The sequence below is a fragment of the Pristiophorus japonicus genome, chromosome 4, assembly GCF_044704955.1.
Source record: "Pristiophorus japonicus isolate sPriJap1 chromosome 4, sPriJap1.hap1, whole genome shotgun sequence".
Classification (NCBI taxonomy): domain Eukaryota; kingdom Metazoa; phylum Chordata; class Chondrichthyes; family Pristiophoridae; genus Pristiophorus; species Pristiophorus japonicus.
Genome location: NC_091980.1, coordinates 52721919 through 52794007, shown reverse-complemented (window position 1 = coordinate 52794007; position 72089 = coordinate 52721919). Strand labels below are relative to the sequence as shown.

Sequence of the window (72089 nt, the reverse complement as noted above, 5' to 3'; positions counted from 1 at the left end):
GATAAAGGTAAGCAAATTACTAAAAGCAGCATCACAGGTCAGCAAAGCAGTTAAAGCTCAACAAAGCACAAGGATTTATTTCTAAGGGTGTGTTAACCTTGTAGAGGACCCCACCCAGGTGCACTTAAGAGTACTGTGCACAGTGCTGGTCTCCATATGATAAAAACAATATAGAAACTTTGAAGAAAGTGCATAAAAGATTTATAAGGATGATACCAGAACTGAGAAATTACAGCTATCAGGAAAAATTGAACAGGTTGGGGCTTTTTTCTTTAGAAAAGAGAAGATTTAGAGGATACCTGATAGAGGTTTTTGACAGTATGAATGGGTTAGACACGGTGGTTGTGGAAGGAATGTTTCCACATGTGGGAGAATCCAAAAGTAGAGGCGATAAATACAAGATAGGTACTAATAAATGCTTGTCTTTCCTCAGAGAGTGGTTAGAATGTGGAGCTCGCTATCATAGGAAGCAGTTGAGCAAATAGCTTAGCTGCTTACAGAAGGAAACTAGATGAGTCCCTGAGAGAAAAGGGGACAGAAAGATACACTGAAAGGCTGAGCTGAGGTGGATGGAATGAGAGGAAACGTGTGGGGTATAACCACCAGCTGTATATTCTATGGGGTCAAAATTCGGTTGCTGCCAGCAGCTGATACCATCTGGGAGAGGTGGCAACAGGGCCTGAACGGCTGGGCGGCAGCGTTAGGCAGGGGTGCCGTCTGATGGGAAATTTGGTTGTCCTTTTTCAAGGGTGTAAAGATTTGCCGCCCCGCCGACTACTGCCATGGAACTCCTGATGTCAGTACACGTGCAACGTCTCCTTGGCTCCGGTCTCGCCAAATTCACTTTTGCCGTCTTACTTACTGGCTGGCGGGGAACACACCACAAAAAATCGGCATTCAAAAGTCAAAGTAAAGATTCTGGGGTGGTATTTAAAGGGAGTTACACAGAGATCGCGGTCAGTGCTGCGTTCTCTCCTCGCAGAGTGCTGCTGTGCTGTTGGTGTGCTGCGATTACACCACTTCACAACTAGCATTTCGCAAACATTGGAGGCTTTCAGGTCAGACACATTGGTGACTAGCACATCGCTGCTACCTTCTGCAACTTAATGGGGGCAGTGATGGCAAACCACATCGTCCTGCAGCGAAGACTTGAAAGGTGTTGTCTACAGAGGCGGCTTCAGGCCAATGTGGGTCCACGGCAGAGGAGAGGCCCCAGACCTTGGAGCAGGAGGCCGTACAGATGCAGGTTTTACCATGTAAATTATTCTTACCTTGACATGTCTGAGGAGCAATGCATAAGAAGGCTGCGATTCTGCAAGGAGGTGGTCACCGAGCTCTGCCACCTCCTGCACACAGACCTTGAAACTGACATCGGCACCAGGACCTCGCTCTCAGTGCCAGTGAAAGTGACAGTTGCCCTCAACTTCTATGCTACCGGCTCCTTCCAGTCTTGGGTAGGCGATATATGCAAAATCTCGCAGTTTGCAGTACATTGCTGCATTTGCCAGATGACCGACACAGGGACTACATAAAGTTCAGCATTTCCAGGCAGAGCCAGGTTGAGTGCTGCCGTGACTTCGCCAGGATAGTGGGATTCCCCAGGGTTCAGGGGGCCATTGATTGTACGCATGTAGCATTGCGGGCCCCGCCTCACCTGGCCAGCCAATTCATCTGGCCATCTGCTGAAGACATCGCACCCCATCCTCCAAGCATATAAACGATAAGACAAGATTGTAACAAATTAAACACATTTTTATTTACAACAAAAACCATAGTGTGCTGTAAAGAAGCACTAAAGGACATCATCATCCACAGCAAACAATAATTGAAAGCAGATCCCTTGAAACATTATCACCCACATCCACATGCAACTATTTACATTAGTTCATAATGGAACAAGGACAGCATCTCTGGCCAGCATCACACAATTCTTTAATGGCTCATTCAAGTGCAACTATTGACATAAGTTCGGATTCGAGCAAGGTCACCATCTCTGGCTCGTCCAAATCCAACTATTTACATGAGTTCATATTTGAGCAAGGTCACTTTCTGGCCACCAGCAAACATATATTTAGCAGCTCTTTCTCAGTGCTTTCCCACCCTTTCCGTTCTCCCCCCCTCCCAGGCCGACTGCTCCTCCTCAAGGTGTCTCAGTGCCTGCCGCAAGGCTGGTAGAAGGTCGCTGTGTTGGTGCCGCTGCCACAGCTGATGGCCTAGCAGGATGTTCCACACCAGCTTGCGCCCTGGCAGGCCGGCTGCGGACCGCATCACCTCAGCATGGGCAGCAGCACTCTGTGGTGGATGGGTTGCAGAGAGCAGCAGGGACAAGGACAGAATGATGTCGTCCTGAGACAGGACATCCCGACAGGCCCGACACGCTGCTACTCCCTTGGGGTAGAGCCTCAGCATCTGGAGCTATCTGGCTGAGCACAGATTGCTGCCATGCGTTGCCAACATTTGTTTTCCTTGGAACTGATGGTGCCCCAGACATGAAGGCAGTGGTCAATGCCTGCGTGGTTTCAAATTGGCTCTGCATCAGGGCAGACTGCGACTGCAGCACACCACAGAGCTGCATGATGCCACCACGCACTGACGACATGAGAGTATGCAGGCCTACAATTGTGTCGGCCTGGTGCTCAATGGCTACTGCCATGTGAGCCATAACCCGTGCCACCATGTCTGGGACCCCATGGTCACTTGAAGCATCCAACATCCATTGGTATCTACCAAGGATGAGCTTGATGGACTGCTGAGGCATAAATGCAAAGGTTGCGGCGGACTCCTCCATCCTCACAGCTAGTGCATCGACACTCTCGGGCACCCTTGATAATACACCCAGCAAATCGCTGTGCACCTGCAATGACTATCTTGCAAGATCCTCTAATTCAGGCTCATCATCAGAGTGCTGCTGAGTATCACTCAGACGCGCACTCACCCTCCGGGGAGTTGGCCCCCTGTTTTCCCCTCCCCCATGGCGTTGCTGCAGGCCACTGGGTCCTGGAGCATCACCCACCTCCATCTCCCTGACCACGCATTCTGCAAAAAAGCTGCTGGCCTCACTCTCTGAGGACGCTGGATCCCCTGTCACATTCAGAGAGGTGTCCACCGCTTCCTCCTCCTCTCCACTGTCATCCGTAGTGGAAGGCTGACGTCCAGGCTCCTGGCCACCTGAGTCATCATGTGAAAGCACAAATCCAGAGAAGAGTGGTTAACTGCAGGGGTGGGGCCCAGGACTGGGAAATGCGTTCGGAAATGCCACTCTCAAGGAAAGTGGTGAAGGATTGTGATGTCAGGGTTAAGTGGCGTGCTAGAGGCTGCAAAGGAACTCAACATACTGTCACTGTCCTGAGGGGACACAGCCTCACCCACTGCCACCACACCCACTTGTGCGCCCATCAGGACCGAGACGCATTCTTCCACCGGAGTTAGGGGTTGCACCTCAGAGGGGAATTCTGCGGTGCAGAGTCTGAATCTGTTGTGTTCTGGTCTGTGCGAGCTTGACCTGCAAGATTAAAGAGAACGTCAGAGTTAGTGGCCTTCTATCCGTCTGTCCGAAGTACCTTACATAGTTGAGAACATGTTAGTGTATGAGAGCCTTTAAAGGTTGATGTAACTTACATTAGATGTGAATACTTGATGTGGCAATGCTTGATTGAGGAGGCGAGGACCTAATTGTAGTATATTCTCTATGACATCACAAACACACAGACTTTACAAGATGGCTCCATTCCTTTTTATTATTGTAAACAGCAACGGCTGTGTTACCACAGTAGTCCACTAGGTGGCGCAGTAGTCCACTAGGTGGAACTATATATTATACTTCTCCCTCCTAAATGAAGAAGTAATTATAACAAACAATCATCATACATAACTTGCATGGTTATACATAACAAAAGATATGGACTTATTGTGCCATATTTACAAATCAAACTTAACCACTGGTTTTCTGTTTCGAAGAGGATACCTTCGCTCTCGAACAGAACTTTCCAAACATAGTGTCGAACTTAGACTCACTCTTGGCTGGGCCTGAGGAAGGTTTTCCTCCAAGGGATGCCTTTGATCTACATTTGAACTCTCTGCAAGACTGTTTGTCTGCCTGACTCAGCCTCAGACTTAAATTTTGACTTTCTCATGGATTTGTTTCTAGTACATCTGATGTAGGATTTGCTACTGGTACTAAGACTACCTGATGAGTCAGAAATAATCAAATCATTCCAACTTTCAACTCCTTCCACATCTGTAGGTAAAATAGGATCAATGCGAACAAACCTAACCTTTCCATGATCAAACATCTTGACCAAATATGTGCGAGGACCACACATCATCACCACTCTTCCTGGTAACCACTATAACTATTTATACTGATGGTTCTTCACTCTCTTCTTCTGATTTAATTTCACACTTCTCTCTCTTACTCTACCTCTATCATGATTCTCTTTCTGTCTTAATTGTTTCTCCTCTACTGATTGTGCCAGGTTTGACTTTAACAATGAGAACCCGGTTTGTGGCTGTCCTTTGAGAAACAACTCTGCTGGTGTTCTACTGGTAGTTGTATGAGAAATATTACAATAAGTAATTAGAAAATTAGCTAATTTGTGGTCCAAAGACCACTGCCGTTTCTTTGGATTTGGATCCAAGATTTGCTTGATGAGGGCACGAATTACAATTTGTACTGTGCACTCTGCCAGGTGGTATTTCACACCAATATTTGCTCGTGAACTGTGCAAATTCTTCTGAACAAAATTGTGGTCCATTATCAGACATAATTTTTTCTGGGAGACCAAATGAAGAAAATAACCTTCGGCAAATGGTCTAATGTTTTACTTGTTATTTTCCATATTGAAAACACATCTACCCACTTTGAATGGCTATCAATCACAATGAACAACTGCTATCCTTCTAGCTCAGCAAAATCTATATGTAACTTTTGCCACACCCTGGGAGGCCATTTCCATGGTTGTAACAGTACTGATGGTGGTTTCTTGTTTACCGATGACATGTTGTACACTGACTAACGATGTACTCTATATCTTTAGCTAGACCTGGCCACCATAAGTAACTGCGTGCAAAACTCTTGGTCAAGCACATTCCCAGGTGTTGGTCATGAAGATCTCCTAATAAGTTGGACCTGAATTTATTTGGAAGAATCACTCTTGCATCCCACATGATATAATCTTTATCCACAGGCAATTCATTCCTAGGAATGAAGAATGGATGAATATCTTTCTCTGATACCTGGTTTGGCCAGCCATTTGCTATGGAATCATACACCTTTGACATAACTGGGTCGCCTTTGGTTGCTCTACCAATCTCTTAGCTGTTACTGGCAGTTCATCAATGTATAAAAAATAGGACACTTCTTCCCTATTGGATGTAACTTATGATCCGGAAGGCAACCTAGACATAGCATCATCATTACTGTGATCAGCTGATCGTCTGTACTCAAATGTCATATGTATATGCTGACAAAATCAAAGCCCATCTCTGCATTCGGGCTGCAGATAAGGTTGGAACTGGAGGCTTTGGATGGAGGATTGCTGTCAGGGGCTTATGGTCCGTACCAATGGTAAACTTACGACCATACAAGTATTTGTGGAACTTCTTCAACCCAAAAATTAATGCCAAAGCTTACCTTGCGATACGCGCATAACTATGTTCTCTGGCACTGAGAGTGTGTGAAGCAAAAGCAATTGGTCTCTCCTCCCCATTATGTAGTACATGAGAGATCACTGCCCCAAATCCATACGGGGCGAGTCGTCACATGCTAGCTTGATCTCCTTAGATACATCATAGTGAACTAACATGGTGCTCTCTACCAACTGGTTTATACACTCCTTCAATGCTGTGTTGCATTCTTCAGACCATTTTCAATGGAACTGTTTTTTCAACAGTTCATTCAGTGGATGTAACATGTAGCCAAATTTGTTAGGAACTTCCCACAATAGTTCAATAGACCCAAAAATTATCGAAGATCAGTGACATTCTTGGGAATGGGTACATTTCTGATTGCATCTAGCTTTCCCTTGGTTGGATGTAAACCATCTTTGTCTACTTTGTGCCCTAAATACTCCACTGAGTTTTGGGAATTAACTCACACTTGTGAGCACTCATTCGTACTCTGTGCTTCTTTAACCGTTTGAGCACTTCATTCAATATGTTATTATAGAAACATAGAAACATAGAAAATAGGTGCAGGAGCAGGTCATTCGGCCCTTCGAGCCTGCACCACCATTCAATATGATCATGGCTGATCATTCACCTCAGTACCCCTTTCCTGCTTTCTCTCCATACCCCTTGATCACTTTAGCCGTAAGGGCCATATCTAACTCCCTCTTGAATATATCCAATGAACTGGCATCAACAACTCTCTGCGGTAGAGAATTCCACAAGTTAACAACTCTCTGAGTGAAGAAGTTTCTCCTCACCTCAGTCCTAAATGGCTTACCCCTTATCCTTAGACTGTGTTCCCTGGTTCTGGACTTCCCCAACATCAGGAACATTCTTCCTGCATCTAACCTGTCCAGTCCCATCAGAATTGTATGTTTCTATGAGATCCCTTCTCATCCTTCTAAACTCCAGTGAATACAGGCCCAGTTGATCCAGTCTCTCCTCATATGTCAGTCCTGCCATCCTGGGAATCAGTCTGGTGAACCTTCGCTGCACTCCCTCAAAAGCAAGAATGTCCTTCCTCAGATTAAGAGACCAAAACTAAACACAATATTCCAGGTGAGGCCTCGCCAAGGCCCTGTACAACTGCAGTAAGACCTCCTTGCTCCTATACTCAAAACCCCTAGCTAAGAATACCAACACACCATTTGCCTTCTTCACCGCCTGCTGTACCTGTATGCCAACTTTCAATGACTGATGCACCATGATGCCCAGGTCACCTCCCCTTTTCCTAATCTGTCACCAATCAGATAATATTCTGTATTCGTGTTTTTGCCACCAAAGTGGATAACCTCACATTTATTCACATTATACTGCATCTGCCATGCATTTGCCCACTCACCTAATCTGTCCAAGTCACCCTGCAGCCTCTTAGCATCCTCCTCACAGCTCACATCGCCACCCAGCTTAGTGTCATCTGCAAACTTGGAGATATTACATTCAATTCCTTCATCTAAATCATTAATGGATATTGTAAATAGCTGGGGTCCCAGCACTGAGCCCTGTGGCACTCCACTAGTTACTGCCTGCCATTCTGAAAAGGACCCGTTTATCCCGACTCTCTGCTTCCTGTCTGCCAACCAGTTCTCTATCCACGTCAGTACATTACCCCCAATACCATGTGCTTTACTTTTGCACACCAACCTCTTGTGTGGGACCTTGTCAAAAGCCTTTTGAAAATCCAAATACACCTCATCCACTGGTTCTCTCCTGTCCAGTCTACTAGTTATAGCCTCAAAAAACTCCAGAAGATTTGTCAAGCATGATTTCCCTTTCATAAATCCATGCTGACTTGGACCGATCATGTCACTGCTTTCGAAATGCGCTGCTATTTCATCTTTAATAATTGATTCCAACATTTTCCCCACTACTGATGTCAGGCGAATTGGTCTATAATTATCCGTTTTCTCTCTCCCTCCTTTTTTAAAAAGTGCTGTTACATTAGCTACCCTCCAGTCCACAGGAACTGAACCAGACTCGATAGACTGTTGGAAAATGTTCACCAATGCATCCACTATTTCTAGGGCCACTTCATTAAGTCCTGGGGGATTCAGACCATCAGGCCCCGTGGATTTATCGGCCTTCAATCCCATCAATTTCCTAACACAATTTCCCACCTAATAAGGATTTCCTTCAGTTCCTCCTTCTCACTAGACCCACGGTTCTGTAGTATTTCTGCAAGGTTATTTGTGTCTTCCTTAGTGAAGGCACAAAGTATTTGTTCAATTGGTCTGCCATTTCTTTGTTCCCCATTAGAAATTCATTTGATTCTGACTGCAAGCGACCTACGTTTGTCTTCACTAATCTTTTTCTTTTCATGTCTCTATAGAAGCTTTTGCAGTCAGTTTTTATGTTCCCAGCAAGCTTCCTCTCATACTCTATTTCCCCCTCCTAATTAAACCCTTTGTCTTCCTCTGCTGAATTCTAAATTTCTCCCAGTCCTCAGGTTTGCTGCTTTTTCTGGCCAATTTATATGCCTCTTCCTTGGATTTAACACTATCCTTAATTTCCCTTGTTAGCCACAGTTGAGCCACCTTCCCCATTTTATTTTTACTCCATACAGGGATGTACAATTGTTGAAGTTCATCCATGTGATCTTTAAATGTTTGCCATTGCCTATCCACCGTCAACCCTTTAAGTATCATTCACCAGTCTATTCTAGCCAATTCACATCTCATATCATCGAAGTTACCTTTCCTTAATTTCAGGACCCTAGTCTCTGAATTAACTGTGTCACTCTCCATCTTAATAAAGAATGCTACCATATTATGGTCACTCTTCCCCAAGGGGCCTCGCATAACAAGATTGCTAATTAGTCCTTTCTCATTACACATCACCCAGTCTAGGATGGCCAGCCCTCTAGCTGGTTCCTCAACATATTGGTCTATCCCTAATACACTCCAGGAAATCCTCCTCTATCGTATTGCTACAAGTTTGGTTAGCCCAATCTATATGAAGATTAAAGTCGCCCATGATAACTGTTGTACCTTTACTACACGCGTCCCTAATTTCTTGTTTGATGTTGTTCACAACCTCACTACTCCTGTTTGGTGGTCTATACACAACTCCCACTAGCGTTTTCTGCCCATTGGTATTCCGCCGCTCCACCCATTCAGACTCCACATCATCCAAGCTAATGTCCTTCCTTACTATTGCGTTAATTTCCTCTTTAACCAGCAACGCCACCCTGCCTCATTTTCCTTTCTGTCTATCCTTCCTGAATGTTGAATACCCCTGGATGTTGGGTTCCCAGCCTTGGTCACCCTGGAGCCATGTCTCTGTGATGCCAATTGTATCATATTCGTTAATTGCTGCCTGCGCAGTTAATTCGTCCACCTTATTCCGAATACTCCTCGCATTGAGGCACAGAGCCTTCAGGCTTGTCTTTTTAACACACTTTGCCCCTTTAGAATTTTGCTGTAATGTGGCCCTTTTTGATTTTTGCCTTGGATTTCTTTGCCCTCCAATTTTACTTTTCTTCTTTCTATCTTTTGCTTCTGCCCCCATTCTACTTCCCTCTGTCTCCCTGCATAGATTCCCATCCTCCTGCCATATTAGTTTAACCCTTCCCCAACAGCACTAGCAAACAATAATGGAATTACCTGTTTGATGCTGAAATGAATATGTCATCTAAATAACATACTACCCCTTCAATGCCTTGCAAAATCTGGTTCATCATCCCTTGGAATATGGCGGGGGCGGAAGACACTCCAAATGGTAGCCTATTAAATTGAAAAAGGCCGAGATGAGTATTTATAGTCAAGCATGTTTTGGACTCCTCATTTGGTTCAAGTTGTAATTAGGCATTTGGAAGAACCAACTTTGAAAAGATCAGACCACTTGTCAGCACTGTGAACAAATCTTCTACATTTGGCAATGTATTGGGGAGATTACCCTCGAGAACCTCGTTTACGGTTACTTTATAATCAGCACACAACCTTACCTTGCCAACTGACTAAAGTATAACAACAGTGGTGTAGCCCAATTACATAGTTCTTTCTTAGAGATATTCTCAGTCTCTAGTCTTGAGTTCTTGCTCGATTCTCTCCTTGAGTGCGTATAGTACGGGACGTGGCTTGTAGTAAACTGGCCAAGTGTCCTTCTGGACTCTGACACTCGCCTTGAAGCCTTGGATCGGACTGCTTGTTTCACAGAACACCTTCGGATACTTCGTGATGACATCACCCTTTAATGCAAATCTTGCTTCAACACGAAAAATCTCATTCCAATCCAGCTTCAGTGATCCCAACCAATTTCTATCTAGTAAGGCAGGCTTGTCTCATAGAAACATAGAAACATAGAAAATAGGTGCAGGAGCAGGCCATTCAGCCCTTCTAGCCTGCACCGCCATTCAATGAGTTCATGGCTGAACATGAAACTTCAGTACCCCCTTCCTGCTTTCACGCCATGCCCCTTGATCCCCCGAGTAGTAAGGACTTCATCTAACTCCCTTTTGAATATATTTAGTGAATTGGCCTCAACTACTCTCTGTGGTAGAGAATTCCACAGGTTCACCACTCTCTGGGTGAAGAAGTTTCTCCTTATCTCGGTCCTAAATGGCTTACCCTTTATCCTTAGACTGTGACCCCTGGTTCTGGACTTCCCTAACATTGGGAACATTCTTCCTGCATCCAACCTGTCCAAACCCGTCAGAATTTTAAACGTTTCTATGAGGTCCCCTCTCACTCTTCTGAACTCCAGTGAATACAAGCCCAGTTGATCCAGTCTTTCTTGATAGGTCAGTCCCACCATCCCGGGAATCAGTCTGGTGAATCTTCGCTGCACTCCCTCAATAGCAAGAATGTCCTTCCTCAAATTAGGAGACCAAAACTGTACACAATACTCCAGGTGTGGCCTCACCAAGGCCCTGTACAACTGTAGCAACACCTCCCTGCCCCTGTACACAAATCCCCTCGCTATGAAGGCCAACATGCCATTTGCTTTCTTAACCGCCTGCTGTACCTGCATGCCAACCTTCAATGACTGATGTACCATGACACCCAGGTCTCGTTGCACCTTCCCTTTTCCTAATCTGTCACCATTCAGATAATAGTCTGTCTTTCTGTTTTTACCACCAAAGTGGATAACCTCAGATTTATCCACATTATACTTCATCTGCCACGCATTTGCCCACTCACCTAACCTATCCAAGTCACTCTGCAGCCTCATAGCATCCTCCTCGCAGCTCACACTGCCACCCAACTTAGTTTCATCCGCAAATTTGGAGATACTACATTTAATCCCCTCGTCTAAATCATTAATGTACAATGTAAACAGCTGGGGCCCCAGCACAGAACCCTGCGGTACCCCACTAGTCACTGCCTGCCATTCCGAAAAGTACCCATTTACTCCGACTCTTTGCTTCCTGTCTGACAACCAGTTCTCAATCCACGTCAGCACACTACCCCCAATCCCATGTGCTTTAACTTTGCACATTAATCTCCTGTGTGGGACCTTGTCGAAAGCCTTCTGAAAGTCCAAATATACCACATCAACTGGTACTCCTTTGTCCACTTTATTGGAAACATCCTCAAAAAATTCCAGAAGATTTGTCAAGCATGATCTCCCTTTCACAAATCCATGCTGACTTGGACCTATCATGTCACCATATTCCAAATGCGCTGCTATGACATCCTTAATAATTGATTCCATCATTTTACCCACTACTGAGGTCAGGCTGACCGGTCTATAATTTCCTGTTTTCTCTCCCTCCTTTTTTAAAAAGTGGGGTTACATTGGCTACCCTCCACTCGATAGGAACTGATCCAGAGTCAATGGAATGTTGGAAAATGACTGTCAATGCATCCGCTATTTCCAAGGCCACCTCCTTAAGTACTCTGGGATGCAGTCCATCAGGCCCTGGGGATTTATCGGCCTTCAATCCCATCAATTTCCCCAACACAATTTCCCGACTAATAAAGATTTCCCTCAGTTCCTCCTCCTTACTAGACCCTCTGACCACTTTTATATCCGGAAGGTTGTTTGTGTCCTCCTTAGTGAATACTGAACCAAAGTACTTGTTCAATTGGTCTGCCATTTCTTTGTTCCCCGTTATGACTTCCCCTGATTCTGACTGCAGGGGACCTACGTTTGTCTTTACTAACCTTTTTCTCTTTACATACCTATAGAAACTTTTGCAATCCGCCTTAATGTTCCCTGCAAGCTTCTTCTCGTACTCCATTTTCCCTGCCCTAATCAAACCCTTTGTCCTCCTCTGCTGAGTTCTAAATTTCTCCCAGTCCCCAGGTTCGCTGCTATTTCTGGCCAATTTGTATGCCATTTCCTTGGCTTTAATACTATCCCTGATTTCCCTTGATAGCCACAGTTGAGCCACCTTCCCTTTTTTATTTTTACGCCAGACAGGAATGTACAATTGTTGTAATTCATCCATGCGGTCTCTAAATGTCTGCCATTGCCCATCCACAGTCAACCCCTTAAGTATCATTAGCCAATCTATCTTAGCCAATTCATGCCTCATACCTTCAAAGTTACCCTTCTTTAAGTTCTGGACCATGGTCTCTGAATTAACTGTTTCATTCTCCATCCTAATGCAGAATTCCACCATATTATGGTCACTCTTCCCCAAGGGGCCTCGCACAATGAGATTGCTAATTAATCCTCTCTCATTACACAACACCCAGTCTAAGATGGCCTCCCCCCTAGTTGGTTCCTCGACATATTGGTCTAGAAAACCATCCCTTATGCACTCCAGGAAATCCTCCTCCACCGTATTGCTTCCAGTTTGGCTAGCCCAATCTACGTGCATATTAAAGTCACCCATTATAACTGCTGCACCTTTATTGCATGCACTCCTAATTTCCTGTTTGATGCCCTCCCCAACATCACGACTACTGTTTGGAGGTCTGTACACAACTCCCACTAACGATTTTTGCCCTTTAGTGTTCTGCAGCTCTACCCATATAGATTCCACATCATCCAAGCTAATGTCTTTCCTAACTATTGCATTAATCTCCTCTTTAACCAGCAATGCTACCCCACCTCCTTTTCCTTTTATTCTATCCTTCCTGAATGTTGAATACCCCTGGATGTTGAGTTCCCAGCCCTGATCATCCTGGAGCCAATCCCAATCACATCATATTTGTTAACATCTATTTGCACAGTTAATTCATCCACCTTATTGCGGATACTCCTTGCATTAAGACACAAAGCCTTCAGGCTTGCTTTTTTAACACCCTTTGTCCATCTAGAATTTTGCTGTACAGTGGCCCTTTTTGTTCTTTGCCTTGGGTTTCTCTGCCCTCCACTTTTCCTCATCTCCTTTCTGTCTTTTGCTTTTGCCTCATTTTTGTCTCCCTCTGTCTCCCTGCATAGGTTCCCATCCCCCTGCAATATTAGTTTAACTCCTCCCCAACAGCACTACCATACACTCCCCCTCGGACATTGGTTCCGGTCCTGCCCAGGTGCAGACCGTCCGGTTTGTACTGGTCCCACCTCCCCCAGAACCGGTTCTAATGCCCCAAGAATTTGAATCCCTCCCTGCTGCACCACTGCTCAAGCCACGTATTCATCTGCGCTATCCTGCGATTCCTACTCTGACTAGCACGTGGCACTGGTAGCAATCCCGAGATTACTACTTTTGAGGTCCTACTTTTTAATTTAGCTCCTAGCTCCTTAAATTCTTTTCGTAGGACCTCATCCCTTTTTTTACCTATGTCGTTGGTACCAATGTGCACCACGACAACTGGCTGTTCTCCCTCCCATTTCAGAATGTCCTGCACCCGCTCCGAGACATCCTTGACCCTTGCACCAGGGAGGCAACATACCATCCTGGAGTCTCGGTTGCGTCCGCAGAAACGCCTATCTATTCCCCTCACCATCGAATCCCCTATTACTATCGCGCTCCCAATCTTTTTCCTGCCCTCCTTTGCAGCAGAGCCACCTACGGTGCCATGAACTTGGCTGCTGCTGCCCTCCCTTGATGAGTCATCCTCCCCAACAGTACTCAAAGCAGTGTATCTGTTTTGCAGGGGGATGACCACAGGGGACCCCTGCACTATCTTTCTTGCACTGCTCTTCCTGCTGGCCTTCCATTCCCTATCTGGCTGTGGACCCTTCTCCTGCGGTAAGACCAACTCACTACAGTGATACTCACGTCATTCTCAGCATCGTGGATGCTCCAGAGTGAATCCACCCTCAGCTCCAATTCCGCAACGCGGACCGTCAAGAGCTTGAGGCGGATACACTTCCCACACACATAGCGCCCAGGGACACCGGAAGTGTCCCCGAGTTCCCACATGGTACAGGAGGAGCATATCACGTGACCGAGCTCTCCTGCCATGTCTTAACCTTAGATACCCTTAAATTGGTAATAACAATGTTACAGTTCACTTACTGATATAAAAAATAAAAGAAAAGCTACTCACCAATCACCAGCCAATCACTTACCCCATTGGCTGTGACATCACTTTTTGATTACTTTCTACTTCTATTTTGCTTTCTCTCCCACTGTAGCTGCACCGGTACGCCTTTTATAGGCCGCTCCCGCCTCTCACCAACTGCCGCTGGCTCTCGATCTCCCGCTGGGCCTTTTATAGGCCGCTCCCGCCTCTCACCAACTGCCACTGGCTCTCGATCTCCCGCTGGGCCTTTTATAGGCCGCTCCCCTCTCACCAATTGCCGCTGGCTCCTGTCACCACTAAGAGAGGCAAGCTCTGAAATTGATCCTGGTACGGTAATATGACCTACCACAGGAATTTGCCCTCTATCTTCGACTTTTTCAATGGAAAATCACTCAACTTGTCGAGATATAGCGATTCCCGTATTACGCTCACGGATGTACCAGTGGCAATTTCCAAGGGCATCCGGGTTCCTGCAACATCTACTTGGATGATGATACTTTTCGAATCGCTGTTAGGTACCCTTTTGCTCCTGATGACGTGTATCTCTTCGTCCTGTTGCTTTTCTTTCATGCTATGTAGTCTTTGGGGATTTCTACTTTTAGCCTTGAAATTTGGTTCACTCTTCAGTCGGCATGCCTTCGCAAGATGACCAGTTTTTCTGCAGAAGAAACACTCTGCCTTCACATATGGACAACTTTGAGCAATGTGTTGTTCCAGGCACCGATAACATGTTTTCAATGCTCCATTATCTTGGCCAGTTGCTGAGGTCTTGGTGCCCAACTGCCTTTTACTTTTAACCTGCAGGTGATTCACCTCGGTTGTCTGACGACTGGAATTGGTATGAAATTCTCGGGAATATTGGTCGGCCATATCCATTGACATAGCTGTCTGACAAGCTAAATCTAAAGTCAAGTTAGGAGTTGTCAACAACTTTTTTCTGATTGCTTCATTTTTCATCCCACAAACAAAGCGGTCACACAATGCTCGGTCCTGAAAATTTCCGAAATGACAGTGAATAGATAGCTTCTTTAATGCTACAATATACTCATCTTCGTCAATTAATTGATCTCAGGTTACAAAACAATAACTTTCAGCAATTTCCAGGGGCTCAGGACTGTAGTGATGTTCCAACTTAATTAGAATCTCCTTAAGTGGGACAAGCATATTTTTCAGGGTTTCATATCCTTAAGGAAGGATGTACTTGTATTGGAGGCAGTTCAGAGAAGGTTCCCGAGGCTGATTCCTGAGATGAAGGGGTAGTCATATGAAGAAAGGTTGAGCAGGTTGGGCCTATACTCATTGGAGTTTAGAAGTTTGATAGGTAATTCTATTGAAACATATAAGATTCTGATGGGACTTGATAGGGTAGATGCAGAGAGGATGTTTCTCCTTATGGGGGAATCTAGAACTAGGGGGCATAGTTTCAGAATAAGGGGCCGCCCATTTAAAACAGAAATAAGGAGCAATTTCTTCTCTCAGTGAGTCGGGAATCTTTGGACTTCTCTACCACAGAGAGCTCTGGAGGCTGGGCCTTTGAATATATTTAAGGTGGAGATAGACAGATTTTTGTATGATAAGGGAGTCAAGGCTTATGGGGAGCAGGCAGGGAAGTGGAGTTGATGCCGGGATCAGATCAGCCATGATCTTATTGAGTGGCGGAGCAGGCTTGAGGGACCAAATGGCCTATTCCAGCTCCTATTTCTTATGTTTTTGAAAACACCTCGGGGCCCATTTTCTTTCCAAAACAACCCAATTACTGTTTTCATTATCGGGGCTTCAATGATACTATTTGTGGTGAAAAACATTTCTAGCCTCTCCGCATACTCTCCGAAAGTTTCTCGGTCATGATGGAATTCACCCATGCGCCCTATTATTCCCATAGGCACGGCCATCTGGACTCTGGCAGTTCAGCCAAGTGTGCTTGTAATTTACCTTGGAATTTTAGCTGTTCTGTAACACAAAGGACCTCTCTAGTCTTTTTATTGTTTGGCTGGAATCATCCAGCATCAAAAATGTCAGCTTGGGTATCCAGGAATCCGATCCTTCATCGCCAAATGTGGTATCTTCTCTACAATATCACTTTATAAGATGGCTCCATTCCTTTTTATTATTGGAAACAGCAATGACTGTATTGCCACAGTAGTCCACTAGGTGGAGCAGTAGTCCACTAGTTGGAGCTATATATTACACTAACAGTTACCGTGAGGATAGAGCCTTCCATATGCATATGAAGACTGAGGAGGTAAAAAAATGAATGTTTAACAGCACATGCAGGCCCTTGAAGTGGGTGAGGTTGCAAATGCGAACCTTGCATCTGACCTCATCCCTGTAGAGCATAGGGTCCGACACATTCACATTGAGGAGAGACTGCACATTGAGCTCAGGTTAATGTAAAATGTACTCACCCCAGCAACAGAGTCATGTCGATCCACTTCTGGTGACATTGGGTCACTCTCATGGGCACCGTGCCACTCGCTGGCACAATTTCAGCTACTTCACACCAGACTCTTCGAGATGTTTGGGGCTGTGGCCTTCTTCCAGCCTCTTTGCTGAATAATTCTCGATGTCTCACCAGGGCATCAAGCAGTATACTGATGGCGGCAGAGAAGCGGCGAATGTGCTGGCCGGCTGCTGCTGCCATTTTCATCCTGTAAGTGCGTAGAAAGGGAAGATACGCATGAGGCGGTGCCACGACCAATCACTGCCTCAATTGAATGCAGGTGGCGGCAGTATGTCTGTGGTGCAGTCACAAATGATGATTGCCACTTGGATGTTGCCGTCTCACTTACTGCTGCTTATTGCCTCCTGGCGGAAAAGTCTCCATTCAGACGGTGACACCGCCTCAAAAATGGCGTCACCGAATTTCAACCCCTATGCATTTCTGTGTAGGTGTCAGGAGGTGGTTCTTTTCCCAGAGAATAATATGTATCTCTGGAACAGGCTGCCTGGATTAGTTTTCATCAAATTAGGGGAGGTCAGAAAGGAATTTCTCAGATTTCCCCTTCAAAAAAAATTTCCCGAGGCTTTTATCTGATTTTTCACCTCTCCCAGGAGATCCCTTGTTTTTTTGGGTAGGATGGAAATTGTATATATTATGATACACAAGATATTGCAATTGTGTGGGACTGGCTGGATGGAGCAGAGGGGCTTTTCCTGTACATTATTGTTTGTATGTTAGTATGGAGAAGGGATGAGCACCACAGAATGGAACAAAGGAGATTCAGGCAGCAATTGCAACAAGAAGCATAGAAACATAGAAAATAGGTGCAGGAGTAGGCCATTCAGCCCTTCTAGCCTGCACCGCCATTCAATGAGTTCGTGGCTGAACATGAAACTTCAGTACCCCCTTCCCGCTTTCTCGCCATACCTCTTGATCCCCCGAGTAGTAAGGACTTCATCTAACTCCCTTTTGAATATATTTAGTGAATTAGCCCCAACCACTTTCTGTGGCAGAGAATTCCACAGGTTCACCACTCTCTGGGTGAAGAAGTCTCTCATCTCGGTCCTAAATGGCTTACCCCTGATCCTTAGACAGTGACCCCTGGTTTTGGACTTCCCCAACATTGGGAACATTCTTCCTGCATCTAGCCTGTCTAAACCCGTCAGAATTTTAAACGTTTCTATGAGGTCCCCTCTCATTCTTCTGAACTCCAGTGAATACAAGCCCAGTTGAGCCAGTCTTTCTTGATAGGTCAGTCCCACCATCCCGGGAATCAGTCTGGTGAATCTTCGCTGCACTCCCTCAATAGCAAGAATGTCCTTCCTCAAGTTAGGAGACCAAAACTGTACACAATACTCCAGGTGTGGCCTCACCAAGGCCCTGTACAACTGTAGCAACACCTCCCTGCCCCTGTACTCAAATCCCCTCGCTATGAAGGCCAACATGCCATTTGCTTTCTTAACCGCCTGCTGTACCTGCATGCCAACCTTCAATGACTGATGTACCATGACACCCAGGTCTCGTTGCACCTTCCCTTTTCCTAATCTGTCACCATTCAGATAATAGTCTGTCTCTCTGTTTTTACCACCAAAGTGGATAACCTCACATTTATCCACATTATACTTCATCTGCCATGCATTTGCCCACTCACCTAACCTATCCAAGTCACTCTGCAGCCTCATAGCATCCTCCTCGCAGCTCACACTGCCACCCAACTTAGTGTCAGCCGCAAATTTGGAGATACTACATTTAATCCCCTCGTCTAAATCATTAATGTACAATGTAAACAGCTGGGGCCCCAGCACAGAACCTTGCGGTACCCCACTAGTCACTGCCTGCCATTCTGAAAAGTACCCATTTACTCCTACTCTTTGCTTCCTGTCTGCCAACCAGTTCTCAATCCACGTCAGCACACTACCCCCAATCCCATGTGCTTTAACTTTGCACATTAATCTCTTGTGTGGGACCTTGTCGAAAGCCTTCTGAAAGTCCAAATATACCACATCAACTGGTTGTCCTTTGTCCACTTTACTGGAAACATCCTCAAAAAATTCCAGAAGATTTGTCAAGCATGATTTCCCCTTCACAAATCCATGCTGACTTGGACCTATCATGTCACCATTTTCCAAATGCGCTGCTATGACATCCTTAATAATTGATTCCATCATTTTACCCACTACTGAGGTCAGGCTGACCAGTCTATAATTTCCTGTTTTCTCTCCCTCCTTTTTTAAAAAGTGGGGTTACATTGGCTACCCTCCACTCGATAGGAACTGATCCAGAGTCAATGGAATGTTGGAAAATGACTGTCAATGCATCCGCTATTTCCAAGGCCACCTCCTTAAGTACTCTGGGATGCAGTCCATCAGGCCCTGGGGATTTATCGGCCTTCAATCCCATCAATTTCCCCAACACAATTTCCCGACTAATAAAGATTTCCCTCAGTTCCTCCTCCTTACTAGACCCTCTGACCCCTTTTATATCCGGAAGGTTGTTAGTGTCCTCCTTAGTGAATACTGAACCAAAGTACTTGTTCAATTGGTCTGCCATTTCTTTGTTCCCCGTTATGACTTCCCCTGATTCTGACTGCAGGGGACCTACGTTTGTCTTTACTAATCTTTTTCTCTTTACATACCTATAGAAACTTTTGCAATCTGCCTTAATGTTCCCTGCAAGTTTCTTCTCGTACTCCATTTTCCCTGCCCTAATCAAACTCTTTGTCCTCCTCTGCTGAGTTCTAAATTTCTCCCAGTCCCCAGGTTCGCTGCTATTTCTGGCCAATTTGTATGCCACTTCCTTGGCTTTAATGCTATCCCTGATTTCCCTCGATAGCCACGGTTGAGCCACCTTCCCTTTTTTATTTTTACGCCAGACAGGAATGTACAATTGTTGTAATTCATCCATGCGGTCTCTAAATGTCTGCCATTGCCCATCCACAGTCAACCCCTTAAGTATCATTCGCCAATCTATCCTAGCCAATTCACGCCTCATACCTTCAAAGTTACCCTTCTTTAAGTTCTGGACCATGGTCTCTGAATTAACTGTTTCATTCTCCATCCTAATGCAGAATTCCACCATATTATGGTCACTCTTCCCCAAGGGGCCTCGCACAATGAGATTGTTAATTAGTCCTCTCTCATTACACAACACCCAGTCTAACATGGCCTCCCCCCTAGTTGGTTCCTCGACATATTGGTCTAGAAAACCATCCCTTATGCACTCCAGGAAATCCTCCTCCACCGTATTGCTTCCACAACACATATCATCAATAAAGGCATCTGGCAGAGAAACTCTGCTGGTTGCATCTTCTGAGCTTGTTCTTGGACAACCTGGTCTCACCTCCCACATCATACTGACATGGGGCTCTGAGGTGCAAATTGTGTTTGACTAATTTGATGAGTTATTTGAAGAAGTAACAGAAAGTGTGAATGAGGGCGGTGCAGTTGATGCTGTGTAAATGGACTTCCAAAAGGCTTTTGATAAAGTACCACATATTAAGAGGCTGGAGCAGACGACTGGGACTGGAAGAGCAGGGAGGGACGGCAGCAACGATCAGGGGCCAGAGGTGCGGAGGGGGGTTGGGAGTGCAGGGTCAGCAATGATCGTTGACCAGAGCACCAGATTGGGGGCCAGAGGAGGGGGTTAGGTGGGTTTGGAACTCCATTGGAATATCATCGGAGTGCCAGGAGGAGCAGAAGGGGCCAGGAGGAGCACGGGGCAGATTAAATTGAAGGATCAGAGGAGCATGGGGGTGGGGAGGCCTCATGGCTCATGGGGGGCAATCAGAGGCCTGGTTGGTGGTGGGGTGGGGGGGAAATCAGAGGCCTCATGTTGGGGTTTCCGATCGCAGAGGGTGAGTTATGCAGAAGTGTGGGATCCAGCAGTCCTCGTCTTACTTTAGTCGGCGGGTTTCATGAGGTCTGCAAAAGTTAAAAATTTAAGTTAAATCTGATGCATGCCAACCTCATTATAATACTTAATTAGCTGACCCAGGTTGGAGCCGGGTTCAGGTCGCGATTCAGATTTTTAACAGTTTAACTTCCCACAGGACCCCAAACCACCATTTATTTAGGTTAAAATGCCTCCCCCACTCTCCCACCCCCGCCATTGAGTGGGAGCCCCTGTGCTTTCTGATCTACATTCAGAAATGCAATGTAAATTGATAAAATTCACAGATTATACTAAATTAGGGGCAATAGAGTCTAATGAAGCAGTCAAGGAAATCCAAATAATCACCTGGTCTTTCAGTTGGGTTGTTATGCTGGTGAAAATGAGGGGCAGGCAGTTATGCCCATCCCTGAGATGCAACACCCCCCGCGCCCCCCACCCCCGAACCAGCTGGTTTGCTGGCGCTGTGATCAATAATATACCACTTGCAGGGCTCCTCGCTTCTTCTGGGCTGTCATGTCAGTCTGAAAGTGGAGTAATTTAATATTTTTTAATGGAGAATCTTCCTCTTACCTGATGGAACTTGCACCGGGCTGTGTTCTGAGCATTTGTACAGGTCCCTGTTCTCAGTCAGCCCCAGTGTTCTCTCCTCTGACATCTGAACACCGACTTAACAGGTAGTCAGCGTTCTTTGAGAGTATATGATGTAAAGCTTGCCAGAGGCCATTTGCATTTTGTTAGCATACACCTGCCCATTGGCGGATGGAGGCAGATAGCTTCACCCAATATCTGCAAGTCGTCAGAACTATGGCAAATGAAATTCAATACAGATAAGTGGAAGGTATTACACAGTGCAAAGAAAATTAAATGTCATAAGTATACCATGAAAGATGGAGCAATAGCTAAGGATGAAGTGGATAGAGATCAGTGGTGATATTATCTGCACTTAACATTAAGCCACTGAGGAGCAGCAATGCAAACAGAATACAAAATTATATTGCTGCTTCAGTTGAGTATAAGCCAGAATAATTTAATATAGATAAATGCGAGGCTGGGCGGTGGGTAAGTCAGAAATTGTGAGGACAATGAAGAGGTCTGTAGAGGGGTTAACTTGTTGAGCCTGGAGGAAACACTTCTCCGCCTCCTCGCCCACAAGCAGTGCTGTAAATGCACTTACCTCATCCACCCAGCCTTTCCCACCTCCTTTTATCTGCTGGGTTTCCTGGGCTACGAGAAAGCTGGGCACTATGTGTTGAAAATAAACACAGCCTCCTTAAAACCTTTTACTGACCGACATGCCTCCGTTTCTTCTGTTTCTCTCTCCCGAGCTCTTTATGCTTCTCTCGCTACCTTCTTCTGCTACTCTATCTTTTTTTCTTATCTTCTTTCTGTTCAGGTGGATGCAGTGGGGAGATATAAGAACATAAGAAATAGAAGCAGGAGTAGGCCATACAGCCCCTCGAGCCTGCTCCGCCATTTAAGACGATCATGGCTGATCCGATCATGGACTCTGGTCCACTTCCCTGCCCACTCCCCATAACCCCTTATTCCCTTATCGGTTAAGAATGGCGTGGTTGTGTTGGTGAAAGGAGCCATCAATAGCTGCGGGTTGCTTTTAGGAGGGGTTTGATGGGAAAAGATGGCTCTCTGTGGCTCCCTTCCCATCCCCTCCTCCGTACCTGTGTTCACTCTGCTCCCTCATTCTCAATGATACATCATGTCTAAATATAATTCAGGCCTATTGAATCTGTCATGACTCCACATATTTTATTTATGATGTACTTCAAGTACACAGACAAAGTAGCAACAATGGTCATAGCAGTCAGTGGAAAATGCACAAGATTCCACTATGATGCAGCATTGCTTAAAAAAGGTCACAGTGACAATGATCCCTTTCCTTGGAACTATGCCAACTGAGGTTTCTTCTGTGCAGAATTCACCATAGCCCACCTCCTAGGTGAAGGCCTGCTATGGTTACACCTTTTCCTGTCACTGTTATGTGACTGTCACATGCCTCATCAGCTGTATTCTCCTTTGTTTCCCAAGCTTTACATGAACTTTATTACATTTGTCTGAGCAGATGGCACTCTTTTGCTGAAGCAACACTCTGGTGTCTTGCCTCAGTAAACGCGAGCTACTTTATCACATAGCACATTCTTATTTGGGCTTGGGTGTCTGTTCCCATAGCTACAATGTGCCCTTATAATATAGCAACCGATCATTGGCAGGGCTACACTAGAAAACGTCACCACATCAATTCAACTGTAGGAATCCTATGGCTGTCCTGATTAACCCTTTCCATTCTATTCTATTACATTCATCCAAAGTTATTATCCAACACATTACTACTGCTATCGATTCTCTCTTGGACTATCTACTCAACTTTTGTATCCTCCCTTCCCCCTTCCTTCACTCTCACTCACCTTACCCTTAATTCCCCATCCACTCCCATTCATTTTCTCAAGGGCAGGTAAAAAGAGGTCACAGTTCCTCTCACCCTCAACCAGTTTCCCTATTCTCCTTAACCTCTACCCTCCCTTCCCATGTGTTTCCCTCAGAGGCATTATTTTTCAGGTTCTTGGATTTAAAAAAAGTCAAATTAAAACGAGGAAAGAAACTTGCCTGCCTTCCTCTCTATTTGCATCTTTCGCTGACTCTCTCACAACCTACTCTTTATTTCATCCTTAACCATTCCTCTATCTCTCTCTCAACCACTTTCACTCTTAGTCCCTCTCTCTCAACCCTTATTTACAACCCCCATCTCTCTCATCTCTCTCTCTCAATATTCTCTCTGTACCTCTCTCAGCCCCTCTCTCAAACCCTCCCTCACTCTCAACCTGCTCGCACTCTGAACCCCCTCTAGCTTTCTCGCTCCTCTGTCTCTCAGTGCTGCTTTCCGTTGTCATTTATAGTCATTGTTTATCTTATAGTCATTATTTATTCTTAACATTCTGCACAAATTCAGCTGTGCCAACACATACATCAGCTTCAGGAAAATAAGGGGAAAAAATTCTGTTGTACCCCACCTTGGGGGCAATAACATACAGGAGGCGGGACATTTGTGCAAGGCACAGAATTCCCACCCTGCTCGCAAACTTTGTGTTAACGACCCTGAAAGGAAGTGGAATGCAAAATAACGTGCTCACTTCCTTTCTGCGGTGCTAGAGGGGTGGTCACAGTTTTGGACCGTGTGGTGGTACCACATAGGAGGGGCTCTTCCCTTAATTAAGGGAAGGGCCCAAGCTGTGAACTCTGCAGTATAAAAATGGGCCTCCCTGCACCGCGAGGGAGTGGGGGGTGGCGTTCCAACAGCCCAGCACTCAAGCAGAGTGCTGGGTTGAACAAAAGCAGCACGGTCCCCGTGCTCAAAGCACCAACGGGGCGCTTGACAAAAGCTGCACTTTTTCTTTCAATGGTCAACACCTCCCCTTTAATGGCCTGCCACCCAGTTCATGTCCCCTGAAACTGTCGCTGGCATCTCCCGCCACAGCTTCAGTGGCCGATACCCAATTTAGGGTCCGAGGCGATAACGGGAGAAGCTGCGCATGGTGATAACATTGTCATCACTGGCACAGCGGAGCGGGGCACTACGGGTTACTGCCATCACTAAACTCGCGTGAAATTAAGAGGGAGTTGTTAGCGGTGCTGCGTCTGGGCGAAAAGTTGTTTGCGCTAACGGGTGGGGCAAACCACCCGAATTTATAAGCCTAAGAGTCATGGCAGCACCTCTTCTGTTCACTCTTTCTGCAGAGCAAGGGGCCGAAATTCAGGGTCTCCGAAAGGCCCGTTACTGTCCGTTTGAGACGGCCATGCATCGGAATCCAGCGGCTGCCACTTTGTGGTCTACTGGCCGATCCCAACCCAAATTCAGGCTGGGGTTTTTTTTGGCCCGGACTCGATACCGCAAGTCATCAGAATGCATATCGCTGCTTTCCCTCACCTTAAAAATCCACCAACCGAAATTTAGGTCGAAAAATCGATCCCCCGCCGCGCAGTGCCCCCGACAGCTTTCTGTGTCAGTGCACCTTCTCCCCAGTGTGTGCGGCCCGGCAGCCTACTGCCGCGACCGCCATGTATTTATTTTTGCCGGCCGAGCAAAATAGTGCCCCCGGGTTCAGCCAGGCCAGCAAAGGGCAGCCTGGCACTCCCTCTTGGGTGACAGGCCACTGGCCCAGCCGAAACCCTCCCTGGTGGCCCAGTGGCCGAAGACCTGAACTGCCCGATTCTCTCCCCTTCAACAGAGGGGAGAGAGCATGGTGATGCACACGTGTTGTGACGTCACTACTGCTCCGCCGCTGATTGGCAGTGGCGAAGTCCCGGTCAGCCCCTCAGTCTGCCTTTCAGTCTCTGTCCTGCCCCCACTATGACGGATTTGCTTTGGGACTCAAAGTCCTGAAAATCGATCTTCGGATCGCATCATGGATCAGTGTGGTAAGTACACAAAACAAAATCACAGTTGCACCAGCTTTCTTGAGCTAGCTTTCTTGCGCTACTAACTTTCGGCCCTCAAGAATCTACAAGGATTTTCGTAACTTTTGCTGCATTATATAGCAACAAATCCTCGATTTGTTGATGTGCCTCTGTCCCTGCTTGTGAATGGATTAAGTCCAATTTAGTGTTTGCTGCAGAATTTCCTGAATTGCAAATTTGTCTGCTGAATTAGCATTTATGCACTTTTAAATACCTGTTTCAATCAAATTTCAGTGCATTACCCCAAGAGCATCATCATCATAGGCAGTCCCGCGAAATCAAGGAAAACTTGCTTCCACTCTAAAAATGAGTTCTCAGGGGACTATACAATCCAATATGGGAATTACAGTTTCTGTCACAGATGGGACAGGCAGTGGTTGAAGGAAAGGGTCTGGTTCGCCGCATGCTCCTTCCGCTGTCTGCGCTTGTTTTCTGCATGCCTCGGCGACGAGACTCTAGGTGCTCAGTGCCCTCTTGGATGCTCTTTCTCCACTTAGGGCAGTCTTGGGCCAGGGATTCCCAGGTGCCGGTGGGGTTGTTACTCTTTATCAAGGAGGCTTTGAGGGTATCCTTGAAACATTTCCTCTGCCCACTGGTGCTCACTTGCCGTGTAGGAGTTCCGAGTAGAGCACTTGCTTTGGGAGTCTCGTGTCGGGCATGCGGACAATGTGGCCCACCCAATGGAGTTGCTCGAGTGTGGTCAGTGCTTTGATGCTGGGGTTGTTGGCCTGAGCGCGAACACTGACGTTGGTGCATCTATCCTCCCAGTGGATTTGCAGGATCTTGCGAAGGCAGCGCTGATTGTACTTCTCCAGCGTTTTGAGGTGTCTACTGTATATGGTCCACGTCTTTGAGCCATATTGGAGGGCGGGTATCACTACTGCCCTGTAGACCATAAATTTGGTGCCAGATTTGAGGTCCTGGTCTTCAAACACTCTCTTCCTCAGGCGACCGAAGGCTGTGCTGGCACACTGGAGATAGTGTTGGACCTCATCATCGATGTCTGCCCTTGCTGATAGTAGGCTCCCGAGGTGTGGAAAATGGTCCATGTTGTCCAAGGCCGCGCCGTGGAGTTTGATGACCGGTGGGCAGTGCTGTGTGGCAGGGTCAGGTTGTGGAGGACCCCCAGAGCATACTATTAGGCATTCACTTATATTATTCGAAGACAGGCTGATTTACTTGTTTTTAAAATTACCGATTTTTATTTACATTGAAGTCAATGGAGTCAATGGAATTAAAAATTGTGAGGGATGTAAAGCAGGCTGCCATTCACTATCACCTGATTTACACTATTGTACAAAGTCAAGATCTACCCCTTTGTTTTTCCAGCAAGTCTCTTACTACTTGTTTCTCATTCAGTGATTTGCCGGACTCTAGTCAAAAAATTGTTTACCTCTTCTTGGATGTGTGAGACTCCAGAAACCATCTTCTTCTGTTCCCAAAATGAACCAGGACCATTGTGGCTTAATGAATCCAGAATGTGTTAATTGATTCTCATTGTCTCCGTTTGAAGTAGAGCTGATTTTCCTCAAACTGGCTCATCTATCTTTAATACACATTTTCAATGCTTGACCCATTAACAAATAAACCATTTGTCTCAGTGCCTGTAGCCTGTGGTTTTTTATACCCGAGTGAATTTAAGTTGTTTTAAAACATGTCCTAAACATAACGGCCTGGATTTTGCAGTAGTAATGATGGCGGAACAGTCAGCGTTCACTGTCATTACTCTTGGGAAAGTGACAGCACCATCTGGAATCAGGGCTTGTGCAGATAAACGCAGAAATCCCGAAGTTGATGTCACTCAATTCCCTGCTCCTCCATAGGTTGCACTACGGAACTCCCCAGAGCTGGCAATCAATTCAACTCACAGTTCTTGACAAAAACTTCCCCATTACGCTGTTTACTCCACCCCCTCCCCCCGCATCCCCACCCACTCCCCGTTAATTTTTGTTGAAAGAGGTGTAACTGGGTTTTGAACAGCGTATTGCCTGCTGAACAACTGTTCTGGCCCTGACAAACTAATTTTATATTTGTGAAATGCCATTTTTTCCCATGATTATGATAAGACTTGCATAGCTTTTAATATAAACAAACTTAAAAAAAATTATATTTCACCCTCTATTTTAATTTTGCTCTCTGTAAAATTTATAAAAAGTAAATTATGATCTGTGCATTTTGAGAATTATTCAACTTGATTGGCGACTTAGCCTGCTTGATGACATCACGGCTGCTGGACACTGGAGAGTTGCTTGATTTGGCCCCAGATTCAAACGAAGATCGGGAGAGCTGAAATTCATGCAGAGATCGCTAGACCTTTGTGGGCAGCTTTCTTTGAGGAGAGCAGTGAACGCTGTCGCTTCGCCACTGACCACAAATTCCAGACTAACATACTTCCATATCCTTCCTATCAAGAAAATGATCAAAAATCCTAAAATATGCCATCCATATTTATAATGAAAACTGTCTTGATAAACATGTTACCCTGTATGTTGCCCTTCCCTCGAGTGTTGATGCCAGAGCGCCTCCACTTGTAGAAGGGTGTAATTACAGCATAAGTAAAGTTTACATAGGCAGTTTCCATTATAAATGTGGATTTAGAAATACATAGTGAAAATGTTGCCAAGAAATGCTCACAGGCTTAAGATTTTTATTATATTATAGATAGATGATGGACGTTACCAAATCCCTTGGACCTGATTGTAACATTTCACTTTGTGTCAACTGATGAGGTAAATGTGTGGATGCACATTGTCATGCACCTATTTTAAATTTACTTATATTGACCTACAAAAATAGCCATATCCTACCCACAGTGTCAGTCATGCCCACAGAAATCTTGAATTGTTCAAGGGAGAGATGCTCAATTTAGTTTCACATGCTGTAGCATTCAATTAGGTGACAGTACTTCAACCATTATTTCCCAGTTCTTTTATCACCACTTATTTCTTCTCACCTTTTTCCTTTGCTAACATATAACTTGTTGCGAGGCTACTGGAGTTCAGAAGAATGAGAGGGGACCTCATAGAAACATTTAAAATTCTGACGGGGTTAGACAGGTTAGATGCAGGAAGAATGTTCCCAATGTTGGGGAAGTCCAGAACCAGAGGTCACAGTCTAAGGATAAGGGGTAAGCCATTTAGGACCGAGATGCGGAGGAACTTCTTCACCCAGAGAGTGGTGAACCTGTGGAATTCTCTACCACAGAAAGTTGTTGCGGCCAATTCACTAAATATATTCAAAAAGGAGTTAGATGTAGTCCTTACTACTAGGGGGATCAAGGGGTATGGCGAGAAAGTAGGAATGGGGTACGGAAGTTGCATGTTCAGCCATGAACTCATTGAATGTCGGTGCAGGCTCGAAGGGCCGAATGGCCTACTCCTGCACCTATTTTCTATGTTTCTATGTTTCTAAAGTTCCACAGGTGCCAGGAAGCCCCCACTACCTTGCCCATGTGGCCATTCTTCATGTTCGTTGTCATGTATTCAACCAGCATTGTAACCCATGTATAAACTGACCTAATTGTACACCGTGAGAACAATGACCACTAGGTGGGAGACACTCCTAACCTGGACCTTCAGGTATAAAAGGGGAAGCTCCACCCACTTCCTGCACTTGAGTGCTAAGGAATAAAGGACAGGTCACAGACTGACCTTCTCTCAAGCATGGGCCTTGTGTGCATTTATACTGTATAGTAAGGATGTATCAATGGCGACAAAAAACTGGGATTTAAACCACGCGAGCATGGCCACTAGCAGAACAGACGAGAGGTACTGTGTTAAGGAATGGTTGGGACAGAGATTCAACATTGTTAAAGCAGCACACAGTTCTCCAGGCAGACAAGGGCAATCGGGCATGCCCCAACATGTAGTCGAACCCAGAGGGGGAGTTCGACAGAGGCAATGGCAAGCTGAACGGCGATTCACGCCATTGCAAGGGACAATGCGGCCAGTAATGGGGCCATCAACACCTGTTAATGGCGCATTCAAGGGCAATAACAGGGGCAGTCAGGGACGATCGACTGGCAAGGGACCTTTTGTTTCAAACCGCAGCTCATGCTGGAGGCGTGGAGGCACACACTCAGCCGGAGTTTGCAGAGATGAGCAAAATACCTGCAGAAATTGCAGAAATGGACACTGGGGGAAATTGCTGGAAGCTGAAGTTGAGCGAGTTCATGTGGAGCACGTATACAGTTCATACACCAGGACGCCACTGATAATGATGAAAGTACTCCTCAATGGCATCTCAGTATCAATGGAGTTAGACACGGGTGCCAGCCAGTCCCTGATGGGTATCAAACAGTTCGAAAAGTTGTGGCCGTCCAAGGCCAGGAGGCCAAAATTATCGCCGATTGACGCACAGCTACGGACTTACACAAAGCAGATCATTCCGGTGCTAGGCAGTGCCACAGTAGTCGTGACCCACAAAGATTCGGAGAACAGACTGCCACTCTGGATTGTCCCAGGGGACGGTCCCGCACTACTGGGGAGGAGTTGGCTTGCTGTCATGAACTGGAAATGGAGCGATGTCAATGCAATTTCCTCTGTGGAGCGAGTATCATGCTCACAGATCCTGGACAAATTTGACTCATTATTTCAACCTGGCATTGGCACGTTCATGGGTGCCAAGGTAGTGATTCACATAAACCCGGACGCCAGGCCAGTACACCACAAGGCCAGGGCTCTTGCACATCCTCGAATTTAATTGCTCCATCATTGGCGGCCGTGCCTTCAGCTGCCGAGGCCCTAGGCTCTGGAATTCCCTCCCTACACTTTTCCGCCCCTCTACCTCTCTTAACTCCTTTAAGATGCTCCTTAAAACCTTAAGTTTTGACCGTCTATCCTTATATCTCCTTATGTGGCTCAGTGTCACATTTTATTTGATAGCACTCCTGTGAAGCGTCTTGGGATGTTTTACCACATTAAAGGCAACTTATAAATGCAAGTTGATGTTGCGTGAGCCAGGACAGTGACTACAGGCAAGCTGGTGACCACAGGTGATATCACAGATTGATCTTGCGCTCACCAAACATTCAAACATCTGCACTTCCAGCAGGAAGTCAGAAGCCCTGAGTGATTTTCTGCTTCCTCAACCTGAGGTACTGAGGACTAATTGGAACCTTGCAGCTGAGATTAGTTAACTATCCAAGGATATAACCTGGATCCTTCCTGGTATGTATTGCATAGCTCCCCACCATCTTAACCAGCTTAGCCATCATCGCAGCCACAACTTTTTCCTTTAATCCATTATAAATGAGCTCTTTTCTACAGTTAAGTACTTGGTAATCATCCTGCTTCTCTCACATGAAGGAATCCGATAGGCACAGATTTTTAGTATTTTGCCTGGAGGAAGATAAATGTATTTTCATTAATACATACATACAAATTCAATCTTCTGCTGCACTGTATATATTCTTTTTTACCTGCAATTCAAGTTCTTGGAGGAAGAAAACTAGTTTTGAGGTTCTTTTGCTACCACCATGCTACTAACATTTATTTTATTCCTCTGTAGCCCTTCAGATGTATTTCCTGCATGTCAGGTAGAATGCTTAAACATTGGAATAAATAACACTGGCAGAGTTTTATCTGTCACACTACTGCCATGTCTGTAGCAATTCATTGTAGCGCCATTTCAAATTGTAATTATATGATCTGAGTAGATCACAGGCCTTCTGACTTCCTTCTGACTTAACTCTGTGCTATTTAATCATGTTGGGTAGGAGAAATATTGACCCAGAAATTGCAGTCCGCGGGATAGCTACAGAGTATGCCCCTGACCTGCGAAAAGAATATGAACTTACCTAATGGGGGCCCTCCTTTGTGAACTTGGTCTCTGACACTGCGTACAGGGGGGGCAACATAAAGGCCCATGGATCCAAGTTCGCAGCGTGTGCGGAAGTGTACCTGGGATCACGTGGGACTGGTGCTCCAATCAGTACACCGAAGGGAAGGTTTTTGCCTCCAATACTGGTAACTTTCTTTATATTGCATTTCATCCAATGTATTTTCAGAATAATTATAAGGACCAGGAGAATGAACCTTATAAAATTATTTGAGAATGAATTCTTAAATCTAATTTAGGAATTAGAGTTCTGATAAAGCGCTGAAGCTCTGTGAAATTTCATATAAAATATAAAATGGGCAGGTGATGCAAATATCAATACAACAGAGCCCCACCAAAGATCTGAAAAATCTGTACACTAATTATTGTAGGTGTTTCGGACAATTTCACAATTCATTACAACACATTCCAGAGCTAATAGAATGAGTAATTATCTCTATCTAATCCCCTTACGTTAATGTAAACAGGCTCCTGCGCCTGTTTGCATCAACCATAAAATCTTCACACGTAATTGCTGAGCAATTGGTGGGCAATTAGCCCAACTCTGTGCCAGCAATTGGGATTTCCAAGGCGGTGCGATTGCAAGTTCAAAGGCGGTATTACAGCGCACTCTTAGAGTATACTGTCATACCCATTGCAACATCTGCCCCATAGTTTCAAGGAAATGAGGAAATACAGGTATCAGTTGTGGGTTATTTCTGTGTGTTTTTTCAGGTTGAATAACAAAAGTCACCAGCAGGGATAAGATGTATGGATTCCAGTGTTTTAATATAATTTTAGCAGCAGTGCTGAGCCAAAAACCTTTCAACGGTAATAATTTCATAATCTCTTGTTATGAAAAGATTTTGGAGAGACTGTGTGGCAAAGTGGGTTGTCACACCATTCGTTTACTTCTGAGCATCAGGCGCAAATCTAGCCCAGACTGATTGGATGAAAGTCTCTCGTCTTTGGTGGCTCCAAAGGTTCAGTATGAAATGTGTTTGGCAATTGTAAACAACTTCATAATGGGAAATGGGTCCACAGTACAAAACTACCCATTAATCTGGCACTAGTCAGCAATCTGCAGAACTGTTCAGGGGCGAACAGTTAAGAATGACTCAGCCAGCATTTCCAAAAAGCCTTAACCCTAAATCATCATCATCATCGGCAGTCCCTTGAATCGAGGAAGACTTGCTTCCACTCTAAAAGTGAGTTCTCAGGTTACTGAACTGTCCGATACGGGAATTACAGTCTCTGTTACAGGTGGGACAGACAGTCGATTATAGAAAGAGTGGGTGCGGAGTCTGGTTTTCCACACACTCCTTCCGCTGTCTGCGCTTGATTTCTGCATGCTCTCGGCGGCGAGACTTGAGGTGCTCAGCGCCCTCCCGGATGCTCTTCCTCCACTTAGGGCAATCTTTGGCCAGGAACTCCCAGGTGTTGGTGGGGATGTTGCATTTTATAAAGGAGGCTTTAGGGTGCCCTTGAAACATTTCCTCTGCCCACCTGAGGCTCGCTTGCCATGTAGGAGTTCCAAGTAGAGCACTTGCTTTGGGAGTCTTGTGTCGGGCATGCGAACAATGTGGCCCACCCAATGGAGCTGGTCGAGTGTGGTCAGTGTTTCGATGCTGGGGATGTTGGCCTGAGCGAGAACACTGACGTTGGTGCATCTATCCTCCCAGGGGATTTGCAGGAACTTGTGGAAACATTGTTGGTGGTATTTCTGCAGCGCTTTGAGGTGTCTACTGTATATGTATAGGGTGCATCCGGGAGGGCATTGAGCTCTCACGCCATGAGCGTGAAGAGGTCAGGCACAGGCAGCGTGCGGCAAATCAGTTCCACCCCCACCTTCCCCCGGCGAATGTCTGTCCCACCTGTGACAGGGCCTGTGGCTCTCGCATTGGACTGTTCAGCCACCAAAGGACTCACTTTAGGAGTGGAAGCAAGTCTTCCTCAATTCCGAGGGACTGCCTATGATGATGATATGATCCACATCACTGAGCCATACAGGAGGGCGGGTATCACTACAGCCCTGTAGACCATAAGTTTGGTGCCAGATTTGAGGGTCTGATCTTCGAACACTCTCTTCCTTAGGAAGAGGAACCCTAAATAACTCATACAATACAAGCTTTCACAGGAGCTCAAGGAGTGAAAAGGCATCTAAGCCTATTGTCACCGGTGGTCAGCATTTAAAGCTAAAATTAGTGATGGAAGGTTTTGAAGCACCCGAACTGCAATATTTCATGGTTGAGGAAGTAAAAGATAAAATAAGGCATGCTAGTGTGATCAGTAGGCACCAGAGTGGGGCTGCCTGTACACACCATATGCCACGAATTATAACTGCAAGCCCTGGAACATCGATCTGGCAATGGCGAGGACAAATTGGCTCCACGGGCCACAATAGAGCCGGGCTTTATCACCTGTGTAAGGCCACCTCTAACCAACCTGTACTACTGCCAGTGACAGTCAAGATCCCCTCCAGTGTTTTTGTCACCATCTCTTGCAGGCGTGCTGCCTGGCTGTCCTTTGAGAAGGTTGCTGTTGGGTGTTGAACAAGCCAGTCCTACTCACAATCAGTTCACGTAGCAGCACTTCCCCTCAACCAGTCATCTAACGGGAGGTTTGAATGCTGTGCCACTTTTCCAGAGAGCCAGTTTACAGCTTCCAAATTTATTTCACCAGCCACAGGATTTTGCTAGTCACTCTCTTTTTGCTTAAACAGCCTTTCGAAAGGTTGTATTACACATTTGAAATATTAATAAATCGTGTAAAGGTTAACTTTTTCTTTTGCCTCCATAGATGGCCATTTACCTTTCCCAGGAGACCAGCCCAGCTTGAAACTGGCAAGTGTTAAGCTTGTCGCTCCATTTGATCACATTTTTTTTGAATCACAGAAAAACTACCCTAATATGTATTTATATGGACATATGGTCAGTGAGGGTGTTGAGGCATATAAAATGTGAATAATTTTTCTTACAAATAAGTTTTCTTGAAAATATTGAGCTTTGAAATTATGCACATCTCCACAGCTTAACATTAAAAAATGATAAATTTGTTTAAATATTCTAAGCTAACAAAATGGACTTCAGGGCTTACTCAAGATATACAGCTATGCTAATATACTCTACATGTTCAGGGGTCCCAGAGGGCAGAGGGACTGTGTCCTCCAGAGAACAGAGTGTTAAGTGTAGGCAGACACAGAGATAGATGAACAAATGCAAATATGCTATTAAAAGTTAGCTGTTTCTTACTCCATATATTGGAGTCTAATTTTTTTTTAAACTTATATAATATAATATAAATCCATATATCCTCTTATTCTATTCCTTTTCTCACTCCGATGTTAAAAGATCGCAAGCGAGACCTTCAACAGACGAAAATACATATCATAAGATGATAGAAATGGGGATTCAAAAAATATGGAGGGGAGAAATTAATTTAAAGGAGCGCTATCTTAGAAACATAGAAACATAGAAACATAGAAAATAGATGCAGGAGTAGGCCATTCGGCCCTTTGAGCCGGCACCACCATTCAATACAATCATGGCTGATCATGCAACTTCAGTAACCCACTCCTGCCTACTCTCCATACTCGCTGATCCCTTTAGTCGTAAGGGCCACATGTAACTCCCTTTTGAATATATCCAATGAACTGGACTCAACAACTTTCTGTGGTAGAGAATTCCACAGGTTCACAATTCTCTGGGTGAAAAAGATTCTCCTCATCTTGGTCTTACATGACTTATCCCTTATCCTTAGACTGTGACCCCTGGTTCTGGACTTCCCCAACATCGGGAACATTCTTCCTGCATCTAACCTGTCCAATCCCGTCAGAATTTTATATGCTTCTATGAGATCCCCTCTCATTTTTCTAAATTACAGTGAATATAAACCTAGTCGATCCAGTCTTTCTTCATATGTCAATCCTGCCATCCCAAGAATCAGTCTGGTGAACCTTCGCTGCACTCCCTCAATAGCAAGAATGTCCTTCCTCAGCTTAGGAGATCAAAACTGCACACAATACTCAAGGTGTGGTCTCACCAAGGCCTTGTACAACTGCAGCAAGACTTCTGTGCTCCTACACTCAAATCCTCTCGCTCTGAAGGCCAACATGCCATTTGCTTTCTTTACTGCCTGCTGTACCTGTATGCCTACTTTCAATGACTGATGTACCATGACACTCAGATCTCGTTGCACCTCCCCTTTTACTAATCTGTCATCATTCAGATAATAATTTGCCTTCCTGTTTTTGCCACTAAAGTGGATAACCTCACACTTATCCACATTATACTGCATCTGCCATGCATTTGCCCACCCACCTAACCTGTCCAAGTCACCCTGCAGCCTCTTAACATTCTCCTCACAGCTCACACTGCCACCCAGCAAATTTAGAAACATAGAAAATAGGTGCAGGAGTAGGCCATTTGGCCCTTCAAGCTTGCACCGACATTCAATGAGTTCATGGCTGACCATGCAACTTCAGAACCCCATTCCTGCTTTCTCGCCATATCCCTTGATCCCCCTAGTAGTAAGGACTACATCTAACTCCTTTTTGAATATATTTAGTGAATTGGCTTCAACAACTTTCTGTGGTAGAGAATTCCACAGGTTCACCACTCTCTGGGTGAAGAAGTTGCTCCTCATCTCGGTCCTAAATGGCTTACCCCTTATCCTTAGACTGTGACCCCTGGTTCTGGACTTCCCCAACATTGGGAACATTCTTCCTGCATCTAACCTGTCTAAACCCGTCAGAATTTTAAACGTTTCTATGAGATCCCCTCTCATTCTTCTGAACTCCAGTGAATACAAGCCCAGTTGAGCCAGTCTTTCTTGATATGTCAGTCCCGCCATCCCGGGAATCAGTCTGGTGAACAGTCTGCTGCAGTCCCTCAATAGCAAGAATGTCCTTCCTCAAGTTAGGAGACCAAAACTGTACACAATACTCCAGGTGTGGCCTCACCAAGGCCCTGTACAACTGTAGTAACACCTTCCTGCCCCTGTAGTCAAATCCCCTCGCTATGAAGGCCAACATGCCATTTTCTTTCTTAACCGCCTGCTGTACCTACATGCCAACCTTCAATAACTGATGTACCATGACACCTAGGTCTCATTGCACCTCCCCTTTTCCTAATCTGTCACCATTCAGATAATAGTCTGTCTCTCTGTTTTTACCACCAAAGTGGATAACCTCACATTTATCCACATTAGACTTCATCTGCCATGCATTTGCCCACTCACCTAACCTATCCAAGTCACTCTGCAGCCTCATAGCATCCTCCTCGCAACTCACACTGCCACCCAACACAGTGTCATCCGCAAATTTGGTGATACTACATTTAATCCCCTCGTCTAAATCATTAATGTACAATGAAAAACAGCTGGGGCCCCAGCACAGAACCTTGCAGTACCCCACTAGTCACTGCCTGCCATTCTGAAAAGTACCCATTTACTCCTACTCTTTGCTTCCTGTCTGCCAACCAGTTCTCAATCCATGTCAGCACACTACCCCCAATCCCATGTGCTTTAACTTTGCACATTAATCTCTTGTGTGGGACCTTGCCGAAAGCCTTCTGAAAGTCCAAATACACCACATCAACTGGTTCTCCCTTGTCCACTCTACTGGAAACATCCTCAAAAAAGTCCAGAAGATTTGTCAAGCATGATTTCCCTTTCACAAATCCATGCTGACTTGGACCTATCATGTCACCTCTTTCCAAATGCGTTGCTATGACATCCTTAATAATTGATTCCATCATTTTACCCACTACCGATGTCAGGCTGACTGGTCTATAATTCCCTGTTTTCTCTCTCCCTCCTTTTTTAAAAAGTGGGGTTACATTGGCTACCCTCCACTCAATAGGAACTGATCCAGAGTCTATGGAATGTTGCAAAATGACTGTCAATGCATCTGCTATTTCCAAGGCCACCTCCTTAAGTACTCTGGGATGCAGACCATCAGGCCCTGGGGATTTTTCTGCCTTTAATCCCATCAATTTCCCCAACACAATTTCCCGACTAATAAGGATTTCCCTCAGTTCCTCCTTCTTACTAGACCCTCTGACCCCTTTTATATCCGGAAGGTTGTTTGTGTCCTCCTTAGTGAAGACCGAACCAATGTTCAATTACTTGTTCAATTGGTCTGCCATTTCTTTGTTCCCCGTTATGATTTCCCCTGATTCTGACTGCAGGGGACCTACGTTTGTCTTTACTAACCTTTTTCTCTTTACATATCTATAGAAGCTTTTGCAGTCCATTTTAATGTTCGCTGCAAGCTTCCTCTCGTACTCTATTTTCCCTGCCCTAATCAAACCCTTTGTCCTCCTCTGCTGAGTTCTAAATTTCTCCCAGTCCCCAGGTTCGCTGCTATTTCTGGCCAATTTGTATGCCACTTCCTTGGCTTTAATACTATCCCTGATTTCCCTTGATAGCCACGGTTGAGCCATCTTCCCTTTTTTATTTTTACGCCAGACAGGGATGTACAATTGTTGTAGTTCATCCATGCAGTCTCTAAATGTCTGCCTTTTCCCATCCACTGTCAACATCTTAAGTATCATTCGCCAATCTATCCTAGCCAATTCACGCTATACCTTCAAAGTTACCCTTCTTTAAGTTCTGGACCATGGTCTCTGAATTAACTGTTTCATTCTCCATCCTAATGTAGAATTCCACCATATTATGGTCACTCTTCCACAAGGGGCCTCGGACAACGAGATTGCTAATTAATCCTCTCTCATTACACAACACCCAGTCTAAGATGGCCTCCCCCTAGTTGGTTCCTCGACATATTGGTCCAGAAAACCATCCCTTATGCACTCCAGGAAATCCTCCTCCACCGTATTGTTTCCAGTTTGGTTAGCCCAATCTATATGCATATTAAAGTCACCCATGATAACTGCTGCACTTTTATTGCATGCACCCCTAATTTCCTGTTTGATGCCCTCCCCAACATCACTACTACTGTTTGGAGGTCTGTACACAACTCCCACTAGCGTTTAATGCCCTTTGGTATTCTGTAGCTCCGCCCATACCGATTCCACATCATCCAAGCTAATGTCTTTCCTTATAATTGCATTAATTTCCTCTTTAACCAGCAACGCCACCCCGCCTCATTTTCCTTTCTGTCTATCCTTCCTAAATGTTGAATACCCTTGGATGCTGAATTCCCAGCCTTGGTCACCCTGGAGCCATGTCTCCGTGATGCCAACCACATCGTATCCGTTAACTGCTATTTGCACAGTTAATTCGTCCACCTTATTCCGAATACTCCTCGCATTGAGGCACAGAGCCTTCAGGCTTGCCTTTTTAACACACTTTGACCCGTTAGAATTTTGCTGCAAAGTGGCCCTTTTTATTTTTTGCCTTGGGTTTCTCTGCCCTCCACTTTTACTCATCTCCTTTCTGTCTTTTGCTTCTGTCTCCATTTTGTTTCCCTCTGTCTCCCTGCATTGGTTCCCATCCCCCTGCCATATTAGTTTAACTCCTCCCCAACAAACTTGGGAGATATTACACTCAATTCCTTCGTCTATAGCATTCCTTCATCTTCATCTTTTATTTTGGTTTGTAAACCACAAGAGCAACTTGTATCAGTACAGAAGAGGTGGGCACTGAGCATTTAGTAAAGGAATTTGTTGAAAGAGGGGCACCAAAATCACAGTTAAATATAGGAGACCAGAAATTCTGACCAGGCTGCTCTGCCAGCAGCAGTAAGGCAGAATGATACCCAAGTGCAGTGAATTTGGGATAGTAAGAGCCTGACCCAAATTGAAGGGACATGCAATTTGCATGCTTGGGCTCGGCTGCCCACACCTGTAAGGGTTGGTGTTCAGAGATATTTAGGTATCCTCGTACAGGAAACACAGAAAGTTAGCATGCAGGTACAGCAAGCAATTAGGAAGGCAAATGTCATGTTGGCCTTTATGGCAAAGGGGGTCTGAGTACAAGAGTAAGGAAATCTCCTTTATGTAACTGATCAGTAGCACTTGTCCCCAATGTGGCAGCAGCAAAATCAGAATGGTGCCATGCTTCTCCGAGGGTGTAACGGCCATTTGGGAAGGGCCTAGCACAAAGATGGGCAGAGGAAACGTTACAAGGACACCCTCAAAGCCTCCCTGATAAAGTGCAACATCCCCACCAACACCTTGGCTTCCCTGGCCAAAGATGCCCTAAGTGGAGGAAGTGCATCCGGGAGGGCACTGAGCACCTCGAATCTCATCGCCGAGAGCATGCAGAAATCAAGCGCAGGCAGCGGAAGGAGCGTGTGCAAACCAGTCCCACCCACCCTTTCCCTCACCTGTCTCACCTGTGACAGGGACTGTGGTTCTCGTATTGGATGTTCAGTCACCTAAGGACTCATTTTTAGAGTGGAAGCCAAGTCTTTCTCGATTCCGAGGGACTGCCTATGATGATGAGTACAATGGTAATTTTAACCAAGAAAAGTCAAAGAAAGGATTGTAAATGCCATGTAGATGGTGTGATAAGAACTTGAACCATTTCTTTTCTGGGTAATTTGATGATACTTGTCCACAGGTTGGCAATGGCATCATCTGTTCAGAGTTTTCTGAATTATGATCCAGTGTAGTCTTATGTGAGGTGAAAACAGTCACTGTTGTGGTCCAGCCAGATCTGGTGAGGAATAGCGAAACCAGCTGTGTGCCGGAAATGTTTAAGTGTGTGCCTCTTGGACTTGAGGAAGTAAAGATGGAGACCACAGCAGAGGAAACATGTAGAATGGGAAAGAAAGAGGAAATGCAGGAGACAGAGCAGCAAGTGCGGATGTGAGGCAATGGTTGAGCAAGTTAAACATTTAGAAGTATCATGGCCAAAGGCTAGGCAGTTGAGAGTTTGAAATGGCAGTTGTGAATGAATTGGGAAAAGGTTTTTGCAGGATTGGATGCAGAAGGAAGTGGGGTTGAATGGATAGAGGATATGGGTGGTGAGGGATACAAGGATGAGGTCAGAGATGGCCTTGCCAGTGATAAAGACTGTTATGTCTTTAATGCTCTTATGAATGACTCCACGAGGTCTAGTATTGTACTTGAGCTGTTGTGACCTTAGTCCCATATATTGTAAGTCCAGAGTGAGGCACAAGCATGGTGGGCAGCCTTTTATACTTGGCCCTGCACATCTATGCAGGTGACCCTCAGGTCTCCCACCGCAGTGCCCTCTGGTGGCACATCTTATGTGACTATACAGTAGTTATACATGGTCTACATACATGACAGAGACCATAAGAACATAAGAATTAAGAGCAGGAGTTGGCCATTCGGCCATTCAATAAGATCATGGCTAATTTTCTGCCTCAACACTTTCCTGCACTATCCTTATATCCCTTGATTCCATTAATATCCAAAATGCTAACAATCTGTCTTGAATATACTCAATGACTGAGCATCCGCAGCTCTCTAGGGTATAGAATTCCAAAGATTCATCTGTGAAGCAATTTCTCCTCATCTAGGTCCTAAGTGGCCAATCCCTTATTCTGAAACTGTGACCACTGGTTCTAAACTCCCTAGCTGGGGAAACATCCTCCCTGCATCTACCCTGTCAAGCCCTGTACAAGTTTTGCATGTTTCAATGAGATTAGCTCTCATTCTTCTAAACTCTAGAAAAGATAGTCCTAGTCTACTCAATCTCTCCTCATAGGACAATCTCCCCATCCCAGGAATCAGTCTGGTGAACCTTCATGCATTCCTTGATGGTAAGCATATCCTTCCTTAGGTAAGGAGACCAAAATTGTACACAATACTCCAGGTGTGGTCTCACCAGGGCCCTATATAATTGCAGTTAGTCATTTTTGGGCCGAAATTGCCCACCGCCTGAAATGGGGCACCCTCCGTATTTTTAAAGCTTTGCTCCACCGCAATCCATGTGGCAGAGATTCAGTCGATATTCGGGACTTGAACGTTTTTTTTTTGCTCGGGGCGGATGTCATGGCGGCTGAGGGGCAGAAGTGCTGTTGCAGCGGGTTCGCCATCCCGACCAGTCATCAGCGCCGCACTGACACATCACAACGTCTCGCCCCTTCAATTAAAGGGAAGGTCCACTGCGATACTTTTAAGTTAGATCCACTACGCCACCAGGGAGGCTTTTGGCGGGCCAAGAGTGGGTGGTAGGCTGCCCATTGGCGGCCCGGCCGAACCCGGGGGTATAATTGTTGGGCTGATCTGGCAGTCAGCGGACAAAAAAAAATTAACATGGCGGCTGTGCAGTGCACCCTCCCTTTAAGGGCGGCCGGGCCGCCATGCCACAGAGAGTGCACCTACTGACAGCAAAAGCTGTCGGGAGCACCGCCCTGTGCCCCGTGGGGCAATTTTGGAAAGGGCCAATTTCCCGAGGGGCAATTTCGCAAGGTGGTCCTTGCCAGTCGGAACAGGGTTGGCGCGTGCACACTGTGGCAAGAAAATGGACAGAGTGACCCTGACACTGCTCCAAACCTGAGGCAGGGCAATTTACAAAATTGCGACTCCTCCGTGGAGATTTGGTGGCCATTCAGCGCTGCCCCGTGGCCGCTGCTTACAGGCAATTTGGGGGCCCTTTACTCTTATATGTAAATCCTCTTGTAATAAAGGCCAACATACCATTTGCTTTCTTAATTGCTTGCTGTACCTGCATGTTAACTTTCAGTGATTTGTGTACAAAGCCACCCAGGTTCCTCCGAACACCAACATTTCCCAATCTTATCCTGGCTATATCCCCTTGAAGTCACTTTGCATTCTCCTCACAACTTACATTCCCACCTGGCTTTGTATCATCAGCAAAAATTTGCTATATTTGGTCCCCTCATCCAAATCATTGATTATAGATTGTGAATAGCTGAGGCTCAAGCACTGATCCTTGTAGTACCCCACTAGTTACAGTCTGCCAACTCGAAAATGACCCTTTATTCCTACTCTCTGCTTTCTGTCTGTTAACCAATCCTCAATTCATGCTAGTATATTACCCCCAATCTCATGAGCCCTAATTTTGTTTAATAACCTCTTGTGTGGCACCTTATCGAATGCCTTCTGAAAGTCCAAATACACCACATCCACTGGTTCCCCCTTATTTATTCTGCTGGTTGCAACCTCAAAAACTCTTAACAGATTTGTCAAGCGTGATTTCCCTTTCATAACTCCTTATTGACTCCGCCCAATCCTATTATTGTTTTCTAAGTGCTTTGTTGCCACATCCTTAATAATAGATTCTAGCATTTTCCCTACTGCTGATGTCAGGCTAACTGGTCTGTAGTTCCCCGTTTTCTCTCTCTCTCCTTCTGTAAATAGCAGGGTTTTATTTGCTACCTTCCAATCCACGGGACTCTTTCTAGAATCTATGGAATTGTGGAAGATGACAACCAATGCATCCACTATCTCTATAGCCACGTCTTTCAAAACCCTAGGATGTAGGCCATCAGGTCCAGGGAATTTATCATCCCACGCTGCCCTGGTGGCCTAGTGGAGGCCAGCAAAGGCCTTGCAGAGTGCGCAGCGGTCCTCCCCTTTAAACGAAGGGGAGGGGCATTGAAGCACCTCAGCGATACACGGAGTATCCGCATAGTGCTTCACTCCTTGCCCTAGTAGCATCCGGGAACTGCCCCTAAAGGAAGTGGAGCATGCGAGATTGAGTTCCACTTCCTTTGTGTGGCGATAAGCCCAATTCAGGACTTCTCCTCCCAATCAGGGCACAGGGCAGTTTTGCCCCCCTAAAATCCTCCCATTCCTCAGGCTTACTGCTCTTTTTGGCAACATTATAAGCCTCTTCCTTTGAGCTAGTACTATCTTTAACTTCTTTTGTTAGCCATGGTTGGACCATTTTTCCTGTGTGGTTTTGATGGCTTAAAGGAAGATATATTTGTTGTACATTATGTATTAATTCTTTAAATGCTAGTATTGGAGTAGAGAGGTCACAGGAGGTCATAAGGTTGAGGGGGTGGCCATGAATATAAGTAGGACAGTTTATATGGAGAGAGGGAGAAGTTTGGGGAAACACGAGGGCAGTGAATTTAGAGGGCAAGGGGAGCTGAAATGAAGATTGAAATTGCTGAGGATGAATTTTCATTCAGTGTAGAGGAAAAAGGATATCTTGTGGAAAACCCCGAGGTGGGACTTGGTACTAAGGATCACAATGCCGCGATGATTGTTTGGACAGGCAGTGGACTATATAGCCAGACATGGAGGCATTGGTAAGGAGCAAGATGTCACTATCCATGAGCCAAGTTTCAGTCAAAGGCCATGACATCAATGCAATATTCCATAATAAGGTCGTGGATGGCAAGGACCTTGTTCATCTGTGAATGGACAAGCTTGAAGGAAATGCAGAGAGAGGCAGTGATTGATCCCCTGGCAGAGCTCAAGGGGGTAATGGGTGGAATAAGTGGGATAGGAATGAGGTTAGTGCCCAACAGGTGGACTGGCTAGAAAGGTCAGTGAGAGAGAAGGATAGGGAAGTTGGGGTTGCTGCTTGTAAGGAGGTCGGGACGGGTGCCTTGATGGAAGAATGCTAAGAGAGGCATGGAGGATAGCTGTAGGTTTATCCAAATGAGATTCAAGCCTAGGCCAGTGGCAGGAGAATAGGAAGGCAGAGGAATACTGATGGGTTGATATCATGATTAGGATGGAATGAGTTGGTAATAGGAAAAGAACATATGAGGGAAGGGCCCAAGAGGAGCCAAGAGAAAAAGAAAACAGAAATAATGAGCTTGCGTCTTGAACTGCAGTCAAAATCCTCACACGAATGGACAAGAATGAAATTCAGATTACATAAGCATGCTAGAGATTAGAAAAGAAATGTTCTGGTCATAAACAGAGGATCTTCCCCTTATTCCAGGTATCATATAGCGATTGGATAGATCAAAAATTGTTACACTCGGTACACTCAGTATATTAATGTTACAATACAAATTACAATATTTAATAACCACAGATGCAAAACTTCTCTGGATCAGCAGCCTCATCCGCACTAAAGCTCCCCACAAACCATGGCTCACAAGTCCAATAGAAGTTGTTCTTTTTATAATGAGTCGACTTCTGCGGCTCTGGTGGGTGAAGGCAGTGAATTCCTGGACTGCCTGGATTCCCTGAAGGTTTATTGGATAAAGACACCCATCCCTGGTCTCTGCTGCATCCCTGATGCTTTGGTGGGTATAGGGACTGATCTCTGATATGTCCTAATTCCTTGATGCTTTATTGAAAAATACACCAATCCTTGGTCTGCCCTGATTCCCCCAGGGTTCACGTCTAAAATAGTCTTCACTAAGTAAAGTACCATCATATTATCCAAAATGGTTCATGTTCATATTTTATTTTCAAGCACTGTCATCCCATATTCTACAAACATGCAGATGCAAATAATTCAATCCCCCTTATTTTTTTCATTCCTGATTAACATTGGTTTAATTCCATGGGGCTAGACTTTCAATTTATAGCATTACTGCCCGTATTCGGATAGTATGAACTCCTCTACTTTTCAATACCGCCCGAATACAACCGAGATCCAAAGCCGCTAGTTTCAGCTTTTTTTCCTTAACGGTAGTGGGTGGGCGGGAGTGGTATACTTTCCTTGTGTAAGGCCGGTGTCCTTGGCAACAGCCTTACTGCGCATACATGTTTTTTTTCCCTTCTTTTTCCCGTGATTCGGGGGTCAGGGGTCAGCCCATGCATGCGTAGATGAGGAAGGGAGGGGGAGAGAAAGAGAGGGAGGAAAAATCGTCTAGCAGCCTGTTATGATAGCTTATCTTTGCAGTTCTTCTGTGCCTATACCTTTGATTGCATACAATAGCATACAATAGCATACTATACACAGAATATTATACCATTATACTATTGTAAATAAATATTATTATTATGAATAATAATAATAAAAACTATTATAAATATTATAAAATGGAAGATCAGTTGATGGTCGAGGCCGAGGCAAAGGTAGCAGGGAGGAAGAGGGCAAAGAGATTTTCCATGGATGCCCAAGTTGCCTTGGTTCACGAAGTGGAGGCACAGTGGGACTAATTGACCCAGGGTAGTCGTGGAAAACCCAACCCCACAGAGAATTTGGGCAGAAATTGCCGAGACGGTGTCCTCGGTTGCCTGGGTCCGTTGGGGGTCAGTCCAGTGCCGCAATGACCTTGTTTCTGCTGCGAGAGTAAGTAATAACTTTAATAATTTTAATAACTTTAATCATGCATTGACTCATTACTTAAAATGAAAAACTGCCATATTGTGATTTTGTTAATCCTGGTAAATTTGGTGTTACACATTATTACTATAAACAATGTTATTATATTGATTTCCTGTAAGTAATAAGATGTGTTCATCATGTATCACTTGCATGCTAACGGTGCATTAATGGGACAGTGTTGAAAGTCATTGGGTGGGTACAAGTACCTGGGCAATTATCTTATGACATGCTATTGTCATCTTTTCAGAAAAAATCGCTTTTAACAGAGGCGAGCGTAGGCACACTCCCGGAGGATGTCCTCCTGAGCTAGAAGAGCTCACGGACCTGGAGGAGCAGGCCGCAGCCCTCACATGGGCACATGATCGCTCGGCCACCTGTGGGGGTGCAGAACCGGTGTTTGCGCCACGCAACTCACTCATAATCTCCGGACTGTGCATCGTCATATGAACATAATGTATAAATGATGCCAAGTGATGTAATGTAATGCTGGGGCCATCATGAAATACTATTATAATGCCATGCAGTCTCTGTAAATTCTGTTCATTTTCATTACATGATCTCTCAGTGATATATAATGCAGTAATGTTGCTCCTCTACATATGTCTGTGCAATATAAGTGTTAAAATGTTACCCTGACACTCCCCACCCCTTCCCCTTCTGCTTATCTCTTCTGTTATATTTTCTAGCTGACCAGTAGCATCAGCATGCAGTATCGATTGTTGTGCTTTTGACCGGAAAGGACACCGAAGAGGAGGAGGAGGATGATGATGAAACCATCCGGCTTTCCAACACCCACCCCCAGGATGTACCGTTGGATGTAGAAGAAGTGGTGGGGGTTGGGGCAGCAACTGAAGGGCCCGTAATACCTGCAACCATCTCTTCCTCAGCTGAATCCACGTTTCATGGATTGGGCTCCGAGGAAGTGGCAGGACCAAGCGCTGTGCAGCAGGGTACACCGAGTGGTACAGCCCCCGTACCAAATCTGCGGAGACTGATTGGGCAGGGGAGGCGAGCTCGAAGACAGGCAGACACCGACCTGGACACGGTCACACTGTTTAGGGCAAACGTCGACGTTGGTCATGAGCTACTCCAGGCAACAGGTGGACTTGCTGAAAATATTGCAGCGCAATCAACGCGCCAATCGGAGGACACGGTGGTGCTGATTGTGGTGATATGGCAAATCACCGATTCCGTTGATGCCATGTGGCCACCACTGGAATCGATGTACGACACTGAACCCGAAGGTGTCGTACCAACACTGCCGACAACACATGGGAGACAGGAGCATAGCGCTACTTCTGACTCCGAAGATGGGTCGTCAGACCCTCCCTCTTCTGCAGATTCCCCACACATGGCACTGCCACCGTCACTCCCCCTACAGCAGCAGCGCTCGGGACGCCCTGCTGCACAATGCACTGGTCCCAACTCGGGAAGGGGTAGGGGTGATGCCAAAAAACGATTGGGGTGAGGTGGAGGGCGGGGGGGGGGGGGGGGGGGGGGCGGCGGGAATGGTGGTCGCAGGTACATTTGTTGGCAGGTTGGGGGTGTTTATTCAAAAAATTTTAACTTTTAATGAAAAATTGTTTATTGTTTGGGGGGAGCATTGTGGGTGTTTTTTTAATGATAAATTGTTTACTGTTTGGGGTGTTTTGGGTTTAATGTTTAAAATGTATTTAATTTTTTCAATGCTGTTGCTTTGTTTACATGTTGTTAAAATATTTATTTATTATTATTTATTATTATTTATTAATTTATTTCACAAGAAACATTTTTCATAATTTATAAAATTTTATTGAACTTAACAATTATTGTGCAGTGTCTCACTCACTTTTACAAAATGAGGGGTAAACAATCAATACAAGGGTTGAAAACGATGGCCAGGCAAGGTTTAAACTTAACTCTCACCATTCAAACAAAGCATTCATTTATGAGCTACTGACGTAACAGTTTTGCTGCTGCGTAACTACCACGCAGCTTCTCCTGCGGTGTAGGGGTGGGTGGTGTCATGGGTTCATCGCCAGACTCTTCCTCGTTCTCCTCGACTTCCTCTTCCTCCCCTTCCTCTTCCGCGTCTTCCTCTGCCTCATTCCCTCTGTTCTGAGGTGGTCCTGCAGTCCCCTGTGGCAATTCCTGTCCCCTTTTGATTGCCAAGTTGTGCAACATGCAACACACCACAATGAACTCCGCGACCTGCTCAGGGTGATACTGTAGGCTGCATCCAGTGTGGTCCAGGCATCTGAAGCACTGCTTCAGCACTCCAATTGTCTTTTCGACGATATTGCGTGAGGCTATGTGGCTGTTATTGTATCGATGCTCGCCATCTGTCTGAGGCTTATGTAGAGGGGGTCAAGAGCCAAGTGGCGAGGCCGTATCCTTTGTCACCAAGCATCCAGCATTGACCTTGTGGCTGACTCTTAAAGAGGTCGAAGAAAGTGCTCACAAGCAAGATGTGCGCATCATGACTGCTCCCTGGAAAATTGGCATTTACTGCCAAGATTATTTGCTTGTGGTCGACAACATGGTGCATGTTCAGGGAGTGCAATCCTTTTCGGTTCTGAAACACCACTGCATCCTCTAAAGGTTCTCGCAGGGCGATGTGCATATAGTTTATTGCACCCTGGACCTGAGGGAAGTTTGCTATTCTCGAGAAACCCAAAGCCCTCTCAATCTGTGCCTCCCTGGTCATTGGGAAGTTTATAAAGTAAAACTTTTGTGCATAGAAACATAGAAATTTACAGCACAGAAGGAGGCCATTTCGGCCCATCGTGTCCACGGCAGCCGACAAAGAGCCACACGACCCTTGGTCAGCAGCCTAAAAGGTTACATATAAGCCTATGAACAATGACTGAAAGGCAAAGAGCACTCAGCCCAACCAATCTGCCTCTCCACAACTGCGACACCCCTTATACTAAAACATTCTACAATCCACACCAACCGGAGCCATGTGATCTCCTGGGAAAGGCAAATACCAGATAAAAACCCAGGCCAATTGAGGGAGAAAAAAGTCTTGGAAAATTCCTCTCCGACCACTTCGAAGGGCCGAATGGCCTACTCCTACACCTATTTTCTATGACCCATCCAGGTGATCGAAATTAGTTCAGGAGATCACCCTGGCCATATTCTATTCCCTGCAGTATTTACCATTATATCTGCTCCGTCCAACAAAGGTCATCCAGTGTAATCCAAATTACCAACTCAAGGTCTGTAACCCTGCAGGTTACTGCACTTTAAGTGCCCATCCAACCATCACTTAAAAGTGGTGAGGGTTTCTGCGTTGTAAGATTTCTAAATTTCTGGCATTAAATTTGACAGTGAGACAATTCTTCTAAAACAATTGGAACAGTTTATTAAACAAACACAACCACATGCACATCCACCTTAGTTACAACAGATATAATGAGGTTATAATAAAGAGTGATATATGTTATTTCCCTTTGGCTGGCTGCTTCAGGAGAGAGAGTAAAGTCTTTGGCTGAGTTCTTTATACCTCTCAAAGCCATTGTCCCTCCGAAAGCCGCAGGATTGGGTCTTGATTCCACGGCAGTTCTTTATTGGCTCTCCTCACACATGCGGCTGTCTGGCCTGGCTCAAACATCTCTTGATTAGCTTAAATGGCTTTCCAATACACAAAACCCATGCGGCAGCTCTATGGGCTTCCATTTTGTTTCTTACAAAACTCATCCCATGCTGGCAACCTGTGAGCTTTCATTTTGTTTCAACACAAACAGGCCTTTCTGTATAATCTACACTTTTAACATTTATACATACACAGAATCAATTTTAATCATTAATAAACACTTTTATTCTTACAAACTCCCCACCTTGAGGGGGAAATATCCTTATTGACCCCTCATATGGTTTATCTCCTCAAGGTTCACATATTGAAAGGGAAAGAGCGAAAAATGGATGGCCTGACTTGGTCCCCACCTCGTAAGGTGTATGCCACTCGTAGGGGATTTACTATAGTCCATTAACATCTCCAGTGGAGACTCTCCTCTTCCCATATCTTCCGTGCACCGTCGCTTCTCAAAGCACATTGATGATTGATGATGTTTGTGAGTCATGCTGCAGCTCCCGCTTCTCCATCTTCCCTCAGCTTCGGTCGTGGCCTGTATCGTCCTGACAATCGTGAGGATCCGTAACATGGTCTGTGGGAAACAAGATCAGTGCAGTATTTACTCTTTGGCAGTTTTTAACTGATTAATGTGAAATCACTTCTTGTACTTAACATCCTTTTTCCTTGGTAACTGAATCAAATAAACCGCGGGGTTCAATCGGTCGATAATCTCATCTGGTCCCCACCACCTGGGCTCTAAGGCATGCTTCTTTTTCTCATAATTTGGAAGCATTACTGAGTCTCTCACCTCATTTTCAAAGGGACGTACTTTCTTGTCAAAGTACCTTTTAATTTGTCTTTTTCACTTCCCCAATTTGGTGGCCACAAATTGATTGATCTAATCGGTGTGATCTACCACTTGTTCCAGCCATTTGGAACTACATGTTTTCATTGTCAAGGGACTCATCCCTGTTAGTGTTTGCTGGCCTGGTGTTCTCATGAGCCTCCCCATCATGGCCTGATATGGGGAGACCCCTGTTGTTCTATGAAGTGTGGACCTCATTGCCATTAAGTACATTGGCAGCATGTTAGCCCATTGAGTGGGGTGGTTCGTGCACAATTTTTTTAACATTAACTTGAGGGTCCTGTTCCCCCTTTTGACCCTTCCGGACAAATGGGTATGATTTGGTGGCCATTACAGAAACGTGGTTGCAGGGTGGCCAAGACTGGGAATTAAACATACAGGGGTATCTGACAATTCGGAAAGATAGACAAGAAGGGAAAGGAGGTGGGGTAGCTCTGTTAATAAAGTATGATATCAGGGCAGTTGTGAGAGATGGTATTGGCTCTAATGAACAAAATGTTAAATCATTGTAGGTGGAGATTAGAGATAGTAAGGGGAAAAAGTCGCTGGTGGGCGTAGTTTATAGGCCCACAAATAATAACTTCATGGTGGGGCGGGCAATAATCAAGGGAATAATGGAGGCATGTGAAAAAGGAACGGCAGTAATCATGGGGGATTTTAACCTACATATCGATTGGTCAAATCAAATCGCACGGGGTAGCCTGGAGGAGGAATTCATAGAATGCATACGAGATTGTTTCGTAGACCAGTATGTTACAGAACCTACAAGGGAGCAAGCTATCTTAGATCTGGTCCTATGTAATGAGACAGGAATAATAAACGATCTCCCAGTAAAAGATACTCTCGGAATGAGTGATCACAGTATGGTTGAATTTGTAATACAGATTGAGGGTGAGGAAGTAGTGTCTCAAACGAGCATACTATGCTTAAACAAAGGGCAGAGTTGGCTGAAGTTGACTGGAAACACAGACTAAATGGTGGCACAATTGAGGAACAGTGGAGGACCTTTAAGGAGCTCTTTCATAGTGCTCAACAAAAATATATTCCAGTGAAAAAGAAGGGCGGTAAGAGAAGGGATAACCAGCTGTGGATAATCAAGGAAATAAAGGAGAGTATCAAATTAAAAACCAATGCGTATAAGGTGGCCAAGGTTAGTGGGAAACTAGAAGATTGGGAAAATTTTAAACAACAGCAAAGAATGACTCAGAAAGCAATAAAGAAAGGAAAGATAGATTACAAAAGTAAACTTGTGCAAAACATAAAAACAGATAGTAAAAGCTTTTACAGATATATAAAACAGAAAAGAGCGACTAAAGTAAATGTTGGTCCCTTAGAAGATGAGAAGGGGGGATTTAATAATGGGAAATGTGGAAATGGCTGAGACCTTAAACAATTATTTTGCTTCGGTCTTCACAGTGGAAGACACAAAAACCATGCCAAAAATTGCTGGTCACAGGAATGTGGCAAGGGAGGACCTTGAGACAACCACTATCACTAGCGGGGTAGTGCTGGACAGGCTAATGGGACTCAAGGTAGACAAGTCAACTGGTCCTGATGAAATGCATCCCAGGGTATTAAAAGAATTGGCGGAAGTTATAGCAGATGCATTCGTTATAATCTACCAAAATTCTCTGGACTCTGGGGAGTTCCAGCGGATTGGAAAGCAGCTAATGTAATGCCTCTGTTTAAAAAAGGGGGGCAGACAAAAGGCAGGTAACTATAGGCCGGTTAGTTTAACATCTGTAGTGGGGAAAATGCTTGAAACTATCATTAAGGAAGAAATAGCGGGACATCTAGATAGGAATAGTGCAATCAAGCAGACGCAGCATGGATTCATGAAGGGGAAATCATGTTTAACTAATTTACTGGAATTCTTTGAGGATCTAACGAGCATGGTGGATAGAGGTGTACCGATGGATGTGGTGCATTTAGATTTCCAAAAGACATTCGATAAGGTGCCCCACAAAATTTTACTGCAGAAGATGAAGGGACGCGGAGTCAGAGAAAATGTATTAGCATGGATAGAGAATTGGTTGGCTAACAGAAAGCAGAGAGTCGGGATAAATGGGTCCTTTTCGGGTTGGAAATCGGTGGCTAGTGGTGTGCCACAGGGATCGGTGCTGGGACCACAACTGTTTACAATGTACATAGATGACCTGGACTAGGGGACAGAGTGTAGTGTAACAAAATTTGCATATGACACAAAGATTAGTGGGAAAGCGTGTAGAGGACACAGAGAGGCTGCAAAGAGATTTAGATAGGTTAAGCGAATGGGCTAAGGTTTGGCAGATGGAATACAATGTCGGAAAGTGTGAGGTCATCCACCTTGGGAAAAAAAACAGTAAAAGGGAATATTATTTGAATGGGGAGAAATTACAACATGCTGCGGTGCAGAGGGACCTGGGGGTCCTTGTGCATGAAACTCTTTTTGGAGTTCACCTGCAAAAACATAAAACATTAAACGGTGCCACCCGACCTGGGTGACATTCCAGACATTTACAAGGCCCTTTTTTTTCCCCCCTTTTTTTTTTGTGTTTTTCTTTTTTTGGTTTTTTTTTTGGGCACTAAAATCACAATTTTCCCCAGTGTCCCCTATAAAAGGGAAGGGGGACACTAAAAGCACCAGCAATTAAAACAAATTAAACTTAAAAACGTAAAATCAAATTAAAATTTGGTTGCCAGGCGTGATGATGCACTCCAGTCCCTCCGGTGCCCACCTCTCGCGGAAGGCCGCGAGCGTACCGGTGGACACCGCGTGCTCCATCTCCAAGGACACCCTGGACCGGATGTAAGAGCGGAAGAGAGGCAGGCAGTCAGGTTGAACGACCCCCTCGACCGCCCGCTGCCTGGACCGGCTGATGGCACCCTTGGCCGTGCCCAGGAGCAGTCCTACGAGGAGGCCCTCGGACCTACCCGCTCCCCTCCGCACAGGGTGCCCAAAGATCAGGAGAGTGGGACTGAAGTGCAGCCAGAATTTCAGGAGCAGCCCCTTCAAATAATGGAACAGGGGCTGCAACCTTGTGCACTCAATAAAAACATGGAACACGGACTCCTCCAGACCGCAGAAATTGCAGGCGGCCTGGGAGTCCGTGAACCGGCTTAAAAATTTGTTGCACGGCACTGCTCCGTGCACCACCCTCCAGGCCAAGTCCCCGATGAATAGTGGGAGGACCCCTGCGTAGAGTGCCCTCCATCGGGGACCCCCGCCTCCTCCGGACGGCAAGATGGTACGCCATGGTGTGTCCGGACGGCCGGCGAGGATGGCAAAGTTGAGGGTGTGCAGGAGCAGCCCGTACAGGAAACCCCTCCCGTGGAACTGAAAGGCACGGAGGGGATTTCCCCGAGGCGGCTCAAGTTGTGAGGCGCCGGCCCCCGAGGGAGGTTCCGGGGTTTGGCGCCGATGAGTCCTTGTTACTTTGCAGGTGCAGCAGGTAATCAGGGAGGCGAATGGAATGTTGGCCTTCATTGCGCGAGGGATGGAGTATAAAAGCAGGGAGGTCCTGCTGCAACTGTACAGGGTATTGGTGAGGCCGCACCTGGAGTACTGCGTCCAGTTTTGGTCACCTTACTTAAGGAAGGATATACTAGCTTTGGAGGGGGTACAGAGACGATTCACTAGGCTGATTCCGGAGATGAGGGGGTTACCTTATGATGATAGATTGAGTAGACTGGGTCTTTACTCGTTGGAGTTCAGAAGGATGAGGGGTGATCTCATAGAAACATTTAAAATAATGAAAGGGATAGACAAGATAGAGGCAGAGAGGTTGTTTCCACTGGTCGGGGAGACTAGAACTAGGGGCACAGCCTCAAAATACGGTGGAGCCAATTTAAAACCGAGTTGAGAAGGAATTTCTTCTCCCAGAGGGTTGTGAATCTGTGGAATTCTTTGCCCAAGGAAGCAGTTGAGGCTAGCTCATTGAATGTATTCAAATCACAGATAGATAGATTTTTAACCAATAGGGAATTAAGGGTTACGGGGAGCGGGCGGGTAAGTGGAGCTGAGTCCTCTGCCAGATCAGCCATGATCTTGTTGAATGGCGGAGCAGGCTCGAGGGGCTAGATGGCCTACTCCTGTTCCTAATTCTTATGTTCTTATGACTGGGGGTGGTGAGCAATGTGAAATTTGTGTTTTATCCCCAACATTTCCTGTAGGTGGGTAAAACTTTTGCCGGTAAAATGTGAACCTTGATCGCTGTCCACTTGTACTGGTACTCCCCACCTACAAAAATAGTGTTTGGCTGCTGTGATTGTGGTGTAAGAGCTTGAGGGGAATGCTTTGATCTATTTAGTGAATTGATCCACCACCACTAGGGCATGCTGAAAATTGCCTTGCGCCTGTGGAAGTGGCCCAATGAAGTCTATCTGGAGGTGAGTCCATGGCCCTTGAGGTGGGGGTGTGCTTTGAAGCAAGGCTCGGTTAGTGCATGTGGGAGGATTGTGTTGCAGGCATGGTCGGCATCGTGCCACGCATTGGTTGATTGTTTCCCTCATGGAAGGTCACCAAGCTGTGGATGCTACCTTATAGAAGGTTAACAAGGCCAAATAGTGCCCTGCTGAGGGGTAGGAGTGAAAGAGGGAGAGCAGTTCCTGACCCACCTCTGGTGGAACACACATCACCGGGCAGGCATTTTGCTTTCTTTTGAACATCAGCAACTGCTCATCTGAGTTAGAGGCAGTGGCTAGTATGGTATTGGGAGCCCAGGCTGTTGGTTGACGAATGGGTCTGCCTTCCTTGTGCAAGGCGCTTACAACAGCATATGACCAGTATTGCTGCTGCAGGGATTTTAAATCAAGGTAATCTGTTGGGGAGCCCTTGCTAACAGCATTGCAGGGCTCAACAAATATATCCTCTATCTCTCCATCAATCACAGCGTCCTTGGCTGCTCTGTCTGCTCTGGAATTTCCCTCACTATGTGGACCCCCTTTTCTATGGGCTGCTACCTTTCCTATGAAGCAGGGCTGGGATTGCTGTTTAAGGTATGACCAGAGCAAGTGTAACCAGGGCCCATGGACCAGGGCCTTTCCGTCTATTGTACAATAGTAATTTTTGTGGTACGGGGCAGGGAGAGCATGGTGCTTCTTGCATAGGCACTATCAGACCAAATATTCCCGGATCTATCTGAGGTCTCCTTTACAGCAGTTAGAAGTGCGTCAATTTCCGCATATTGTGAAGACTGTCTGTTGCATCTTCGCTGGATGGTTCTTTCTGGCAATACCACAGTATACCCGGTGTGAGGGCATCGATGTAGACATCTGGAGCACCCTGTATGGGCTCTTTCTGCACAGGATGGGTCTCAAAGTTAATCAGGGGTAACGGACATTCATGCGGGTCCCCCTCATAGATCAGAAATTGTGGCAGCAAGGTGGTGGGTTTGGAAATGGTATCAATGTCTCTTTCCGTAAATCCCAATGTCCATTTGCTGAGGCGCTGCGAGGAAACTAGCGAATCTCCAGGTTTTATCAGTAGTTTCAAAGGTGTGTCCGCTATGCAGGATTGTAGCCTGTAACCCAATAATAAAGGTAAAGTGATGTACCGACCAGAAGACGGCCAGTAGGTGGCGCTCGCATGCGGTATACGTCTTTTCTGTCCGCTGCTGGATTCGAGACATATCTGCAATGGGCTGTCGTCAATCAGCTCGCATTTGGCACAGAACTGCAGTGAGGCTTTGCTCCGTGGCCCTGACCTCCAAATGAAAGGGCTGCGTGGGATCAGGAGGGATCAGACATGTGACCTGTATCACTGCAGTTTTTGATTTAGCCACGGACTGGGTGTGGGCATCAGTCCATGCCAGGCGTATGTCATCACCGTGCAGTTTTATTAAATCATACAGGGGCTTTGCATACTCTGCAAAGCCTGGGATAAAGTTCCTTTGGTACCCCACCAAACCCAAGAATGATCGTAGGGCTGTTTTTGAAGTGAGTAATGGCAGTCGCTGTATTATCTCCACCTTGTGAGAGTCGGAGTCTGGAGAAATGGACACTCCTAGAAAGGTGACTGGTTATTTTACTAATTGAGCCTTACGGGGATTTATCTTTAGTCCTGCCTGAGCCAACAATGTCAAACGTTCGTGCAAAAGTGACAGATGCTCCTCCATGCTGTTGGTTGCCAGCAGTAGGTCGTCTACGTACTGCAGCAAGCAGGTAGGGCGGGAAAAGTCTTTTAAAATTGCAGCCATTCTTTTGTGGAATATCGTGAGGGCATTGTGGAACCCCTGAGGCATGTCCAGCTGTAGCTTTGGTCCTCAAATGTGAACTCAAATTTGTACTGGTCTTCACCTTTAACAGGGATACTCCAGAATCCATTGGCGATGTCGAGGGTCGAGAAGTACTTGGAACCAGCAGGAATTTGAGATAATATGGTAGGAGTTTCTCTTACTACCAGTGAGCAGGCTGGTGTTACAGAATTTAACTTTCTGTAATCAATAGTCAGTCACCAGCTGCTATTAGGCTTTTTAACCGGCCAAGCGGGTGAATTGGTCATGAAAGTGCCTGTCCTAAGAAGACCCTGCTCGACTAGGGATTTTATGGTTTCTCGGATATAAGGGTGACTCTCCCTTGGGATGGGGTACTGTTTAGTGAATGAGTGGGGGGGTCCCTCAATAGATTCCTCGCCTGCCATTTTTCCACAGTCATGCTTGCATGTGGCAAACACCGCTTGGTGTTCCTGAATTAGTTTCGCCACAGCTTCATTTTCGCTCCCCAGAGGGTCATACCTCAGATGGCTTTTTAATATCAAAAACTGAGTAAGCATCTGAAATTTCTATCACTCCTGCCTTATCTCTCAATCCCATCCAAACACAGACCTCATTATAATCTATCACCATGCCATACTGTTCCAACACATCAATCACTAAAATTCCCCTTCCGTCGGGGGTGATCATCAGCATCAGCGCTGGGACCTTACAGGTGAGGCCTCCCAACTGAAATTCAGTGATCTTCCCAGTATACGAGGTGGTTATATCACCGTTAAACCCTTTAAGGGTCATATAACCCTTGCCCGCCTCTGCATGGTGTTCAGGGTATGGGGTGTGGATGATGGTAACGGCTGAGCCATTATCGATAAGCATAATCTGCTGCCTGCAAGAACTACTGGTCTCCCGCTATCATCAAGTCGGAACCTCACTTCCGACCAATCTTTGGGGGCTGAACCCTGTCATAGGGTCTATCCTGGAATGGGTCTCTCTAATGATTGTGCATTGCCAATTGTGTGCACCGGTAAATGCTTTTGCATCCTCCCCGTGGCAATTTGGGTTTGTATAAGGGTTATCAATTGATCCAATCGTTGATCTGTCCCAGAGGACTTGGATTCATCCCTTGAGAGGTATCTATGTGTTGCATCATGGTTCGGTGCTGTTCTGGGTCTGCTGCAGTCTTTTGCTCGGTGGCCTACCTTCTTACAATTAAAGCACTGTCCCTTTAAGGGGTAGTTTCGAGATCCCTCCACCATTGACACTGGTTTATTTGCAATGTGGTGACTTCACCTTTAACTGGTCTTTTACCACCTCCCAGGCTATTTGAGCGCTGGTCTCTATATCTGTCCACTGATTGGTTGGTCTCATGGCTATTTCCAGGGTCGTTTTAACTAAAGGATGGAATTTGGTCAGGAACATCGATTTAAATTGTTCCTAATTCTTTCCTATACTTTAATTTTCTTCCTAGCTCCCTGAATTCTTCCTGTAGGACTTCATCCCTTATTTTACCTATGTCATTGGTCCCGATATGGACCACGACCTCTCGTTCTTTACCCTTCCCCCGCCCCCGCCCCCAGGATGCCCTGCGTCCGCTCTGTGACATCCTTGACCCTGGCATTAGGGAGGCACAAAATCATTCAGGAGTCACGGCTACGGCCGCAGAAACGCCGGTCTGTTCCCCTAACTATAGAATCCCTTATCACTAGAGCTCTTTTGTTCTTCGTTCCTTCTCCCTGTGCAGCTCAGTCACCCGTGGTGCCTTGGAATTGGCCCTGGCTGCACTCCCCAGAGGCTCCATTGTCTTTACCGATACTCAGAAGTGAATATTGGTTTGAAAGCGAGATGGACTCACGGGGGGACTCCTGCTCTACCTGCCGAGCACACTTACTACGTCTGGTGGTCACCCACTTCCCCTCTACCTGCACGCCTTTAAATTGCAGGGTGACCACCTCCTGGAATGTGTTATCCACGTAGTTCTCAGCCTTGCGGATGCACCTTATTGACTGCACCCACTGCTCCAGCTCTGAAACGCGGAGCTCGAGCAGTTGAAGCTGGAGACCACCTCCTGCACACATGGTTGTCTGGGCTGCGCGAAGCGTCCAGTACTTCCCACATGCCGCAGGATGTGCACTCCACGGGACTGAGCTGCACTGCCATTCCTCTAGTTAGCCTTATCCAGTTTAAAATCTACTTAAAAAGAAATGAAGAAAAGAGAGCTACTTACCAACGCAACTCACTGACCTCTGTGGCCTCCTAAACTCACCGATCTCTGTGGTCTCCCGACCTCTCGGCCTCTTAGCTCCCAACCTAAAAAAAATAGAGAAAAGAGAGCTACTTACCAACTCACCTCACCGACCTCCGAGGCCTCCGAACTCCCGGTCTCCGAATTCCTGACGTGCCGACATCACAGGGCCTACCTATTCGCCAACCTCAAAGGGCCTACCGACTCACTGACCTCACAGGGCCTACCTATTTGCCGACCTCCCGACTCACCGACTCACCGACCTCAGGGCCTTACCGACTCACCGACCTCCAGACTCGTCGACTTCAGGGCCTTACCGATTCGCTGACCTCTGGGCCTTACCGACTCGCCGACCTCCAGACTCGTCGACCTCAGGGCCTTACCGACTCGCCGACCTCCAGACTCGTCGACCTCAGGGCCTTACCGACTCGCTGACCTCCAGACTCGTCGACCTCAGGGCCTTACCGACTCGCTGACCTCAGGGCCTTACCGACTCGCTGACTCAGAGCCTTACCGACTCGCTGACCTCAGAGCCTTACCGACTCACCGATCTCCCAACTCAGCGACCTCAGGGCCTTACCGACTCACCGACCTCAGGGCCTTACCGACTCGCTGACCTCCAGACTCGTCGACCTCAGGGCCTTACCGACTCGCCGACCTCCAGACTCGTCGACCTCAGGGCCTTACCGACTCGCTGACCTCCAGACTCGTCGACCTCAGGGCCTTACCGACTCGCTGACCTCAGGGCCTTACCGACTCGCTGACTCAGAGCCTTACCGACTCGCTGACCTCAGAGCCTTACCGACTCACCGATCTCCCAACTCAGCGACCTCAGGGCCTTACCGACTCACCGACCTCAGGGCCTTACCGACTCGCTGACCTCCCAACTCACCGACCTCAGGGCCTTACCGACTCACCGACCTCCCAACTCACCGACCTCAGGGCCTTACCGACTTGCCGACCTCCCGACATCGACCTCAGGGCCTTACCGACTCGCCGACCTCAGGGCCTTACTGAGTCGCCGATCTACCAACTCACCAATCTCAGGACTTTGCCAACTCGCCGACCTCAGGGCCTTACTGACTTGCCGACCTCCCGACTCGCCGAACTCAGGGTCTTACCGACTTGCCAACCTCCCAACTCACCGACCTCAGGGCCATACCGACTCGTGCATAAAGCGCTGCTGTCACCTGCCGAATACAGCAATTTGTGGCATGCTGAGAGATGCAGTAAATGTCCCCAGCTGAGGCCTGAAAGGAGCCCGATGCGTAGAAGGAAAGTGCTGCAGTCAGCTTAACTTCAACGGGCAGTGCGGTCCTGATGGTGCTGCTAGTCTGCAGGTCTTCCTTAATTAGCTGGCATATCTCACTGATGACTTCCTTTCGAAAGCGCAGTCTTCTAACGCACACTTTATCGGACAGGTCCAGGTGTGATCACTTATCCCTGTAAATGTGTTGGGTGTAAAGTCTCCTCCTCCTCAGCAGTCTGCCACCTCTTTGATTGGCCACTTAAGGCTCTTCAATAAACGTTCTTCCAGCTGTATTCTGCAGCATGTAATTAGTTAGTAGTATTGGCTGAGAAATTGCAGGCCCCATTCCTTTAAAAGTCCTTAAATAACTAAAAGATTAACCCAGATACACTACTGTACCCTCAGATTATCAGCACTGATTGCAAACACCCTTACATTCCACTCACAAATTATTTTAATGCTCCCTCCAACTTGAAGCAGCCTTTTCTTCAAGGACATCCGTTTTAAAACATGGCGTTCCTACCGCTGGGTTAAGGTCAGGTAAGTGCAGCCTTTTCAGGGCGGTACCATATGCGGTAATTTGGGCAATATTTGGGCAAAATGCTGAATTTAGCGGCCGGCGGTAATTTGGGTGGTGCACGTTGAAATGCATGGCAAATCACCTAAAACTGATGGGTAGGCGGTTCCATTTACCGCCGGCGGTAATAGGCTGTCGAAATTATCGCTGACGGTATGTGGTCAGGAAGTGGCCGCTAGTTTCCACTTAAAGCAAATAATGGTCGGTAATGGCATACAAAATGGAAATGGGTGGTAATGTGGGCGGCAACTGGACGGAATGTTGCCGGAAGTCTAGCCCATAGTTTGTTGTGGTGATTGATTTTTAAATCGAAGCAAAAATATTCATGGTGTTGGGTATGTTGGATCAATAATTTTTTTAATATATTTGAAGCTGCTTCTTCCCGCAGCTTTTGAGTATCTCAATGCCTGTGAAGTCCATTAGCATGTTCTTAATGTGTCACTGGGGGTCATTTAGACAAACACTATTTAAAAAGAACTTCTTTTAGTACATGCTGTGTGGCATCTCCCTCCGTTGGTTTTATTTCTGCAATAATTTATTAACGTACCATTAGCTAGGGACATACTCCTTCATCTTTGAAGTGATGCCGTTAAGCTAATGAGCTCTATGATGTCAATTCATTTCAGCATTAGATTTCAATAAAGGGTTTATAATGTCACTCTTGTGTGCTACTTAGTACAGATCTCAGCCGCGGGTTGAGCAAATTGCTGCTGTACAGCATTAAGACTCTGAGCAAGGCTCTAAAATACAGTAAATTCACTGCTGCATGACATCTGCAGCTGCCTTACATTGAGTTTAAAGTATCAAACTGAGAATGTTTCACATAAACATATAAATATCATTAACTTTATTTATTCAATTCTGTGGGCTCCATGTGTGCGAGCCAATGTTATAGATTTTAAAATTTCTTGACTTCTATCATGAGACCATTACAATTTAAATGAATGGGCCACCACAATAGCTCCATGCATAAATGTGGCATGGTTTTACATTGAGTTACATTGAGTCTACAGCACAGAAACAGGCCAATCAGCCCAACAGGTCTATGCTAGGAAGTGGGCGCTAGTTTCCACTTAAAGCAAATAATGGGCGATAATGGCATACAAAATGGAAATGGGTGGTAATATGGGCGGTAACTGGACGGAATGTTGCCAGAAGTCTAGCCCATAGTTTGTTGAACTCCGACCCCACTTCATCTAACCCTATCGGCATATACTTCTATTCCTTTCTTCCTCATGTGGTTATCTCGCTTCCCCTTAAATGCATCTATGCTCTTCGCCTCAACTACTCCTTCTGATAGTGAATTTTGTGCTCTCGCCACTCTCTAGGCGAAGGATTTTCTCCTAAATTCACTGTTGGATTCATTAATGACTGTCTTATATTTATGACCTCGAGTCTTGGACTCCCTGCCCACCACCCCCACCCCACAACAAGTGGAAAAATGTACTATGCGTCTACCCTATCAAATAGACACCAGAAGGCTTCAGCTTTCATACCTTCTCATTTCAGGCCCTCTGCTGAGTTAGCTGGACTCAATCAGGGTGGCATCAAGGGTGCTGCAATTGCCCCCAGGATCCCTGAGCCTGGCAGGGGAAGAAAACTGCTAAGATTCCCACATGGTCACTACTGAGGGTAACTTTGTGGCTGGTCACTGAGGGATGAATTGGGGGCTTTCCCTCCACTCTTTCTCCTTCCTCCCCCTACCATGACAAAATTGCCTTCCAACACTAGGCCAGGATCAAATGTAGAGAAAGACCCATTTCTGTTGTTGAATGAGTCCATCATTTTTCTAATTACAACAGTGACTACACTTCAAAAGTACTTCATTAGCTGTGAAGTGTTTTGGAACGTCCTAAGATCGTGAAAGGCGCTATAAACATGCTAGCCTTTCTTTCTTTATTTAATTGATGGGTATCGTAAGAATAACAACTTGCACTGTAGTGAAATGTTCCAAAGTGCTTAGGCAATTTTATGGATCTCCTTGCCTACCAGTAGCACTTAAGGAAAATTCATTTGCGTGCTGCCCATCATTTTCTGCCCATTAAACTGAATTTTTAGAAAATCATGGGCAATGTGCACCCCATGTTCCGATATTTACTGCTGGACTTGTAAAACGAGCTCATTACTGTGAACAATCTGTAGAGTGCTATTAGTAAAGTTTCTTTTATTGCCCTAATAATATTTATTTTTGTCTTTCTCACATTGAATGTAACTTCTCCGAGTATTACATAACAGGCAGTGGAGCTGGAACACTGGCAGACTTGTTTAATGGTGCAAGATATAGAGCTCAAGAGAGACACACCCTTCTGGCCCTGAAATTCCTGTTGGAAGCTTCCTTTGGATGAACGGCTCCACCCCGGAGGTACCTTGGATTCTGGTCGGAGGCCTTCTTTCCACACGCTTCGCAGCGTGTCCATGTCTTCTAGATTCAGACTGTATTTTATTCTTTTTGATACAAAATACATCAGTAAGCTAAGTACTGATATAACTGTGGATATATGTGTATATTAAAAAATCTGATAATTGTTCAGAAATTAGGGTAATGCCCTCAACCTGAGGGTGATTTAGAAGATCAGCAAGCATAAATCACAATGCGGTTCACCATCAAACAGGTGAGCACTAAATTATAATTTGGTTCTGATTCAGTCCCCAGCTAAATGACCCAGAGAGTTACCAAATGAATTGAATGGTCCTCAAATTCTTTTTCGTTTAGCAGTTAACATATGAAGAACTGACAGACAGAGCCTTACGGTATCTTTCTAGAGTCCTCACCAGAGTTTAAAACGTCAATCATTTAAAGGGGGAAATCGTTAGTTAAAAAGACCATGATGTGTCTCTTATTTGTGGCTGTTTGAAGGTTCTGAAACTAGATAATGCGGAAAATCAAGCAGCGGCAGGCTCTACAGCATTATATGGGAATCACATTTATTGTCTTCTAAAGGAGATATTTGTCAGAATTCAAATTGACATGGCAAAGCAAACTTACCAAGAGTATAATGTATTGCCCACATCCCACGAACAAATTTTATTTTTATGTGCTTCTGAGCTTACTCCACTGTTCAGTTTATTAGATGCCTTTTCATTCTAGGGACATTCTCACCATGTTATCCAAGGCAGTGATACAAGTGTGAACACAACCGTGTATGTTACAAATTAAGTTGATTCTCCAGTTATAGCTATCAAATGCCACTGGTTGGGCTCTTGTTATGCCCAGCACTACTGCCATATGTTGTCATTCGGGTCAGCTAACTGTGACATTACTATCAACATTATCATTTTGTTTACTGTTTAGTAATTGTTCAACAAAACCACACAACAGAAAGAAGCTGAGAAAGTTACTGTTTGCCTTGTGTTGCGTGGATTTCTACATCCAGTATATATTCTGATATGGAATAATGGATATCCGTGAGTGGGTCAGAGGCTGGAATCTAACCAGTGGGTTTATATACAGAATAATTCATCATCTAGAGTGAGTTAAAGGCTATATCTAATCAAGGGGTTTATACACAGAATAATGAATGCCCGAGAGTGAGTTAGAGGCTCCAATCTAATCAACAACAACTTACATTTCTATAGTGCCTTTAATGCAGTAAAACCTCCCATGGCACTTCACAGGAGCGGTATTGAACAAAATTTGACACTGAGCCACATAAGAGCTAGCAGGACAAATGACCAAAAGCTTGGTCAAAGAGGTAGGTTTTAAGGATCATCTTAGAGGAGGAGAGAGAGGTAGAGAGGCGGAGAGGTTTAAGGAGGGAATTCCAGAGTTTAGGGCCTAGGCAGCTGAAGGCACATCCGCCAATGGTAGAGTAATTAAAATCAGGGATGCGCCAGAATTGGAGGAGCGCAGATATCTCGAAGGCTTGTAAGGCTGGAAGAGATTACAAAGGTAGGAAGGGGTGAGGCCATGGAGGAATTTGAACACAAGGATGAGAATTTTAAAATTGAGGCGTTGCTGGACCAGGAGCCAATGTAGGTCAGCAAGCACGGGGTTATAGGTGAATTTTCTTTGCTTTATGATGGCATCTGAACTTTCTCAGTTGTCTTCTGCTCCAACATCAATTTTTATCCCATTTATAATAAAACAAAATAAAACCAGGCCATCTTAATGTTTAGAATATGATAAAAAAATCCCAAACTATTGGACCAGATGGTTGCACTCTTATCAACTCAGTTCTGACTGATCTATTTAATATACACAATGGACTCATATATGAAACACAATGGGAATTAGTCATGTCTGTGACCTGTGTAAATGTGTGCTGACAGTAAATCACCTTCCTGATTTCTGTTCTTTAGATTTTGTTTAGAGGCTCCAAGACAATTTATTATTAAACATCCAATCTGATTCATATACATCACATCTTAAGGCAGGGTTGACAGCTTCTTGACACAATACAACTGTCTTCAAGGTGTTTGTATTTCCTACTTTCCCCAATGGATGATGTTCTTTTGTTTAAAGTGACATGTTGCTTGTGGGTACATGTGGAATGAGCATTATTCTATTCAATATATGGAGATCATCATCTGTCATCTCATTCGTATTGTCATCACATTTCAGAGTACTATGGAACTGTGGCCCTTGTGCAGTAGTTGCTACTGCAGTAAATTGCTACTGATTTAAGAGCAAAAGACAGCTGAGAAATAAATCGGAACTCTTTTTTATCTCTTGAACTCTGTATTGGTATCAGTTGTGGCTCAGTGGGTTCAAGTCCTGTACCAGAGACTCGAGTGCAAAAATCCAGACGGACATGCCAGTGCAGTAATGAGGGAGTGGTGCAGTCGGAGGTATCATCTTTTGGATGAGATGAGCATCTGAGCTCTCAAGTGGACATAAAAGATATCCCATGACACTATTTCAAAGAATAGGGGAGGTTCTCCCCAGTGCCCTGGCCAATAGTTATCACTCAACCAACATCACTAAACAGATTATCTGGTTATTATTTCATTGCTGTTTGTGGGAGCTTGCTGTGTACAACATGGCTGCCACGTTCCCTACATTACAACAGTGGCTATACTTCAGAAAGTACTTAATTGCCTGCAAAGTACTTTGGAATGTCTTGAGATCATGAAAGGCGCTATATAAATACAAGTATTTCTTTCTGTAGCACTTTATCCATAGGTAATTGCAACAGTGGAGCATTTTGCATTTCCTTCTTCCCTGCCATGGTTGGCTTGTGCGATTGATGACAAAATGATTTGTGATTTTAAATATGTTCTCTTTCTATAAATGGCACAATATTCGTAAAATTTTTAGTTAAGTCCTGGGAAAGTGAACAGTATTTATACTGCACGGTTCGTTGGCTTATATATGAAAATAATCAAATGTATGTTAATTGAGTCTATCATGGATATTAATGAGTTTGAAGATGAGCAATATTAATGAAAACACATTGATATTAATATATCAATGTAACAGAGTTACACTCGCTCTGTTTCAGAGAGTGTTTGTGGCACAGCTCTGCACTCATGATTTCCCTGGCAGTGAAGGTCAAGGACAACACTCACGATACGAAACACAAGCTAACAGGGGAAACATTGGAAGTGAAGTTTGTGCTATAAATAAAGTCAACTAAGCTGTTCCGCCATGTTAAGGCCTTTAGGTGGATTAATTCCCTAGTTCACTTAGCAATGTTCTAATGTGTATCTTAGAATGATTGATAATTGGGCAAGGGCCACCTTGAGAGAATGGTCACTATACATTGTGAAGACACTAATAAGGATGCAGAAAATGAAGCAGACCTGTAGTATATTCCAGAATCATTGCTTATTTTCAGACTTGGGAATAAAAGTCAAGGAGGCTTTGTTTGTGCATTATGAACAACATTTAGTTGTGCTTTATTTTAAGATTCTTGGTAAAGATCCAATGGAAATGGGGGGGCCGAAATTCAGGTCTGCCCGAAGCGGGTCGTACTTACCGCTGTTTGGCCGCCGTTACCACCGCAATGGTTGCAGCGGCCTTTCGATCAAATTCAGCGATTTTTAAAAAGAAATGGCGGCCAGTGGGAATTGGGACTTTGCACGGGGAAATTCACCTTCTGGTGATTTGTTGGTAACGAGCCAGCTGGTCCCTAGCCTTCTTAAAGGCCAAGGTTTGCAGCTCGGTCCTGAGGAGGGAAAGCCTTTCAGTGAAGGCCATGGCTGCTGCACCTAGAGAGGCACTCATACAGGCTGTAGAGGGAAGGAGATGAGTCCTGTACTCCAATGCAGGCAGACCGACTCAAGAAGTTTTTACTAATGCCTGGAGAGAGATAGCTGCGGAGGTCTCGGGAATCTCCATTCATGATTGGACCGCCACCCAATACCGAAAAAGGATGAACGACATCATTCGTCTGATGAAAGTGAGTACCTGTTCTACCAACTGCTGACCTTCTATCTGCGAGCCTCTCCGTCATCCTTCTCTCATTTCCTACCTTCACATATAGACACTGAAGCAGCATTTCATTGTTCAGGCCTGTATATATTTGTATTCTCGCAATGGAGGCTCTCTTTCATGTCACAGTTACAGCTGCGTGTTAGGGACACACACTTGTGCATTCATTTCTGATGCCTCATGACACTGTTACTCAGTAACCATTCTTCGTTTTGCAGGCCAAGATTGCGCACAACCGAATGGAGCAAAGGAGGACTGGTGGTGGTGAGGCTCAGCTTCAGATCCTTACACTTTGGAAGAGAGGGTCCAGGTGCTAGTGGGCAGACATGCTGCCTTCCCTGTGGCCTCTGGTACTGCCGATCCCACTGTGGGCAGCATGGGTAAGTGAAGGCCCTCCTTTAATGCTATGTCTCTCTGAAAGCGCCTACTGTGCCTTTCCTTCTGAAAGTGTGCAAGTTGCAGCCTCCATGCGTCAATTCCCTACCTCCCTGTCACGGTAGCCCTAGTGCCATTTATGCTTGCAGATGAGAAACCGAGTGGGAGCCAAAGCGAGGGTCCGAGTGCTGGTGCAAGCCGGAGGGCAATGCAGGACAACAGGCTTGAAGGCAGTGGCAGCCAAGGCCAGGGAAAGGCTGAAGTAGAGACTGAGAGACAAGACATGGACAACAGCCAAGAGGGCAATGACAGCCATGGAGATGCTGACACGCTGGAGGACATTGGGGGCACGAGCCTGGATGACACTCTGGAGCCCATTCCATCTGTTGGCGCCATATCAGATGAGGCGGAGGAAGAGGGGGACACTGTTTTCAGCACTGTGTCACTGCTTCCTACAGTCACACACGCCAGCTCAGATACTGGGGGTACATGGTCAGATCTAGTAGACATAGCAGAGGGGTCTGCACTGCCTGTTGCACCGGGACCTGGCGGACTGCAGCATGGTGACGGGCAGAGGGAACCTCGGGTGCCATCTCTCCAGGAGCAAGTGTGCACGGGAGTTCTGCTGAAGAGGACTCAGACGAGCCCATCGATGTTGGGGCTTATGAAAGAAAGGTGGAGGCCATGCATTCCCAGATGTTGGGGGCAGTGGCAGGGGTACCGGGCAGGTTGTCGGAAGTAGTCAGGAGTGTGGAAGAGTCCGCCTCCTGCATTGTTGACAGCTCTGTGCACACCATGGAGCCCATCAATCCCAGTGTGCAGACGATGGTGGACTGCCAGCGAGATTGTGCAGATCCAGCTGTGATGCCACAACTCGTTGGGGATGTGGCAGCTGCCAATACCGCACAGGTGAAAGGGAACGAGCGTATCAGTGCTGCTTTGGATAGGATGGCCGCGGCCTGGAAGCTCAGAATGCTGATATGCACTCTGGGCAACAGGTCACGGAGCATCTTACTGTTGTCATCTCTGGTGCTTTGAGACTGTGGTTGCTCTCATGCAGTCTCAGCTGGATGCCACCCGACACCTCAGTGTTGCGTTCACGGCTGGGTCCACCACAGGCCACGAAGGATCTTCCGGTGTCGTGCCACAGCATCGACCCGAGCTCCCTCAGATTGGTGCCGGTGGTGATGTGCTGCCTCCGGGGAGTGACGCAGGCTCCTCAGACAAGGATCCTGATGATGTGCTCTCTCAGGATCACATCATTCCTGACCCCAGACCTGTCACTCCGCCGTTGTCTCCAAGCATGGAGTCACCCGAGCCAAGGCCAACTGAACCCTCCAAGGAGGGTGCTGCCCAATTTCCAGCTGGCCCTTCCATTGCCAGAGCAGGTCGAGGGCATCCTAGAAGGACATTTGTAGCTTCTACAAAGAAAACAAAGCAGCCTTTCCAGACCCATGAGGCAGCCACAGGGGAGACACTGCAACATAATAGCAGGATAGGTTTGCGTAAGAGGGGTTATAAGAAGATGCACAAGGGTGATAAATGATTGTGTGTATGTTTTTTTGCACATTGCTTTATTTTGTGTTCCCATATCTGGGCAGGTATTTCATTTGATGGTGGGCAATGATGGATAAAAGGACTCATTGGGATGGTCATGGAAAAGATGAAGGGTGATGTGGGTATTAACTCATCGGAAACTAGCAGCGATGAGACGGGTTGGGATGGCAATGATGCCTCCTAGGTGGCTGGTGATGTGCATCTTGGTTCCTCTCCTCCTCCTCCTCCTGCACTTCCTCCTCCTCCTCCTGTGTCTCCTCCTGAGGTGATACTGCTGGATCGACCTCCAGCAGCTGGCCCCTTATAATTGACAGGTTGTGAAGTATGCAGCAGACGACCACGAATAGGGAGACCTGCTCAGGTGAGTACTGCAACACTCCACCAGAGCGGATCAGGCAACGGAACCTCTGCTTGAGGATCCCGATGCAGTGCTCAATTATGCACCTGGTGCCAGAATGAGCATCGTTGTAGGCTTGCTGCGAAGCAGTCCTGGGGTTGCGAGGGGAAATCAGCAACCAAGTTCACAGGGGATAGCCCTTGTCACCAGCAGCCATCCACAATCCTGGTTTGGGCCCAAGAACACAGTGGGCACAGTGCTCTGGCGCAGGATGAAGGCATCGTGGCTGCTGCCTGGATACTGGGCATCAACTGCCATGATCTTGCGCTGATGGTCGCACACTAGCTGGTTGTTGAGGAACATCTCAGCATGAGTTTGTGGTGCTCTCAGTGTGACATGTGTTCAGCTGATGGCGCCCTGCACCCTTGGGAACCCTGCAATCTGCACAAATCCAGTCTGCCATTGGGAAATAAATGTATTGCAGTCTTCTCCTGTAGAGAGCATTTAATGGATGGAGCGGTGGACGGGGAACTGAGAGATGTTAGATCTATCTGCAGTTGCAGATTGGAAAGAGCCCGTTGCGTAAAAGTTTAGTGCAGTGGTCAGTTTGGTTTCAACGCTCAGAGCTGTCCTCATCCTTATCTGAGGCTGCAGATTTGGGCGCAGCAGATCGTACAGCTCCCTGAGGATGTCCTTCCCGAATTGCAGACATTGCTCATCTGTGAGCTCCATGAAAGAAAACTGCTGGCGGTACACCCTTGCATGGTAGGGCCTTCTTCCCCCAATTCTATGCTGGTCCCCTCCTATGGCAGCTGACCAGTTGCCTTCTCCCTCATCCTCTTGATGCTCCTCAGCCTCTGCAGGTGGCTGCTGACAAACATCTGCCTCATCGCCCACTAACTGGTGTGGAGGGTCAGCATACCTGACCCTACTCCTCACGCCAGCTCCTTCCTGGCCAACCTCTCTGTCTTGAGGTCTGTGGCCATCTCCAGTCCCTTCTCTATGTTGGGCAGCCATGTCTGCTGCCTCCCTTGCCCACTGTCTCTGGACCCGTTGCTGATGACGCCGCCTTCTCCTGCGTGCATCGCTGCTGCGCACAATGTGCAGGAGGTGTTCCCCTGCTAGCATTGAGCACATTGCATCTGCAGGCTCAACCCTCACTATGAAGCCTCTGTGGAGTACAGAGTGAGACCCCGAGGGCCCTAGTAATCACTGCCGAGGTCAAAAGGGAGAGTGAGAAACTTTTGACAAGTTTGCAAAAATGTTCACAAGTCCACAAAGGTTTTACAAGCTCGAAAAATTATGATTAAAAAGAATGCCGATTCAACCAAAACTGCTTTCACCTCCGCTGATGGTCTCGAGCCGGCTGGCATAGTGCGCCGACACAAAAAGCTGTTGGAACACCGTCAGGCAGCAGGTTGTTTCTTTTTTATAGTGAATATAGTTTCCGGGGCGGAGAGGCGGCGGTGCGCGCTCTGATTCCATCATTAAGGCCGCATCCACAATACCGTGGCAGAACTGGGGGGAGCGGGGCGGAAGTGAGCAGCGCTGCAAAAACCCCTGAGGACAGTTTTGCTGGTGGCAGCCACTGGACCGGAAGTCGGTGGCCACTCGACTCTACCGCTTGGCCGCCACTTTCCAGCGGTAAAAGTACTTTTCAAGAGGCTGAATTTCGGCCCCAGGGACTATTGCAGCTGAAGGATAGAATCATAGAAAAATTACAACACAGAAGGAGGCCATTCAGCCCATTGTGTCTGTGCCAGTCGAAAAAGAGCTACCCAGTCTCATCCCACCTTTTCGGCTTTGATCATTTCAGGGCGGTAATGGTGGAAGGGCGGTAAAGTTTGCGCCCGGGAACAGTTTGCGCCTCAGCCATCAAAATTGGGCAGCTGGGCCCTGAGTCTGGGGCGCATGGCTAAGGGAGGCATTGTACACCTCCCTTGGGGTGTTGGCATGGGAAAATCTCGAGCTAAAGAGCTGGCCCGGGAGCACACCAAGAGACGCCTGGGGAGGAAAAAAAAAACTGGAAAAAACCCACAAAACATTCCCAATAAATAGCCCAAGCCACCATGACAATAAATCGTAAAAATATTGAAAGAAAAAACAATCACACCTACCTTAGGATGACATTACTTACCTCGCTACCGTCGGTATAGATTGGACTGCCTGTTTTCCGAGGTGATCACTGCGGGGCGCGCTACGGGGCGTATGGGTTGGGCGGAAGTCAAAAAGTGCGCCGGTGTCACAACCAGGGGCATCGTACACCAGCGCAGCTCTTCCTCTGTTCCAAGGAAAACAACCCCAGCCTATCCAATCTTTCCTCATAGCTAAAATTTTCCAGTTCTGGCAACATCCTCGTAAATCGCCTTTACACCCTTTGCAATTGCATCCTTCCTGTAATGTGGTGACCAGAACTGAATGCAGTACTCGAACTGTGGCTGAGCTAGTGTTGTATACAGTACTAGCATAACTTCCCTGCTCTTGTATTCTATGCCTCGGCTAATAAAGGAAAGCATTCCGATGGCCTTTTCATATACCTTATCAACCTGTCTTGCTACCTTTAGGGATCCGTGGACATATACTCCAAGATCTGTTTGTTCCTCCACACCTCTCAGTATCCTTCCATTCATTGTGCATTCCCTTGCCTTGTTGCCCCTCCAAAATGCATTAACTCACATTTTTCCGGATTGAATCCCATTTGCCACTTTTCTGCCCAACAGTTCATCGATATCTTCCTGCAGTCTACAGTTTTCCTCCTTATGGCCAATATTTGTATCATCTGCCAATCTCTTTATCATGCCACCTACATTTAAGTCTAAGTCAATAATATATACTACAAAAAATATGGGACCAAGTACTGAGCCCTATGGAACCCCACTGGAAACAGCCTTCCAGTCACAAAAACTCCCCTCAACAATTATCCTTTGCTTCCTGCCACTGAGCCAATTTTGGATCCAATTTGCTGCTCTCCCTTGGATCCCATTGGCTTTTACTTTTTTGATCAGCCTACCATGTGGACATTGTCAAAAGCCTTGCTAAAATCCATGTAAACTACATCAAACGCAAAGCCCTTATCGACCCTCTTTGTTAACTCCTCAAAGAACTCAATCCAGTAAGTCAGACACGACTTTCCCTTAACAAATCCATGCTGACCATCATTGTCTTTCTAAATGAAGGTTTATATTGTCCCTCAGAATTGATTCCAGTAATTTGCCCACTACCGAGATTAAACTAACTGGCCTTTAATTGGTCGGTTTATCCATTCCTCCCTTTTTGAATAATGGTACAACGTTAGCAGTTCTCCAATCCTTATCCAATGATATAAAACTTTTTGGACTTGCAAGTTGTAAGTTATGTTTGAGGGCATAAAATGGCCTCATGGCAAGATGACAAAAACAATTCAGAAGACTCATTTAGATTTTCTGTCCCTTCAAAGGAATTCCTGTTTGCTGTTTATCTTTCTGTGCCATCTTGCCCCTAAAGATTTTTGCACTGCTAGTGACTTTACTTGGTGGTTGAACTCCTTTTTCATGATAACCATATCCTGTGGCAGTACCTTCCCCTTTGGAGAAGGTAAAACATACCAATCTTCAGACCTTTGCAAATCCAAAAACTGGGCTTTGGAGAAAGTTTAAGCCATTCTGGGGCCAAGGTTGCTCCCACCTGCAAAATAGATATTAGAGGCAAGGAAATTTAAAAAGTAAGAAAATTGTGTTGAACTTAAAAAATAGAAGATTAAAATAGATAGAACAAAGTTTACAAAAGCAAAATACTGCAGATGCTGGAATCTGAAATAAAAACAGAAAATGCTGGAAATGCTCAGCAGGTCAGGCAGCATCTGCGGAGATTGAAACAGAGTTAACGTTTCAGGTCGATGACCCTACGTCAGAACTGGAAAAAGTTAGAGATGTAGCAGGTTTTTAAGCAAGTGTAGGGGCAGGGAAAGAGGAGAGGGGAGGAAATAACAAAAGGGGTCT

At 45.9% G+C, this 72089-nt stretch overlaps 1 long non-coding RNA gene across 1 annotated transcript; it reads left to right on the top strand.

Annotated features, from left to right (window-relative positions):
- The first annotated feature begins 24698 nt into the window (after positions 1 to 24698).
- Positions 24699 to 46249, top strand: LOC139262052 (uncharacterized). Its single transcript, XR_011592872.1, has 3 exons — positions 24699 to 24786; positions 27487 to 27554; positions 45477 to 46249. It is a non-coding gene; the product is annotated as an uncharacterized lncRNA (long non-coding RNA).
- The last annotated feature ends 25840 nt before the right edge of the window (positions 46250 to 72089 follow it).